A 61025-nucleotide genomic window follows, 5' to 3' on the forward strand; every position below is an offset into this window, starting at 1 on the left:
CTGAAGATACGATTCATAAGATTTCTACGCATGTCTTTCTCCACACTGTAGTACTCCTGAATGTGAAAACCTCTTTAGAGTTCCGTGAGTGAATCTAAGCCTTTTACATGCACTAATCATATTATTAATGCTTTTTTTTTATGCAGTTGTGATAGATAGTGGATATTCTGATAACGATGGAAATAAATGGGGGGGGATACGAATGGACAAAGAGTAGTCAAATGCTGCATTGTCCAAACATACCAGGTACCAATTCTGTAGATCCTTTTTACAAACAAAACAACTGGCAGTTATACTCTGGGGAGGGTTTTGAATTGAACTATTTTCTAGTATGTAAATGTTCTTTCTTTTAGAATGAAAGGGGTTACTCAGTTGCTTACTAACCAGTTCTACAACACTAATTGCCAAACCGCTCACATATTTTCCTTTCCTGGCATACAGCTGTTTTGGTTACTTAACGTAACCAATTAATGTAATGAAATCATTGTCGACTAAGATGTTTTGGTGGACACCAAGTAATAATTCATGCCGAAATGTTGCTTCCCATGTTATTCTAACGTCTGTGAAACGTGTGCGTTCTCAGATGTTTATTTGCCTGCGTTCTGAATTGAATGAAATAAACTGGCACATTTAGAAAGATTTAGAAGTCTAAATGAAGGCCAGCTATTGGCAGGCAAACATGCGAACACACAACTGGAAGTACTGGAAGTGGTCTAGTAAGGGGCCCATGCTCAGGCAAAATCAAAGTGGCTTTATCACGAACTACAGCCTTCAAGCATTGAAAGGACAAAAAGCTGCCAAGCTGTGGCGCACCCATAAGCCCTGAATAATGGTGGCCATATAGAGACACCTTCTCTGACCTGCTGGTGCAATTAAAGCATCCTTCGACAGGCAGTTTTGGCCACACCACTGAGGACTGTGTTAATAGCACATCTGTGAACGCTACCCTACAAGAGTGCATACAAGAGCAATGAGATCAGCTCACACATGACACACAGCAGGCCTCATTCATACTGCTCTGATGCTGCCCAATTATCAACCCACTTGTCCTCCTTCAATGAACTCATCATTAATTCCTCCCAGGCAAAAGGGTCAATTTAAGCTTCACAAACTTCAGCAGGTATGTACTGCATTATTTTCACTTTTCACAGACCAAAAGAGAAGTAATACTGGCGTAAATGCTCTCATTATAATCACTTTATGTGAGCAATTATAATTTAATAGGCTCCGTATTTCATTTTGACTAAGTACTCAAGCTGCACTAAGCCAGCAGTGATCCTCAACTCAATTTCTTTTTCTTCTTTCCTTTCTAGGGAAGCCCTGGTCTAATGCTTTTAATCAGTGATGCTAGGCAGAGGGAATTTCCTGCAAGACTTGGGGCCACCTGCTGTTCCCAACAGAGCAGACAGAACCAAACTGTCTGTCCGAATATTATTATTATTATTATTATTATTATTATTATTATTATTATAAATACATCATTGATGTGGTTGGACATGCATTAAATATTATCCAAGACTGGAGAAGAACATGTAATGTAATTACAAATGTTATCAAAATATTGTTGATTGTATTTACAGTATTTAACAAGATCTTTAAAGCATGACTTTCATAAAAACCTATTTATTAATTACAGGGCAACATACTGTATGCTGGTGTAAATTAGAAACGACCAATGAGAAAAAAAATATATATATATATATATAAAAATACAGACATGAATACAGTCGAATAATAGAATTGTGCAATATATCATAAGTTAAGTATTTGACCACCATGAAAACAAAGTCCGTGGATGCAGTTGACTTGTACAGGCAATTTATTATTATTATTATTATTATTATTATTATTATTATTATTAAGCATTAGTAGTAGTAGTAGTAGTACGTTCAAACATACACAAAATGATGTTTAGCTGATGACGTGTACTAAACAGTGTTTTCCTGAGTAGTCAATAGTCAGAATGATTTTGGTATTTGTTATTAGATAAGCGGGTGCACGGTTAGCACGTCCTCCTCACACCTCCAGGGTCGGGGGTTCGATTCCCACCGTGGCCCTGTGTGTGTGGAGTTTGCATGTTCTCCCCGTGCTGCGGGGGTTTCCTCCGGGTACTCCGGTTTCCTCCCCCAATCCAAAGACATGCCTGGTAGGCTGATTGGCGTGTCCAAAGTGTCCGTAGTGTATGAATGGGTGTATGTGATTGTGCTCTGCGATGGACTGGCACCCTGTCCAGGGTGTACCCCACCTTGTGCCCCATGCTCCCTGGGATAGGCTCCAGGTTCCCCGCGACCCTGATAAGGATAAGCGGAATAGAAGATGGATGGATGGATGGATGGATGGATATTAGGTTAGATAATGATTTGCAATAGAATGATGGTGCTAGCTAGGAAGTTGGCTAGAGAGCTCCATCGACATGTTCTGGGTTTCGTTTTGTTTTTTATTTCCAAGGAAGCTACAAAGAAATTATTAGACAAATAATTTTTTAATTGTATTTTTATTTTCAAAAATGTATTTCAATATTTTAGAAGAGTTATATTTGAAGAGTTTTATCACACTAAAGGGAGATTAAACCACATTCTTATTCTTTACTAATCTGTCATACTTTATCTTTAAAAAAAAAAAAAAAAAAAAAATCCTCTCTCCCTCTCTTTTTTCTTTTCTTAAAAAAAGAAAAAAACCCTAACTGCTAAAGCTGTGTTTGCTAAACAGTGCAGTGCGGAGACAAACAAACCAGTGGCAGGAACAACCCGAGGCATGATGTAAACAGTATAAAGGCTTGATGTGAAGGCCATAAACAGCGTTAATACTTGGTTGCAGGGTTTGAACATGAATTTCTGCTCGGAGACGTGGAGATGTTGATGTCTGTGTTGGGCGTTTTCATGTTCACAGTGTAACGTCGTCGAACAATAACAAGTAGGGCCGTTTATCCCAAATTATTTTGAAATTGATGTCATGCTCTTAAGATTTATGTGAGAGTGGTTGAAATGGCAGAGACCGAAGAGAAGTAAATCGAGGGAAAAACAGCTAAACAGGCCATGTTTTTACAATGATTATTTACTTGTTTAAATGTGAAGATATTCCGAACACATTTTCCAGCTCCACTTATTAATTTAAAACGGTTGCATACTGTTTTATGCAACCCCAAACACAGTAATGCAGAACAGCAGCTCAGTTCCTATTCAGATTTATGTATTTATGTAGGCTACTTATAAACCAACCAGGTCTGCAACTAATCCCAGTTAGCACATTATTACCTGTATAAGTACACTACATGGGTTATTAAATAATGGAATTTATGTACAGTAGGGAGCCATTTAGCATGCAGTGTCTAATTTCAGCTACATGATTAATTAACCCCTCTTTTGTGAACGAAAACCCATCTTTCTGAGCTATCTATCGCCACCTGCTGGTAGATAAACGGTAGAATTTCTCACAAACGAAAAGAAGATTCAGAGAGAGAGAGAGAGAGAGAACCAAATAGAAACTTTTAATGGCCATTGCAAACCCCAAACACCGCTTTGGTATTAATGAAAATTAGCCTATTATAAGTATAACTATAATTTAGTGATATTATAAGAATAACCAGCATTTCCGTTACTTTTACAGAGCCTGACGTGAACTTGTGTTTGTTTAACATAGCCTGACATTTTTGAATTGGCCCACCGCAGACTCCGGCTAAAGCTAATGGACTTTTAACAGTGTTGACCTTGGCGTGAATGTAGTACTCACTGGCGCTCTTACTCTCACACACACTCTTACTTTCTCTCTCTCTCTCACACACACACACACACTTTTTTCTGCTTTGGCTCCCAGTGGCCCCTGCAGTTAAAACCGGAAGTGTCTGTTTTAGAGGAAGTCGTTCCTCTGGGCCGTGGAGACCTGAGCGTAAGAACATGTCGGTAATTTACTCAGCATGTTGTGGAATAACGTAAAATCATCAGGTTGTTAATAGAGAATAGAGCACTACATGTAATGGAATATTTCAATATGAACACATTACTTGCACTAAAAGACTCCTTTGTGTTACAGTAGACCTGTGCTATCCGGGCTGACCCCAAAGACGAGCTTTTTTAAGGGTTTTACATGTTTGTGTGTGTGTGTGTGTGTGTGTGTGTGTTTGTAAGTAAGAAATCACTGCAGGACGTGCCGTTAAAGGAAAACAATCAACAATAGAGTGATGTTAATGAATTATTTTCCACGTCAGTACATCCTGAAGTGTTATATCCCTCTTATACCACAGCAATTTGCCCGTGATTGTAATTTTGAATGAATTCATCGATCATACTTTTTAACCATTCATAGTTATCACTTGTGTTTAGTAGCTATAGGAAAAAGTCAATCCCTCACCAGCCTCCATGTGAATTACGTGTTAGTGTAGAATTGATAACAATAGAACGAGCGCGTTAATAAAAGACTGATTTGAATTACAGCCAGCGCCGTTGTCACTGGCATGCTGTTACAGAAAACAAATCGACACCTTCTGACCAATCAGATTCCAGCAACACCATGATATAGTAAACCTTGCTTATTAAAGTCACTTCCAAGAAGCTCTTATATCAACTAGTCCTTTTAAACGATGATTGATAATAAATAATAAATAACCTTTACGCAAAAGTCATTAAAAATGACCGTCTGTGCAAACATCTAGGGAAGACTGCAGTAAAATCGATGAAGTATCACATCACCACAATAAGAGGTATCATTCACTGCCCTGGTACAGTGGATGAGTTTAATTGGTTTGAACATATAAAAATAAACCACAACAAAGCAACACACATTTTTGTACAAATAAAACCTGAAATAGTTCCATTGACAAAGATCGATCCGAGTGCTTTTCACTCCAGAAAAGGTGGATACAAGATTTACATTGATAACTAAAACACTGCAATTGATCAGCAAACCTTGTTGAGAATGTACATATTCTGTTATCAAAATAAAGTTCATGGCATAAGATTTTTTTTAAAAGAGCTGCATGATGATGATGATGATGATGATGATGATGACGATGATAAAAAAAAATAATAATAGTAATAATAATAATAATAAACACTTAACATTTCAAATGAATGACCTGTGTCAGTTGACAAAATGAAAATAAAAGGCAAAAATGAGTTTTGTGGAACTCAACAAGGCATTTTAATGATAAGTTTCCTATGGGGCTTTCACACTGATAAAATATTTCAAACAAAATCTCATAAGAATTATACAAGTATAAAAGGCTACAAACATTAATAAATTACATCACCGACACAGACAACACTTCACAAGGTGCTAGTAAAAGAACTTTGACTCCCAGTAAGGGCAGTTGAACCCAAAACATGAGGCTGGTTGTAGAAACTTTAACCTTGACTTGACATTTCTCTCCCCCCCCCCCCCGCCCCCGTCTAAGTTGTGTAAGTGATTCAGTTCAATACGTGTAGTTTTGTTTATGTAAGGCCATATGAGCTGTTATGCTATGATGATGCTTTTGTTCTCCAGGCAACACCTTTCTCTAACAAAAATGTTCAAAATAAGATGGTTAAAATAAAAAAAAAGCTCAGCTATCGTGTATCTACGGGAAAAAAATAAAAAATAAAAATAGAAAGAAAGGACTATTTCTATATCTTTATATATATTTTTCTTGTTTACACTTTGCAAAAAACTAGTAAAAATGTATAATGAAGTATTAAGGAAAAAGGATACAAAACGTATTCATTTAAAAAGCTATATACAGGCTACATTCTACATACTGTACTGTGAAGCAATATAAATGCATATTTCAGTCTAGGGTTAATGGGTGCTGCCTGTGAGACCAACAAAAGAGAGAAAGTATCCCTAACGTAGTGATACACATCGATGTGGATGAGGCTTATCAGAGCTCACGGTCCCATGTAATTAGTGTTTTCGTTTAGATCGTTTTAGGATATGGATAAAAAAAAAAAAGAAAAAAGAAAAAAGAGAAGCTACATTTGCCAACGTAACAGTAACATGGAGCTCGATTCATATAAAAGACATAAAATTTACTCAGGGACAGACATCATGATGTAAAAAGAATTAGGGATTTAAAAAAAAAAATGCTTTGTGAGTATTGCCAACAGTTATCGGTATGACCTATTAGTGTGTCGGACATCAAATTGATCATTCTTTATAACGTGAGACAACCCTATTTTAAATAACGAACCTGATGTGGTTAATATATGATGTGCACGTACTGAGTTATCGGGACGTTTCATGAATTTGATGATTTTGGTTCCATGAAACCAAATTTGGCTGCTATCGTCTGTGAAAAAAAAAATCTTCTCATCAGTTCATGGTTCACAGTAGCTGTTATAAAAAGACATTTAAAACTACTCACAATATCACAGTTTTGTGCTTTGTTGATGGATTTTAAGTGCCTTTTGACATTCCTACATCTATCTATGACGTACAATTATATTAGGTCAATAAATATCATCAGTGATAGTGCTCAGCACACAAAAGTAACTCATTCTAAAAGATCCTTTCACCACAAGACACTAGGAAATGTGGTGTGGTGGACACACGTGGGGCAGTCATTTTGAAAATGAATGAAAAAGTGTTCGGTAATACTTATTCAACATCAAAAGACAATGATAAGCCACATCCAAAGAGTAGAAATGAATTCCTGGATTTGAACCCCTGTCCCAGCCCTCTATACCAATGCATGCATGCAACTGGATACATGCGAGGGATACTTTCTTTATCTTGGAATGACTGCTATTTATTATTTTATAATATCTTTGCAACCCCTGATAAACTGACAGCTGTAGTAAAACGAGACAAATTCTTCTTACAAAATATTAATAGCAGGTATTCTGTACATTTTTTAATATCTGAAAGTTATAAAGTATAAGTCGAAGCAAAAACCTATTCTGACCTAAGCTCTTCTTAGAAATCGAAAAAGTCGCGTGACTCGCACACTCCCCTTCCGTCTTTCAGTTCTTGTCCACAGTTTGAGGAAGGGGGAGGGGAAAGAGAGAGAGAGAGAGAGAGGGAGGGAGGGATCGGATCGGCTAGTCCATTGTGTCCATAAGAACGTCAGGAGAAAATGTCAAATCCCCTCCACTGTTCCTGTTACAGGAGGAGCTTCCCGTTCCGATGGATCTTTAAGATTTTTCCGAGTCTTTGTTTGGCCGTTGCCATGCCTTTCTTTAGCCGCTTGGCTGGGAGAGAAATAGAATAATGTTACAAGTACGTGTAAGTCTGGAATTGTTCTTAATTACCAATAAACCACTAATGCCTACAATGACCAAACTTGGACGTTAATAATCAATGTAACGCCAATCAAATAACGTGGATGCTGATCGTCAGTATTTACGTGTAGATACAATCAAGAATTAAATGAACTCATTTGGCAGAGGTTTTATCCAAAGTAACATATGCGTGAGGCAGAATACAGTCTAAGCAGACGGCTGAGCAATTAAGCTGAAGAGCCCGAGAGAGGCAGACGAACAGCCCTCTACTGTGCCTTCTGCTCACTAGCACAGAATCTTAAAGTGCGAGATACGACTGCTCAAAAGCAAGGACGGCAGAAAAATAGCACTCGGATATTTAGATTTACCTTTGGCATCTGTCGAGTTGCCACGTTCCACTTTTGCTGGCTGTGCTGAGGCACTGTTCGGAGATGAAGTGGAGGGACGTCTCTGATTGAGGAAGACTCCTGGAGCCATGGGCTGCGAGCCGCTGGCTGCCTTGACTGTTCCGCTGCCGTACTCCTGGTCGGCTGCGTTGCCCTCAGAGTCCGGGGTTGCCTCTGGAGAACTGCAGTCCTGAGAGTGTTTCTGAGGCTCCTCTACAGCCACGGGCTTCTTTTTGACACTCTTCTTTTTCTTCTTGATCTTCTGCTGCTCTTCCTGCAACATGCGCAAAGTGAAACACGGGTCAAAAAGCAGCACCGGAGAGAGGAGAATGGGCTCCCCCTACTGAGTCCTGGTGCCTTCCAAAGTTTTTTGTTTTCCTTCTTAGAGTTTTGTAAAAAATAAATAAATAAATAAAATAATAAAAAACTGAGTTTTGACATTTTGTATTGTAAAAAGGTATACAAGTCAAATTTCTATTCTATTGTACTGTGTATTGAGATAAGGTCTTAGCTGACTCAGTTCAAATAATCAGTGATCTGCAATCAGAAAACCAAAATCCATGATCATTCAGTTAAGGTTGAACAATATTATAAAAACCAGAGCAGAGCCCTTAGGGCATTCTAGGTCATTGGAAAAGGCCTAAAAAAAATTCTGGGAACTAAAAAGTGCATGCTGGTATTATCATTTGTATTTTTACTCCCTGCAAGGACTGCAACAGCAGTCTAATTTTTTTACTTACGTATCGGATAGAAACGGATGGCTTAAAAATCTTAAAATGCCACCAGGACAATAATCAAGATCAGGATTTTCTTTTCCATGGTTTGTAAGCTGAAACACTCAAGCTAGCTCACAAATTATTAAGTACTTCAGGAGCTTTATAGAGGGCGCTACACATCTGACTAAGCATCACCTATTAGACGTTTGTGTTTACAGTGCATTCCGTAAGGAAAAAGCTCACTCTTCCAGAAGAGTGAGCTACAGTGAGCAAGAATGCACACTACACGATCGCTACACCAGGTGTGAGAATCAAACACCAGTGCAAGGAAGTAGCTAGCCACTTTACTATGTATCTATTAAAGTAAATTTATTAACAGTTGTCCAGTGGCAGTTAGATTTGGTCATAAATTTGCTCTCAGTGAAGAAACATGTGATCATCAGGAACGGCCATGTTTTAATTTTTAGTTAGTAGTGGCTATTCGTCCACGGTTTTCCTCACTGCTCTATTTTATATTATTTTCTTGTGCCTCTCGACAGTACACTACAGATTATGTTATGTGAAGGCAAAAATGGCAGGTGGAAGTTGTTCACCTGATGAGAGAGTTTGGCAGCAGCGGCGGCCAAGCCAGTCTCTATGGACGCGACCCTGGCCCCTTCACGTGTTGGTCTTTCCTGTCGTGGTACAGAAGGCCCAACACGTGCTGTAAAACACAACAGGAACAAATTTAACATTTAACACCTCTCACACCAGAGGCATCCTTTACTTCCAGCAAACCCTGAGGGGAAGATTCAGGACAGACGTGATATAATCCATACCTGTTGGACTGTACGGAGTGTCATCTGAGCTTTTCCTTTTCTTTGACCGTGATTTGAAGATGGGGCTGTCCTCTTCAGACTCCAGAGAAGGGTAAACTGAAGCGAACACAGTTGAGCAGATGACAGTACTCATCAAAACAATATTGAAGCATACCAAAAAAAATCAGAAAAAAAAAAAAGTATACATTTCAAATGTGCATTTAATAAACTCTAGTACTGAAGATTTTCCAAAGGGATAGAGGCTTAGCATAGAACAGATGCAAGGCAGCTGTTTAATACGCTGCCCGATGTACCTAGTCTCTTTGAACTCCTGCAAGAAAAAACATGCAATTTCCAATAATTATCAAGGCTGAAAAAAATCTGTTTACAGTAGAGAAAAATGCCAGTGTGCTTGACAAAATGCTCCCTAGTGTGATCTAGATTGCAAATATGTGTGCTAGTAATGACTAATTAGGGTATCAGATCAAAAAGCATTTAAAACAACAGTTTAAAACGATGGCTAATGGATTATTAACGGGGCTACTAATGGTCTTGCTGTTTTTGGAAAGGGTTCACAAGAAGCGCCCAGCTGAAAAAGTAGTTCACTGGAACTGAACTCAAAGACAAGATTTGGAGATCCTTCCATGCGGAATAAACAAAACGCCTGTCACTTGGCTCTAATGAGAACCTCCGAGTCTAAATCAAAAAAAGCAACTGCAATTTTAAATGACTCTGTTTCTTTTGGTTCTGCAGGAATGTTCATTTCAAGCACTGGAGAGACAGAACTACAACATACCCTCAAATAGGCACCGTATGTACCTACTTTCAGTTAAAATATACACTGAGATATTTACTAAGAAAATATCGTTAATGTTTAGGTCGCATGAAAATCTAGCCACACCCTCGTGTGGTATTTAAGAAGCAAAAGTCTAAAAAAAGTATTAGAATTTGTTCCATTTGGAAGGCAGAAAAAGGAGAACCTTCTTCATATTATTTTGGCCAGTTTAAAAATCATAGGGAATTTTCAGGTTAAAATTTCACCCAATGAAAAGAGTTTCAGGTAAACCATACTTTCATTCATTCACTCATTTTGATTAACAGCTCGGTTAGGGTCGCTGTGGATTCGGGGCCTATCCCGGGAACACTGGGTGGTGACACACTCTGAATGAATACCATCCATCAATTCATCTTCTATACCGCTTTATCCTTTTCAGGGTCACGGGGAACCTGGAGCCTATCCCAGGGATAGGCATCAGGCATAAGGCAGGGTACACCCTGGACAGGGTGCCAATCCATCGCAGTGCACACACTCCCATTCATACACTACAGACATACCAATCAGCCTACCATGCATGTCTTTGGACTGGGGGAGGAAACCGGAGTACCTGGAGGAAACCCCTGCAGCACGGGGAGAACATGCAAACTCCGCACACATAGGGCCACGGTGGGAATCGAACCCCTGACCCTGGAGGTGTGAGGCGAACGTGCTAACCGCTAAGCCACCGTGTGCCCCCTTAATTAATACTTTTTTTTAATTCAGAAAAAGTACCATGCACACACACACACACACACACACACACACACACACACACACACATTCATTCACACCTTGGGACAATTTAGCATAGCCAGTCTACCTACTGGCATGTTTTTTGGAGGTAGGAGGAATCCCACATGGAGAACATGCAGAGAAACTTTATACAGAGAGTATCCTCAGCTCAGGATCAAACCAGAGAACGTGGAACTGTGAGACTCACATTACCCGCTGCACCATAAATCACTTACCCTCCCCTCAAGACATGATCTAGTTTAAAGGTGAATCACCTTAAATGCTGCAATGCACACAAAGTCCCACTCTGAGCACATATAAACTTGTCTCTGGGAATCACGATCACTAATATAAAAGCTCTTGTGGTGCCAATTTGAACCAAACAAGGCAATGGACACAACAAAAAGCTCCAAAGCCTATGTTGCAGTATGGGGCAGCTGTGGCTCTATGTTGCAGTATGGGGTAGAGCGGGTTGTCCAAAAATCGTAGGGTTGGCGGTTCGATTCCCGGCCCACGTGACTCCACATACCGAAGTGTCCTTGGGTAAGACACTGAACCCCAAGTTTCTCCCGATGGCGAGTTAGCGCCTTGCATGGCAGCTCTGCTGCAATGTGTGTGTGAATGGGTGAATGAGAACCAGTGTAAAGTGTTTTGGAACCGCTAAGGTTAAAAAAGCTCTATAAGTGCAGACCATGTCAAATCTTACCATAGTCTGAGTCCTTAAAGCAGGCGTCCAAGTGGTCCTGGTCATCGTCGTCATCGAACATGTCACCACTGTCCACGCTGCTGCTTTTACGTGGTTTTTTGGGAGGCCGTTTGGCTGAGGGACGCTTGCTGTTGCTGGCTGCTGCAGGCTTTTTGCCGGCCGTCCCACTGTGAGAGTTGCTCTTGGCCTGGCTGTTGTTCCAGGCTGGCTGCAGGCAGGTGTCCGAGGACTGCAGGTTCGCCATAGACAACATGCCCTGGATGGCCTCCTGTGTACTGGGGGATGCAGGTGGCTGACTGTAAGTCCATCGACACACATAACAAAACACAACTGCATTACTCTCAAGTTGCCAGTGCAAACACAAAAAATTCTAGGGTTTAGAGTGCAGGAAAAGGAGCCAGAGGAACATAAAAAGCACCAGAAGCTATGCAGATGGCTGTTAGTCCAGTGAGGAACCATACAGTGCACACATTACTTCCAACTTGTCAGTGAGAATTAAAAAGCTTTTCAAGTTTTAAAGAGGGAGTAAAATCAAGCCGAGGTTACAGAGAAAGCATCGAATACGATGAGGATTGATGGTGTGGCTTGGGACGATGACAACAGTTCAGCTAAACTCGCTGAGAAAGGCTTTTCCACTATAGGCAGTGTGTGTGGTGCTGCTGCTGGGATTTCTGAGCTCGGGTTGATTTTGTCATGAATCTGTAACTGTTTGGGGGAAAAAAAAAGAAAGCTTTTTCGACATGGAAAAGAGTGGAGGCTGTGAAAAGAACTCGGACTAATGGGATAGGTCAAAAAGTTGACAGACAAGTCCAGGAATAGCCAGCTAGAAATGCATAAACACTCAAAGTCGAGGGTGTGTCTGCATGAGCACAACACATGCCGCAGTTTGGATTCAAGACACTGTATAATCTAAGGGCTAGGCAAATTCCAACTTTTCAAATGTCAACTATTTACTACAATCTCATTACATTTGCAGTGAACTGCGTGGAGACTCTGAGATATCCCAGCTCATTTGTTCTTACCCTAAAGTTTTATAATTATAAGGTCAAATAAGACTACTAAAGTCACTATACTTACTATAGTTGTATAGTTGTTGTTTTTTTAATTGACTGGTAAGACACCCAGTTGAACTTACACTTATATAACAGACTATTTGGTTTCACTGATTAGTAACATAAAGAAACACACTTGGCATAATATTTTGATGTCTTTAATTTAGGCACCACTAAGCCAGTTGTTGTTCATTTGAGTTATTGAAGCCAGGTGTTTTCATCCTTGTGCACGATATAAGAACAGTGCTTCCATCTGCCTCCTGCCTGTGGAAACCAGCCGAAAAATACAAATTTCTCCTGTCCAGATTACCACCTATTAAGTCATTAAGCAGTGAGCTGGAACAATGAGGGGGGAAAAAAAAGTGCTTGTTTAATGTGGTTGAAATTGAGTGCAGTCATTTCCTCCACACAATCTGCCGTCTTACAATTCGAGAAAAAATAATTTGAGAAATTAACATATTTCAGCAATGTTTTCTTTCCCTTTTTGCTTAGCTTTCTGCCAATTTGCCGATTTCAGCTCAGTTGAAATAGACCATCAAAAACGGTTCAAAACAACAAGCGGTAAAATGAAGAAGAATGGCCCCAAGCATCCACTGCATTCTGACAAATTAATAGTGGAGGAATATCAAACAAATAGTGGTTATTTATGTAAACTGCTGACAAAGTGGTAACTATTCATATAAATACTACAGTGTAAACTATTACTTCAGATAGCAGTAGACTAGACATACAGTAGTGGAGGATAAGTGCCTGGATGGGAATTCATTTCAGTACATGCATTCATGGGGGAAAAGAAAGCTTTTGTTCAGCCTGAAAACATACCTACTGTATCTACACAAATGCGTACATCTCAAACCACGCGTAGTGGTTTTCACACGTCACTGCATTCAGAAATAGGTCATGGCAAAATATATAACGCAATACGAGCTGCATGATGCGAATGTGGGTGGGTTGTCCTATGAAGATATGCTGGTTGCCTGATTCATAATGTTCATAACATAATTGATCCTTTGCCAAGCAATATGCTGTATGGTGAGTGATAATTATATGCTGAATTTGAATTCGATGTGATATGCGCATTTTTAAAATGATACTCAAGTCTAAACCGATTGCCCGATTCCGTTCGGCTTAATTCCTTCTTTTCACCTCAGAAAGCTTTATATTATAAAAGAAAGCGTATTTCTTATAATCCAAATGTGGGGGTGTGTTCAAGCGTTGCTTGCGGAAAGGAATGAGGGTTCGGAGAGAATGAGCAGGTAATGAGTGATTGTCCACACCTGTGTGTTAATGGCAGCCTACTCATGTGCCTGTCTTTCCTCAGTCGGATGTCAATGACCCGGGAGAGAAGGAGTGATGTGGAGCTGAGTTAAAAGCGGCAGACTGAGCACAAACGTCTCTGCTGCACTGCCCGCATTGAAAAGCACTTTTTTGCGTGCCGTTCACTGCCTGCATCCTGTCTCCTTATTCCCAATCTGGGTATAAGTTTTAACAATGTTGTTTTGTCATTACAGTGTAGAGATCGCAATGTTCCCTCAACATGTTCGGCTTTTTAGCGTCCGCTTTCAATTAAACAGTCTGCTTCTCGTGCAAGAAAACCCTTGCTTTTGCTTATGAACAAAACAAAAAAAAAACCTCGATTCGAGCTGACTTTGTCCCGTATATATACCAAACTACAACCACAAGCCTCTGAAAGTCCAAACTCTTCTTGTGCCCCTTTGATAAATAAAGTAATGTATATCTATATCATTAACTAATTCACTGATGCTCTATTTCTGTTTTGAGCTTCTGCAGTCACTTTCTACTGCTGCGGATGGTCTTAAACATCTGCACTTCCCAAAAACAGTTTATACCCAAGTCTCACACTTGCTTCAGCTTGCTATCCAGCTTCTCGCCTGGATACTCTAGACTTGTACCAACAAACTGCCGCTTCTGCGCTCATTACAGGACTCTTATTCACAATATGCTCATCCTTTCAACACACTCAGTACCGTTTGACTGCGGGTGTAGAAGTGTAATGCGTTGTAACTCCACTATACGGTGTTCCCTTTTGGGTCTGGTTCCTTTTACAAGGTTTCCTTCTCATCTCATCTCGGGGAGCGTTTCCTTGCCACTGTCCGCTCTTCGCTCAAGAAGGATCAAAATCTACACACCGATTTCTTTAAAGCCGATTATGTCTATTGTTAAAAGTGCTATACACATAAAGCTGAACTGAACTGCATTACCCATCGGATATCAAACATGACCAATAATCACAGTGTTAATAAGCACAAACCGGATTTATAATTATTTTTGCAGATTAGAAGAGTTTAAGGATGGTGTACCTGTTGTTGTAGTCAATGCCGCCCACTTGCTTGCTGGCCTGCAGGAGGTCTAGGATCCCGGCTGCACTGCCCCCTTTCTTTTTGCAAGCCTTGGAGTTACGGCCTTTGACCTCTGGCTTGGCCTCTGTGTCTATGTGAAGTGACTCCTCGTCTGAAGAGTCTGCACTCTGAATGAAAAGACGCAATATACTGTAAACACACATACGGTCTTGAACGCTAAGGTATTGGAGTTTATTGGGCTTTCAGATATACTTCTATGTGTGTTTGATATTTATATTATGACCCAAATCCAGAGGGTAAAAACAGTTTGCAAATCTCTTTGTTTTGCCATACGATTTATGGCCAAACAAGTCTGAAATATGATCAGATCAAATTATGATCAATTTATTGCACTAAACACCAGCCCTAGACCAAAATAACCATTACGTTTGTAGTAGCGCTTCATGTTGCCACTTTTGACTAGCGCCATAGAATTTAATGAGGAGAGAATGAACACCGTGCCGCGTCTTTAAACCGTCCGTTTTTGCTGTGGACTTTTGTTTTTAAATAAGCCATGTTGTCAAGTTTCCTAATCAGAGGGGTAAATGAAATGAAAAATCTGTGCAAAGTATGGATCACTTTAAAAAAGCCCTTTTTTTTTTTTTCATATGTCTATCAGCTCTGCTACAGTATTCTTTCAAGTACTTCGGTCTACTGGAATACTTTGCTGGGTCAGCATCCAGACCACCGTCCACCAGTTGATTACAGGATATCTATGGGTTCACTTCTGAGCCCTGACAAGATGTTTAGTAGCCCTGTCAAGCTTTTCAAAAACATACAAGCAATTAATGTGAACTTCTGATAAAGAAACAAGGTTACAGTGCGTCAGTTTTTAACCGACATTACGCTCATTGTTGCAGACAACTTGATATATTTCTTTTGTATTCCTTGAAACCAAACGAACTTGCTCCTGAATTGAATCTTCTAAAATGCGTTCATCCTAAAAAGAGATCAGTGATTGAAATCTAATCCTTTAATGCCTATGGATTTAGTGGTTTCGTTGATCGTTTTTTCGTGTATTACATTGCGGACTTCTGCATGCAAAAATACCTTAGCGTATGACTTTGTGTTATCTGTAGGAAATCAGTGGAAGTTCTTTAAAAAGGGAAGCGGTTCTGGAAATTCCCAGGAATATGTAGACGTTTTCAGCCACTGTTTGATTAGTTGGATGATTAGTGAGCACCAGAGGAATTTGCATTGTTCTATTAGAAAAACGAATTATACAGCTCAGTGCATCTTTTCCCTCATCAGAGGTAACACAAGCCAAGGCTTCGTCAATGACTTGTTTATCCACAGTTATAAAGAATATTCACACATCTCCTTACTTTTCTGCAGGAAGCTGACATTAGTAGAACCTCCACTAATTTCCTATAGATGACACAAAACATGCTTGTTAGGAGTGAAGAGAATGGTATGTCCAGTAATAACTATGGTACTGTTGCATGCAATGGTCAAATATGTGGAAATTGATTAAATCCAAACGCTATAGGATACTTTTTTTTTTTTTTAATCAATTTGTACCTCAGGGAAAACCTGAGAATATTTGCATGAGATTTTTTTTGAGGACCTTTGTATCATCAGCATTAAGAGAGTCTCCTTTCTAAAGGTTGGACACATACCACTGGCATTACCTTTAGCACTGGTAGGTGTTGCTACTGAGAAAAATATGTAAGGAGTGAGAGGGAGGGAGAGTGTGTGTGAGTGTGTGTGTGTGTGTTTTGACTACAGTCATGAGCAAATCAGCAATCCCAGCACCACCAAGCTCATCAGACCCCTGAACAAAGTCTCAAATAAAATGATAAAATTTACAAGCAAAAGATTAATTATTAAAATGTATAAAGTACATTGCAAATTCAAGTAGTGAGAATTGTTCCAAAAAGATAACGTCTGATTCATACTTGCATTTTCCTTTAGTTTTTTTTCTATTTGTGATTTTTCTGACGCAGTTTTTTTGCTTTTTTTGTTTTTTTACAGGGGCTGGGGCTTAGAAGAAGACGCTCAGCTTAAATCTCTATTGGTCAACTGATTTTAGAATGGGAGGTGCTCTGAAAATTAGCCACACCCACCCCATTAAAGGTGGCGCATCCTCTGACGTGGCAGAACGGGCAAAGCTGAGTGCTCAGCAGCAGGGAAACTGTATTGCTGACAAAAATCATATGTGTAGATACTGAATTGCTTGGAAATGCATTCACAAATATTTCTTTATTTCTTTACCAAGTGACTTCCTTCCATCCAGTTGAGTAGCAGTTTAAAAAGATACCAAGGTGACGAAGCTGAAGCTGGCTTCTTACTCACCAGCTTCTTATTCTGATTTTTTTGTTCCCACTTTCTGCCTAATTCCTACACAATTATCTCTTCATTATGAAAATGATGACAATTCTGCATGAAACTAAATATAATATACTGTCAAAATACTCAATATGAAGAAATTTACTGTCCATCCATCCATCTTCTATACCGCTTATCCTTTTCAGGGTCACGGGGGACCTGGAGCCTATCCCAGGGAGCATGGGGCACAAGGCGGGGTACACCCTGGACAGGGTGCCAATACATCGCAGGGCAACGATAGAAATTTACTGTCGAATTTTTTAAATAGTGGCCCTGTGAACTTGGTATTTGAGAGCATTTCATCTGAAAATAAGTGTAACATATTATTATAATAATGATATAATGGTGTAGGAATTAGGCCGAAAGTGCAATTTGCCTGCATCTGATTTTCTGAAATGCAATGTTCACGGGCCCATTATTAAAAAAATCCTACAGTTATTTCTTCATACTGATATTTCTACACTACATTTTACTACTACACTTATTTTCAGATGAAACGGTCATATTTTGGGGATTTTTTTTATAATGAAGAGATAATCGTGGCATGAATTATTTTCTTTTAACGACACGCCCCGTGAAGGTTTGTTCCTTATGTATGGTTCGAGGCTGGAGGTGACCCCACAAAGCGACGCGCCCTTTCAAACACACCTCCTGACTTTTTGAAAAACTGTGTCAAGACATGCAAGTTGACTGTAAGCCAGTGCAAGGAATATTAATTTGGTTTTAAGTCACGCAGAGTATGCATATGGTGGTACTAACATAATAAAACATCCTTACATGTTATAGTAGTCCTAAATTTTAAATATGGAATTGAAAAAATATAAGGTGGTGAAGGCTTGGGGTCGCAGAAATTTCATAATGTCCACTTGGGTTCGTTTGCCCAAAAAGTGTGGGAACCCCTGAGCTAGTTTAAATTGGTTTTAATATAATTCAACTCTCTTGTACCAGATGTCTTGTAACAGATTTATTTCCAGATTCGTCGTTAATCTTTAGTTATGTTTTACATGATAAATGTCCTGGAATTTAGTTTGATAAACGCTTTCAAATTACAGTTTGAAAATTTATGCTGGGGTGAACAGTTGTTTATTCACAGATAAAGCTTATCCAAGGAGGGTGAAGAGACAGTGACTACGTTTACATGGACAGCAATAATCTAATCATTGACCTTACTCTGAGTAAGATAATATTGTGATTAAGGTGTTTACATGAGTCGCTTTTAGAATACTCCTCTCATGTACCCGTTTTACATGTTATAGAACATGATTAGATTAACGGCACACGTCATTACGTCACCGCGCCACGCCGTCCGACGTCCCTCCAGAATTTCACGCATCGACATACAGTTCGTCTTCGTTACAATACCGTATACAGTTTTGGGTGTTTTTATTTTATTTTTTTTACGAAAGCTTCAAGTGCGGTTGATTTTGTCATGCTGTACGTGCAAATAGACGACTGCTTGAAGCCGTGGGCTGCGTCCCAAACCGCGTCCTTACCGTCTATATAGTAGCCGAGTTGCATGTATTTTTCCCCACTACAGGCCTATAGTAGGCAAGTACGCGGTTCGGGACGCAGCCGTGCTCTCTTGTTCGCCGTAAAACGGTTGAGCGCTGCTGTGTGTGATCGTGTCCTGTCGCACAATGCGGTGAAAACTCTCACACGACGTTAATAGTGTGATTAAGGTGTGTACAGGTCTGTAACGCACGTCCATAATGCGACTAAAACAGGAATACTCCACACGTCTTAATTCCATTAGTGTTTACTTCGAGTATGACTTTAATCAGATTAAGGTCATTAAAAATTGCTGTTTACATGCTAGTTTCTTAATCACAGTATCGTCTTAATCGGGTTAATAGTGGATTCTTGTTGTCCATGTAAACACACTGAATGTTTCTTAACTACAGTGATGTAATGTACAGACAGGCCAACGTCTGTGTAATTAAGCCTTATTATTAATTCATCTCTTAATAAGTTTAATAAATACTGGTCTTTGTTGTATTTTATATAGAAAAGTATTCTCTCCGAGTGTTCCGAGTGTGAAGGGACCACCAATTCAATAGGTTTCTCAAAGAATTCAAGCTTTAATCTGAACTGGGACAGACATACTGTGTAAAACATTCAATTACATAAGTACGATTTTCAGAAAAGTTCTCTCGGTGACCCCCTAAAGCCTTGCACTGTCTGTCTTTGTGTATGTTGTTGATTGTGTATGCTGTCAGTTCACACCACAGATATTTCCTTCATCAGTCATGTGGTGACACTTTCCTCTGCCCTGTGGCTTTCTCTCTTTGAATTCCTCTGTGTGTTGGTTTAAGTTGGAACATTAAGGGGAATTACTGCAATGCCTGAACACCCACCCAGCGCTGGGATCTGGGTGCCAACACATATGATCTCTATTGCGGAGAGCATATTTTAAACACACCCAGAAGGAATCTATTAGTTACTTCATGAAATAATGGATGGTGATTAAGTCCCAATTTTGAAGAATTTGAAATTAATCAGCATCTTCAAGTTCGTGGCATTGTCTGTTTAGAGAAAAAGGTTGCGGATGTTGATCCTTTAATTGTCCTTGGCTTCAAGTCCTCTAAGAAGAACTATAAAGGATCCTCACGCTTACCTTAATATCCGACGATTGCAATTTTGGCTTTTTTGATGTCTGGATGGGCTCTGATGTCCGGATGTTCGACAGAACTGAAAAAAGGGCAAACGGTAACCTTTAAAAAAATATATATACCCCTGAAAACTAGTGTAAGAGATATAACTGTGTCCCAAAGGCTTTATAATTCATTTCCTGAAAAATGATCATCTCAAGTACTAACAGTAAATTGTTCCATATGGAGTAAAATGCTGCTTTTTATTCTGTATAACTTCCTACACTGGCACTACTCACAGGAAAAGTCCCTTTTAACCGGAGCCTTTTTCCTCCTGATGGGGAACTCGTCAATTTTGAGTTCGCCCTCATCTGAGACGTACTCATACTCGTCTCGTACTGGCTTGGCTTTGTCTTCTTTCACGTTCTGTAAGGAGCCAAACAAACTCGAGTTGGTCTGCGGCTTCAGTGTCTTTGCCCTGAAGGAAACATCACGTTGTTAGAACCATCAACAGAGCATCCAGAATGGATCAGACCGTCAGAATGAATCATAAAACTAACGAGTGAGAGATATAATTGCAATTTCATGAGAACTATCAGGTCAACACTTGCCGAACAGCTTCAAATGTAAAATATGCGTACGCATCCTAGATTCTACAATTCTCAATTCGTCCGATGTAGAATGTATTAAATCCATAGTAGCCCAATTTGTGTAAATGCAGCACCTACATCTGAATCACGGGGACAAATTGAGAACATTGAGAGAATATTAACGGTACATTAAGGCCATAAAACTGTACACGGTGATATACATACCCCAGCAATTTCTTGTGAGACATTGTAAAGGAAAATCTATTGTCTCTATGTCCTAGAGGTGTTTTTTCAAATTTGTGCTCTTCCTCCATTTTTAGTAATGAATCTGGTTTGCTATTCTGCAAGAGAGAAACAGATCACACCAGTCAGGCTTCATTCTGAGAAAGGTTAGAGACATCGAGAGCTAGATCGATAAAATCAGAGAGCCAGGTACTGAAAACTCTTTACTGTGAGATATGTAACACAGTCGAGATCTAAATCAGTCTGGGTAGTCCAACAGTTGTTTCAGTGTTGAAAGTGATCAAGAATGAAAGACAGAACACATGAGGTCTGATGACCATGGTGAGCATATAGCCAAGACTCTCTCCATCTGTAAGTGCTTGGGGAGCTGCAAAGGAGCGTTTGGAAGGAAAGACTTGGAGCGACTACAAACATCCCAGGGCCGTTTGGCATTGACTTTTCCATGAAACCAAAGCTTTCTAATGTCTTCCGTTCACCAGAATTAAGCTTTTCCTTCAAAAGCCCTCCCATGTCATCTAACAATAATCACACAACATGCTTACGTTTTGCAGCAGAAATGGGACGCATATGTAAATACTTAGTGAGGATGTCAGGGATATGACATAGTGTAAATGCATTAGGTAAAAACTCTGAGCTGGGGTGAAGGGCTGCTGCCTTTGATGAGTTCCAAACAGAAAGGATGACTGAGCCACGGAATTATTTCTGTTGATTGCTTTAATCTGAGATGTGTAAATCACTTTTGGACCAATCCCCCGCTTCCTTTCACCACTTGGCAGGGGTTTAATACCATTTGCATTAATGTTCAAAGCTGGCTCTGGGCTGATTTTACGTTAAAGGCATGCTTTGTAGGAAACACCAGGTTCGGCTCTTTTTAATTGTAGGTTTCCTTACCTTGTATTTCCATTTTGCTTCTGTTTTGTTCTTGTTGGGTTCTCGCATCTCAAACTTCTCCACATTGTTCTGTTTATTTGTCTCTTTTTCCATGAAGCTCATCACACTCTTTGGAGCCTGGAAAATTAAGATTAGGAAATGACTAAAAGAAGTTCTCACACTTTAAATGATATCAAAATGTAGCTCGGGTCTGGCTGATTCTGTGGGTCACGTTTACTTTTTTAGGCTGATCCATCTTGCTGAGGATGTCCTTTGCATGGGACTCAAGAGCTGCCAGGCTGGACGGCTTTTTCTCTGGCAGGCCACCTTCTTTCACTTTTTTCACTTTCTTCTTGCCACCCTCCTTCACTTTGGGAACTTTGGGTGGCTTTGGGGCCTTGGGCATCTTGGGTGGTTTAGGTGGTTTTGGAGGTTTGGTGGCTTTTTTCCTGGTTGGTTTGTCCCGAGGTGGAGTGGACATAAGAGATGGAGACACTGGCTCTTCTGGTTCTGAAGGGGCTGATGGGGGTTCCTCTGCTGGAGGCTTGGAGTTGCTCAACTCACTCTTTATGGCTTTAGTTGCATTCTGAATGACAAGAGACACCATTCCTAGACTGTTTAGTTTACTGTAGCCATAAGCTTACTGATTCCAATAAAAGCTGCTAAGATAAACATGTAAGCAAAATATGTATACAACATTCACCGTAGTTCTTAGAGGTACTTTAAATATATCTCACCTCAGCAATCCGAATCTCTTTGGCAAGGTCTTTAATAAGCTGTGTGGGTTTCATGTTTTCAGGAAGCTCATCTTCATGTTCGAGAAGGGCCTTTAGCGAGGGGAAAAAATCATTAATGAACCAATCCAGACACATTTCCAGTTTAGACAAATCAGATCAACAATTTATAATAATAGAAATAATTTGAAAATAAATAAAAATAAATAAACCACACAATACCTACCTGTTTTTTAGTCCATGATCTAAAGGCCCCATTGATAATTTTGGCACCGTGCACAAGGTAAGCTGCTGGTTGTTTATTTGCCTTATGTAAACCTGCAAGATAAATAAAAGGGGGGTAAAAACTTACTAGAACTAATTTAACAGGATAAGTAGGTATGCTGTTAAATTTTTTTATAATAGAACCCCAATCCAGAAAAAGATGGGACAGTATGGAAAATGACAAAAAAAAAAAAAAAAAAAAAGAGTCATTTGGAAATTCAATTCACCCTGTACTATATTGAAAACATTATTTGATGCTTTACTTTTTGAAAATATACACTCATTTCAAATCTGATGACTGCGACACACTCCAAAAAGTTGGGACGACTGTTTACCACTGTGTAACATCAGCTTTTCTTTTAATAACACTTATTAAGCGTTTGGACGCTGAGTGAGGACACCAGTTGGTTAAGTTTAGCAAGTGGAATTTTCCCCTATTCATCCATTATGTATTTCTTCAGCTTGTAATCCAGGCAGAATGTGGGTTTGGCGCTGTGCTGCTCTGGATGGAGGCATATGTTGCTCAAACATATCTTTCTGCATTAATGCTGCCCTCACAGATGTGCAGGTTACCCATACCATGTACACTGACATGCCCACATACCATGACAGACGCTGGCTTTTGGACCTGACGCTGATAGCAGCTTGGATGGTCCTTTTCCTCTTTGGCCCGGAGAACACGACGGCTGTTTTGTCCAAAAACTATTTGAAACGTTGATTCATAGGACCACAAAACACGATTCCACTGTGCTACTGTCCATCTCAGATGAGACCGAGCCCATAGAAGTCAGGGGCACTTCTGGACAGTGTTAATGTATGGCTTCTGCTTTGCATAGTAAAGCCTTAACTAGCATCTGTGGATGCAGCGGCGAATGGTGTCGAGTAACAAAGGTTTACCAAAGTATTCCCGAGCCCATGTCAGGATCTCCATTACACACTCATGACAATTTTTAAGATAGTGACGTCTGAGGGATCGCCTGAAGGACTAGGCCTTTTTTGGAGTCTCCTTATATACTATGATTAGACGATTGCCTCACCTGTTTCACGTCACCTTCTTATTTCAACTTCTCACATCGCTTTTAATCCTAAATTGCCCTGGTCCCAATTTTTTCAAAATAAACATTTATCTTTAAAAAAAAATAACTATGCAGTTGATTAGGTAAAACATCAAATACCTTGTCTTTATATGTATTTTGTTTAAATACAAGTCAAAGTACATTTACAAATCATTCCTCGTTTTTATTAGCGTTTTCCATACTGTCCCAACTTTTTCGGAATTGGGGTTGTATAATAGAGTGGTATTTTTCATGATACACCACATGCATCACAATATTTACATAAAACACCATCAAAGCAGGACACGGTTTTTAAAAAAAATATATATATATATAGTCAGAAAATCATTTTTATTTAAGGGAACGGCTTGACCAAACAGCAACAAATGGGAGCTGGTAGCCACAGAATAACAGAATTCCAGGCAAATAATCCTAAATGATGTCTGTTCGAACTTGCAGTTTGGACGATTACCAATTTATCTGAAATGTTCTTTCATCATTAACCGCATAAATTCATCACCGAGAGGAAAATAAAGCAATTTGTAGAAAATGTGGTAATGGGTAGGTTTTTTTTACATTTTGTTATAATAGCTAGCAAGTTACTGAGCTGAGCAAACCCGATCCAATGGTGCTCGATTTGAAATGACTATAAGAAAGAAAAAGGAGAAAAATGACAAAGACTCTAGCGATATATCTAATAAACTTTTGTAAATTGAAGGCCAAAAATATCATTTTATATCCCACTATTAAAACGATGGCAAATTCTGTATGTTTGATATCTCTGTGTTCTCACTGTGTATCTTCTGTATTGCTTTAAGAACTACACTTGACATACTCATTAGAAAATAGCAAATGGGGATGACCCCTTTGACACTGCTAAGTAATTCCGAACTACTCCCTAGAAACTTGAACTGGTCCCTCAGTCGAAAGCAGGACACTCCACAAAAAGGCATGGTGATATTAGATCAGAAATAAAAATAGAGTCCACTGGCAACTGCAGCCATTACTGTCCAATAACAATGACCATTCATACATCAAACTGATTGCTCCAATATGCCGAGGACTGAGAACAGTTGCGTGCCTTTTTCTGAACACACGCTTCGACACTGATTACATTGGACTGGCTACATGGCCATTACAGGAAACATGCTGCTCACTGCATTAAAATTAACAACAAGAACATAAAGTGAAGGCTGAAAAGAGTGGACGGAGGGGTCTGGCAACGAGCCAGGAGGCCTGTTGGGGAAATGAGTCACACACACACACCTGAATCACACATGGATCTCAAAAAGATGACCCTGAAAACTGACTCCCCTTGCCGAGTATCTGAACATTAGATAGGCCAGGGAGCGTGTGTTGTCGTCAAACCATCCAGCTGTGCGCGTACTACTGAGATCTGGCAAAATTAAGAAACGTGAGCGCAGCGGAGAAAATGGTGGAAAGATAAATAGAGAGCAGAAGGCCAGCTGAGAAAAGTTTAAACACCGGGTTGTAATGGAGCAAGTGATTCTGTCTTTTGAAGCTAATCATCTGTGAACTCCATGATGCACTGATCTAACAACTGCAATAATATTCTTTGCTGTATGAGTTCTCCTCATCTGCTCAGCAGGCCTCAGCTGGAAACAGGAAGATCTCTTATGACCCAACTTCTTTTGTAACTTTGCTTGCCCTCGATTTGTTCTTGGAGATATAAATAAAGGAATTTAGAGGTGTAACAGGATTTTAAAAAAATAATAATAATAACCATACAACCGATAATAAATTACTTGGAAGCTACTAGTATATTTATAACCAGACTTACTCTGAGTTTTTAGGGCTTCAGTAGTACAGTAGAAATAAACTGTTCCTCGTGTTCACCTATTTTTAAAGCAATATGATTTAAATCTTCGGAATTTCACCGTCTGATATAAGATGAGATAAGATAAGATAATACTTTATTAATCCCCAGATGGAGAAATATAAGTCCAAACCACATTAACTAACTCTAAACAGTATGCCTGTAAAGTAATCACCACAATGATATATATTGAGAAGCTATTTAGTACGACAGTATGGGGTTTGTGATGTGGCACAAGTATTCATTACTCTGAGGTTATAATTAAATGCTGCCATTTCCTCAGTATTACAGAAGCATTATGAAAAGAAAAAAAAAACTTTAATGTGCTCATTAATGTGACTGTCACAGTTTCTGAGTACCAGATGAAAAAACAAAACCAAGTCAAGTTGTTCCACTGTAATCTCACAGCGTGTTGCTGTGCTGGCTAAAGTCTATCTTCATCAGAGATCTCGGTGCATCTGTGAAGCCAAAACACCACTAACTCTAGCAAGCTAAAATATCACCTCTGCTTGCTGACAACATATGTTAATAACTAAATGATCTGTGTTCTCCATGTATTTTATTACCTAAACAGTGCATTTTCTTCTCCAGCCTGTCAAAGACATTACACACAAGCCAAGCTAGTATTAGCACGCTAGCGAGCAGACGCCCCAGATGACTCACTCTTGCACAATGATTTAAACAGAGTTTAAATGACAAAAATAAAGAGAAACACAACAACATCTCCCGTTATGTTCGCAAGCTGGCTATCATGAGTTCTCTAGCTGAACAACTTCGCAACTGTGTAACAAGGAAACATCTTCGGACTATCATTCGCAAGCTCGCAATTAAAAACAAATCAATGCCATTCTTGTTCAGCAAGTAAACAGCTAAAACACCATCAGCCCTGGATCTTTTTTTAGTATAATATTAGTCTCTTTCAGTTTTCCACTACTGTTTGTTCACACTCTCACACTCTCTCTTTCCTGATTTGCTGTGACTTCTGTCTGTCACTGTGTAGTCAGCCTTCTTTTGTGCCTAAGGTTGGAGTGTGATGATGTTTGACATATGACATATAACACATGATAGCATAACTACAAATTTCCCTCCAATTTAGTGCTGACTGTGAATTACTAATACAGGATTGTCTGGGAGACGCACAGCAACTGAACGTCATCCATCCGTCCTTTTTCTGTAATGCGTATCCGACACAGGGATGCGGGAAGCTGGAAGTTTATCCCAGGGAGCTTTGCCCCATGAGGCCCCGTGAGGCGGGGGACACTGTTGGCAGGGTGCCAACCCATCACACAAAGACAATTTGAAGATGCCTACAATGGACTGGGACTGGGAGAAGAAACCGGAGTACCCGGAGCACGGGGAGAGCATGCAAACGCCACAAACACAGGGTGGTGGTGGGAATCGAACCCCCCAACCCTGGAGGTGTGAGGCAAATGTGCTAACCACTAAGCCACCGTGCCCCTGCTGAACATTATTTTCTACAGTGTTTTTTCTGCCCCTTGGCTCAATTATTTTAACAATTTTTTTGTGTAACAAATTTGTTAACTAAAAAAATGCTCCACACAATGTAGTTTTAAAAAATGTGGTTGTTTTTTTGTTTTGTTTTTTTTTTTAAACAAATTTTAACAATGGCAAACTGAATAAGCACAATACAGTTTTTATTTATTTATTTATTTATTTTAAGCAAATAAACATTATCCCACACCTATCACTCATGTAAAAAACTAACTGCCCCCTTAAACTTAAAATCTGGTTGTGCCACATTTAGCAGTAATAACTGCAACCAAATGCTGCCGATAACTGGAGATTTCTCCAGTTATCGCCTTTCGTAGCGCTGTGGTGGAATTTTGGTCCATTCTTCTTTGGAGAACTGCTTTAGTTCAGCCACACTGGAGGGTTTTCGAGCATGAACTGCCCGATTAAGGTTCTGCCACAGCATCTCAATTGGTTCAATTCAAGACTTTGACTAAGCCACTCCAAAACTTTAATTTAGCTTTTTTTTAGCCAGTCAGAGGTGGACTTATCACTATACTTTGGATCGTTGTCTTGCTGCGTAATCCAGTTGCGCTTGAGTTTCAACTTACGGACTGAAGACCGGACATTCTCCTTTAGGATTTTCTGGTAGAGAGCAGAATTCATGTTTCCCTCAATTATTGCCAGGCCCAGGCCCTGAAGCAGTAAAGCATCCCCACACCATCACACTACCTCCACCATGCTTGACCGTATGCATGACAATCTTTTTGTGGAAATCTATGTTTGATTTACGTCAGATGTAATAGGACCCCTGTCTTCCAAACAGTTCCACATTCAACTCATCAATCTGCAAAACATTCTCGCAAAAGGTTTGCTGCACGTCTGGGTTAGCAGCATATTCTTCTGGGTTAGCAGTGGTTTTCACTTCGCCTCTCTTCCATGGAAGCCGTTTTTGCCCAGTGTCTTTCTGATAGTGGAGTCATGAACAGTGACCTTTATTGATGCAAGAGAGGCCTGTAGGTCCTTTGATGTTGTCCTTGGCTCTTTTGTGACTTCCTGGATGAGTCGTCACTGTGCTCTTGGAGGAACGTTGGAAGGTCGGCCACTTCTGGGAAGGTTCACTACTGTGCAGAGTTTTTCCATTTGGAGATAACGGCTCTCGCTGTGGTTCTTTGGAGTCCCAGAGCCTTTGAAATATCTTTGTAACCCATTCCAGACAGATTTATTTCAATCACCTTCTTCCTCATCATTTCTGGAATTTCTTTCAACTTTGGCATAGTGTGTTACTGGGTAAGATCTTTTAACCAACTTCATGCTGTTGAAAAAGTTCTATTTAAGTGTATACTTGATTGAACAGGGTTTGCAGTAATCAGGCCCGGTTGTGTCTAGTCCAGCTGAACCCTATTATGCATGCAGTTTCATAGATTTGGGGAATTAGTAACTACGGGGGCAAATACATTTTCACACAGGCTCAGTTGGTATTGGAGAACTTTTTTTGCTTCAATACATAACATTATCATTTAGAAACTGTATTTTGTGTTTACTCAGGTTGCCTTTGTTTTATCTTAGATTTTGTTTTCATTTCCGAAACAATTTACTATGAGATATACACAAAAACAGAAGAAATCAGGGCAAATACCTTTTCACGGCACTATATGTCATTAACTAAACCTGTTTTGCATTATGTCAAGAGTATAAATATTTCAGATTACTTCACTGTAGCTATACTGTCCAGCCTTCACAGCACAAAATGATACTCGATAATACACAAACGCTAGGTTCACTGCTCGCTGGTACTAAGTGTATTAGATCATTCGATTGAAATGAGTTTCACATAGGCTTGTATTTGTTCAAATGAGCCCATAAATGATCTCATCCCCGACACATCGATATACAAAGTAGCACTCACTTTTAAACCTCTCCAGGTAGTGCCTCCCCACGTACCAGCACGCTGTCTCGAAGTTGGGAAATGGAGTGAGACTCGCGACCTTGAGTCTTTTTTCCACCTCATATGCCCTGAGTGGAGAGAAGCAACTTGACATTTACAACGTGGATTAATGAAAAGTGCACTCGAATAGGCACACTTCAGCCTGCTAGATGTTCCCTGAGTCTGACTCTAACATTTCAGCACCATCAGGGTTTTACACTCTATTACTTTAGTGATCAGCATCTCATTTTTCAGTACAGATCTACAAGTAACAAATCTGGAGAAATGTTTTCCATCGTGATATACCACACACGTTATGAAAAATAATGATCACCGTCACATTGCCTTTAAAATATTGTACTGAAAGGAGAAATGTCACGGACCTCATCTGCATCTCCACACTTAGATTGTGGACGAAGTGTCCAGCGAAGGCGAGACAGTCCACGGGCGTCAATACTGCATTAATCCATCCTGCAGGGACAGATAACACGAGTTCAGCAGGGTTACACCACTTTCATTTCACTACGACACAACTATCCAACAAATTGATCAAGGCCTGACATTCACTGTGTGAAGATTTAGCTAGCAAAAGTTTAGACATCTTTAGGCAGATGTACTTGTTTTTGTTCTGTTTTTAACCACGGTGCTTCTTAAACTGGCTACTTGCTCGACAGGATTTTTGGAGGAACATAATCTAGGCAAGGTAGAAAATAAATCAAATATTCTATGTTGGTTTTTTTTTTGCTAAAATATGTTTATGGTTAAGGTATCAAAGTGTATTATACGTAGTACAACCCAACTTTGTCCAAATCGTTTTGGCAGAATTCAGCCACAGTGAAATCTACAGGGTTTTGCCAGACCACCACACATTTACTAGCAGTGAAACAAGTGGACTCAGGTTGTGGTTAAATCTTGAAGACCTTTCATCACTCATTTAAAGGCTTTAATCTACTCAACCATCAAGATCATACTAATTGACTTGCTTCTATTACATATTCAAAATGACCTGGATGGGTGAAAAAGGTTTTAGACATATTTTCTTTTTATATACACTATACGACCAAAAGTTTTTGGACACCTGAGCATCACACCCGTATGTGGTTCTTCCCCAAACTGTTGCTACAATGTTGGAAGCACTGAATTGTAAAGAATGTGTTTGTATGCTGTAGCATTAAGATTTTTTTTTCACTAGAACTAATAGGCCCAAACCAGTCCCAGCATGACACTGCCCCTGTGCACAAAGCACAGTCCATGAAGACATGGTTTGCCAAGGTTGGTGTAGAAGAACTCAAGTGTCCTGCACAGAGCCCTGACCTCAACCCCACTGAACACATTTGGGATGAACTGGAATGCCGACTACCTTCCTAATGCTCTTGTGGCTGAATGAGCACAAATCCCCATGCTCCAAAATCTAGTGGAAAGCCTTCCCAGAACAGTGGCGTTTATTATAAGAGTAAACGAGGACTTCATCTGGAATGAGATGTTCAGAATTCAACAAAAAGAACATCATACCTATGTCAAGCATGGTGGAGGTAGTGTGATGGTGTGGGGATGCTTTGCTGCTTCAGGGCCTGGGCAACTTGCAATAATTCAGGGAAACATGAATTCCTCTCTCTACCAGAAAATCGTAAAGGAGAATATTTTGTAGTGGCCTAGTGAGAGTACTGACTTGAACCAATTGAGACGCTGTGGCAGAACCTTAAACGGGCAGTTCAAGATCGAAAACCCTCCAGTTTGGCTGAACTAAGAGTAGGCCAAAATTCCACCACAGTGCTGTCAAAGACTGATCTCCAGTTATCAGAAGTGTTTGTTTGCAGTTATTGCTGCTAAAGGTGGCACGACCAGATTTTAAGTTGAAGGGGGAAATTAGTTTTTCACATGGGTGATAGGTGTTGCACTTTTTTTTTTTTTTTTGCTTTAATAAAAAATAAATACAAACTGTACAGTGTGTTTACTCGGGTTGCCGTTGTTTTATGTTATATTTCGTTTGAAGATCTAAATCTATTTAATATGAAAAAATCAGAAAATACTTTTTCACAGCACTGTATAATAAATGTTACAAAACTACAGAGTAGTTCACATTCTATCCCTAACCCTAGGGTAAAATAGTTTTCTACTTTCTGGAAACACTCCAACACATTGCTTTCCCCTGACTGACTATTACACATGCAATGGCTTTATGATTTTCCCAAATTCATCATATTAATCACCTGATGGAATGAAGAGTGTCTGGCCCTGCTTCAGCGTGCATTTGTAGCATTTGTCCACTTGGTCGGCGAAGAACATCTCGCAATGGTTGGAGGAGGATCTCCAGCGCTCATAGAGAGACAGGTTGGCTGAGGTGGGCTTGATCAGGAAGAAGATCTTCTCACCCTGTGGATAAAGGCAATATGTTACATGCTATGTCGCAAATGTTATAATTAATGCCTAGTAGTGTTCTACAACCATTTTATGTCCCAAAAGCTGGAACAAATGGAATCCATTATAAGACTAATACAGTGTAGTTCCTGCCTGTATTCCCATAATGCACTGCAAGCATATGTCAATTTTAATCATAGATACTGAAAAGCTAGTTGCTGCTCTGGGTTAAAATTCCCGTATCTACTCTGCTGCAGTCTTCCAGATTGTCCCCACTGAGTTGAAGTGAATTCAGAGCATCCATAAATGTTTGTGCAGCATTAGGATATAATAATGGTTGTTTCCTTTTCACAGGAGAGTGTTGTATTACTGTTTAATGCTGTGTAGCTTCACTTTGACTCACAGTTCTTAGCTAATGTTCATAACATTTGGTAGGTCATGTGAGGTTTGCAACTGGATTTGTAATTGTTTATCATCATGTAACTATGCTAGTTTTATATATATATATATATATATATATATATATATATATATATATATATATATATATATATATATGACTTGGAGGGAGCGAAATATTCCGAAAAGCAGCCAACAAGAGTCCAGCGTAGGCGGGAACTCCTTTAATACTGTTTCAAAAGCATCTCAAGGAAATTCCTCAAGAAATCGGTTGAAAAAAATGCCAAGAATACATTTCTGGAAATTCTCGGCAAAAGGGGTGCCTACTTTGAAGATGCTAAAATACTCAATTATTTTGATTTATTTCGGATTTTTTATCACAACATAATTCCCATAGTTCCATTTGTGTTATTCCAGAGTTTTGATGACTTTATTATTATTCTAAAATATGTGTGTGTGTGTGTGTGTGTGTGTGTACTCAATTATGCACTGCTACGCATGTGGTTAGGGAAAGAGTTTAAAAAGATGATGTTTTTTTAAACAGTTTTTTGGGGTGGTCTGCCTTGGCGGTCTAGCAACGCTAGTCACTGTCAAAATGTTTGAGATGGCCAATCAAATCAAAGAAGGTGGGGCTCTACCGTTCACAGAAGCCGCGTGACGCTTCAGTTTTAAAGTTGAAAGAGACTGAGGTAAGCTACGTAGCTAAAGTTTCAAATTTGGCAACTGTCAAATTACCCAGAGGAAACCCCCACAGCACGGGGAGAACATGCAAACTCCACACACACAGGGCCACGGTGGGAATCAAACCCCCAACGCTGGAGGTGTGAGGCGAACGTGCTAACCACTAAACCACCATGCACCCCGGTGTCTTTTATTTAAAATAAAAATATATTATTTGCAAATCTACGTATTTAACTATTTTTCTGTACTGCTTTAATTCTCTTTTCTGTACAATAAACCCAAAAGTGTCTGCAACCACTGTATTTTCATACCAGTCTGTATGTCCTTGTCAGGTTTGTGCTCAAAAAGACATAGTTCACCTAAAAATAAAAATTCTGTTATCACTTACTTACCCCTATGTCATTCCAAACCCAAATACTGTTACTTTGCATCACATAAAAGAAGTCCCCCCCCACCCCCCCCCCCCCCCACACACACACACACACTCTTTTCCACTCTATTACAGCTCCATTCTATAAAATGGCAGAAGATCATGAGCTTTAAAGCTGCACTATAAAGGTACCGTAAAAACTCTACTCCAAGTGGCCATCATATGGACTGCTTTTCTGTATAGCTACGTAAACATTCTTCAAAATTCTCCTTTTGTGTTACACTGAAAACAGCATACAGGTTTGGAACAGCTCAAGGGTACGTAAAGATTCTTTTTAAGTACTTTTGTCTGGGGGTAGAGAGTGAGTAAATCTGAAATATAATAAACTATCTAAATCGAACTTTGTTTTTGTTATGTAATACATACTGACCTTATTGTAGTTATTTTGATCCTAAATATAAAGGTCTTGCATTATATATAAAAAATAACATACAATATAAAAATGTGGAGCTTTATTACATATAGAACCAAAAAGGACCATTACATTTGTGACCCCACGCCCACCAAATGGTTCGGGCCCCCAAATGTTCAGGATGTAGTTACAGCCTTGTCCGGACTGACCCAGACTGTTATAGATTAAGTAGTCTATACTCAATAACAGTCTGGGTCAGCAGATCTCAACCCAAATGAACTCTTCTAGGAGGTGTAGGCTTTTCCCTCGCCCCCGTACTAACATAATTCCACTAAATGGTGGGATTTATTGTTTCACCCCAGCAGTAAAGCTCCACACCTCGGCGGAATCTACGCCAAGGCAAACTGAAGCTGTTCTGGTACCTTGTGCTCTATTAAAATACTTGCTGTTGGTGTTTCCTTTCCCTGTTTCCTTTAGTTTGGGAGTTTACCTCCATCTTAGCAAGAACTCACAGAAAGCGTCTCACAGCTCTGTATGACGTCTGTGTGTTCTTGGTGTCAGAAACACGGTGTTATATTTTTTTTTATTGGCTGTTTCAGTTCAGAAACCTGTTTATTTTTGCATAATGATTTCTTAACTACTTTGACCCTGTCAGTCTGCAGGATTAAATGTTACCGCTGTTAGCTGTCGTAAGAAAGTGGAAAGTTTCTGGTGGCCTGTTTGATTACATATTACAGCATTAGGTCTGTGGAACAAGTGAGTAGCACAGCCTTCCTTTATGTTTACAGAGAAAACCTTGCAAATTGAGTCGACGAAACACTAAATGAGTCATAGCCGAGAGTTTTTAAAATAAGGAACTACTGTCTTATTTTGTCAAAGGAAGTGTTTTAAACCTCACAGTAAAATAGATGGTAGTGGGATATGAGCGGGATATATATGGGATACAGACATTACAGAGTGACAAGATACCGTCTGCTTCAGTTCTCGTGTTCATCCAGTGAAGTTTTTAAAAATGATAATGTAGCACGTTTGTTTTAAGACGTGTTGGATTAAGGAATTGAATAACTTTGGTTTTATATGGCAGGTTAACAGACCAACAAAATGGTATGACATTGGATGTCTTATGTAGATAAATAAAACAAGTCGAATGGATCTTCCTCCGTTGCAGCACTTTTTATTAATTGATTCATTTGTTGGTTTGTTTAGTATTTGTTTACATATTTCACATCACTATCTATCTATCTATCTATCCATCTATCCATCCATCTATCTACCTACCTACCTACCTACCTACCGACTGATGTACAGGGAGTCCCAAAGTCATGCTGAAATCATTCTCACGGCTGGATCGTGAAGCTGTCGCAAGGTTGCGATGGACTTTAACAGGAAACATGGAAAGCACATCACACACGACACCGTTGCTTATTATCAAACTTATTAACAAACTCATAAAGACCGGACGTGTCGCAGACCCACCGTGAAATGGACGTCCGCGAACATCCACTCACAAAAGCACAATCGACATGGTGCATATGCATACGTAGTCCACTATTTATGGACAATTTTGGGACACCCTGTATGTATTCATTTCTCGACCTATTTATCTATCGATCCTAATTATTTATCTTTTTATTTATCTATCGACCCTAGGGATGGAGCTGGACTGTAAGAAATGCAGAAATGTTTTTGTGAATGCTGACTGGTGCTAATTCGTATACACAACAAATCTGTATCTGCTACTTCCACCAGCAAGCAGCAGCACTGACCTGTTTATTTATTTATTTATTTATAATTATTATTATAATATATAATAATGTTAAAAATGTAGAATATAACCTATGGATATTCACCTTCAGGACATGGTACCACACGGAGGCACCGGCACACTCGATGTGGAAATCGGTGTAGCTGTCCTTCACGCAGATCAGACAGTATTTGGTGACTTGTGGCTTCCCGAGCAGGGCATCATCAGGCCAGTAGTTTGCCACCCATGACAGCCTCCTTACAATCTGCGGACTCTCAACAATACTAGCCATTCTGTGGGGAAAAAAAAGACACACAGCACATAAAGACAAAATGTCCTCATGTATATTTTAACACTGCATTACATTAGTGTCCACGCTGTTTGGGTTCTGTATTATTGTAAACGGAGACATCACACAATACAGACACAGAGAGTCACGTTGCAGCAGTGGCTGCACAGTACAGGAATTTGTACGCTTAATGGAAAAATCCACCCTGAATGATTTGCATGTTAATATTTACCGTTAAGATGCGATCTGGAGTGGCATCCGGGATTATTTGGTACTGAAATCTGTTTAGTTTACACTTCTTTCGAAGACATGTTGGTCTATTTTCAGTTTAGTTAACAGACTCCTACATTACGCACGATTAGGTTCAAATATTCAATTCAATTCAATTCAGTTCAATTTTATTTGTATAGCGCTTTTTACAATAGACATTGTCTCAAAGCAGCTTTACAGAAATATCAACATGGTATACAGATATTAAAGGTGCGAATTTATCCCAACTGAGCAAGCCACTGAGTGGCGACGGTGGCAAGGAAAAACTCCCTAAGATGTTTTAAGAGGAAGAACCTTGAGAGGAACCAGACTCAGAAGGGAACCCATCCTCATCTGGGTAACAACAGATAGTGTGAAAAAGTTCATTATGGATTTATATGAAGTCTGTATGGCGTTAGGAGCAGCCGTAGTCCCAGCAGTCTGGAATTAGAGAAGATTTGAGCTCCATCCAGAGGCAGAAAGGATCTGGATCTCTAGTATCTCCATAAATTCGTGTGGGGCTCGGCGAAAAGAGAGAGGGAGAAAAAAGATAATTATGACTGCGAAGTAGTAGAACAGAATCTAGTCAGGGTAGGCTTGAGTAAACAAATATGTTTTAAGCCTGGACTTAAACACTGAGACTGTGTCTGAGTCCCGAACACTAATAGGAAGACTGTTCCATAACTGTGGGGCTCTATAAGAGAAAGCTCTCCCCCCTGCTGTAGTCTTCACTATTCGAGGTACCGTCAAATAGCCTGCATCTTTTGATCTAAGTAGGCGTGGCGGATCACAGAAAACCAAAAGGTCGCTTAGATATTGTGGCGCGAGACCATTTAGTGCTTTATAGGTTAATAAAAGTATTTTATAGTTAATGCGAGATTTCACTGGGAGCCAATGCAGTATTGATAATATCGGTGTGATATGGTCGTACCTTCTAGTTCTAGTTAGGACTCTAGCAGCTGCATTCTGGACTAACTGGAGCTTATTTATATTCCTACTGGAACATCCAGACAGTAAGGCATTACAGTAATCTAATCTAGAGGTGACGAATGCATGAACTAGTATTTCCGCATCATGTAGTGACAATATGTTTCTTATTTTAGAAATATTTCTGAGATGAAAGAAGGCTATCCTAGTGATATTATCTACATGAGCATCAAATGATAGGCTGGAGTCAATAATCACTCCAAGGTCTTTAACTGCTGCACATGATGAAACAGAAAGACCATCCAGAGTAACCATGTGATCAGAAAGATTACTTCTAGCTACACGTGGGCCTAATAAAAGTATTTCTGTTTTATCAGAATTAAGTAGAAGGAAGTTAATTAACATCCAATGTCTATCGATAGTGGTGTCGGTGGCCTTTGATTCATCTCTACCTAAAGAGAGCAATGCAGCAGCGCTTTAGTCTCTTATTCTGTCCAACTCTGTCATCTCCTCATCTGTACACTCGGCTCAAAAAGATCAGCTTGCATAACAAACAGGACCGTCCCATTCTTCATTAGCAGCATACACATACACATACATGGTACTACAAACACACTGCACTGTAGCTATTAGACTTAGTACCCAAGTTCACTAACGGTTTAAACTCTAGCTGCGTTTACATGGACAACAATAATCCACTCTTAACCCGATTAAGACGATACTGTGATTAAGAAACTAGCATGTAAACAGCAATTTTTAATGACCTTAATCTGATTAAAGTCATACTCGAAGTAAACACTAATGGAATTAAGACGTGTGGAGTATTCCTGTTTTAGTCGCATTATGGACGTGTATTACAGACCTGTAAACACTTTAATCACACTATTAAGGTCGTGTGAGAGCTTTCACCGCATTTTGCGTCAGGACACGATCACACACGGCAGCGCTCAACCGTTTTACGGAGAACAAGGGAGCACGGCTGCGTCCCGAACCGCGTACTTGCCTACTATAGGCCTGTAGTGGGGAAAAATACATGTATCTCGGCTACTATACAGACGGTAAGTACGCGGTTTGGTACGCAGCCCACGGCTTCAAGCAGTCGTCTATTTGCACGTACAGCATGACAAATAATTAACCGCACTTAAAGCGTTCGTAAAAAAAATTAAATAAAAACACCCAAAACTGTATACGGTACCATAACGAAGACCAACTGTACGTCGATACGTGAAATTCTGGAGGGACGTCGGACGGCGTGGCGCGGTGACGTAATGATGTGTGCCGATAATCTAATCATGTTCTATAACATGTAACACGGGTACATGAAAGGAGTATTCTAAAAGCGACTCATGTAAACACCTTAATCACAATATTATCTTACTCAGAGTAAGGTCCGTAATTAGATCACTGCTGTCCATGTAAACGTAGTCAATGTTGGGTATATGATGTAATTAAACCCATGTACTAGCAGTCTAAGTAACAATAGATGCTAGATTATTATATTGTGTAAGCAGGCAGCTAAATTTGACGTTTGACGGTTAAGGCTCTGGGTGACTGATCGGAAGGTCGGGGGTTCAAGCCCCCACACTGCCAAGCTGCCATTATTGGGCCCATGAGCAAGGCCCTTAACCCTCTGTGCTCCACCGAGGCTGATCCTAACCTCCTAACATGCTGGGATATGCGAAGAAAAAAGAATTGAACTGTGCTGTAATGTATACGTGACCGATCTTATATATTCTAAACCAGTAGCCAAAGTAGCAAGCTAACGAAAGCTTGCTACATACGTATGTTGTGGGGCGCACGGTGGCTTAGTGGTTACACGTTTGCCTCACACCTCCAGGGTTGTGGGTTTGATTCTCGGAGGTTTCCTCCGGGTACTCTGGTTTCCTCCCCAGTCCAGAGACATGCATGGTAGACTGATTGGCGTGTCTAAAGTGTCTGTAGTGTATTAATGGGTGTGTGAATATGTGTGTGTGTCCAGGGTGTACTCCGCCTTGTGCCTCATGCTCCCTGGGATAAGCTCCAGGTTCCCCGTGACCCTGAAGGACAAGCGGTATAGAAGATGGATGGATGGTATCTTGTGTAAGACGGTAGCCAAGGTCGCCAACGAACAAATTGTGAACTTGTATTAACTTCACTAGCATGTGTTCAGTGCTGCAAACTCTTTTCAGGAATTTTTACTGTATTTTTATGGGTTTAAAATGTATTTATTTTTTTATAACAATAGAAGGTGTTTCAACAAGAGATAGAAAGAGAAGGTCACGTATTGCTTTCGAGTTTTATTTACGTCACGAAAATACATTTCTGGACAGTTTTGACTATACGAGTGACATGTTTTAATAAGAAAGCTTTACAAGTGAACCTGTAGTTTATTGTTTGCGATGCTGTTTAAACACACCATGCCGTTAACGTGCTCACCTTGTTTCTGAGAATTCCAGATTGATGACGTTTAACACTTTCTTTCTGTTTGTGCTGTAATAATAATCCACAAATTCTTTTAACTTCATCTTGCTGTCTGTCTGTTTAGTGACATCGATAACGTCCACGAGCACATCAGGCCCTGGAATAGGAAAGAGAAATATTTCATTACCATTGATTATGATTCAAAACACTGACTCAGCATAACCCGTTTCAGAGTTAAACCTTCGTGATGCACTGGCGCCCTCTAGTGGACACTAATGAGGGCAGCTTCACGTATGCCACTGTAAATAATGCTCAATAATTCATATTTTTAAGTCTAGGTACCAGGTAACAGGCTAAAAATAATAATATATCTTTTTAACAATTACAAATAGCATACTAACTGCATTTTAATTACAATACCCTTTTTAAAAACAAATATTTCATGAAGTTTATGGAATTATCTTTAAAAAAAAAAAGACACACACACACACACACATTGTGGCAAGTGTGTACTGTGCATAATTTTATAGGATAAATGTCCCTTAAAATCAAAATTACTCAAAACTTAAAAACCCTATGGCAAAGTCTGGCTTTAAGATGTATGAACCATTGGAGCTGTTAAGAGAATCACTCAGCCATGTATCATAACAATTTAATAATCATTTGGGGTTTTTTTCCCCTAAACATTGCATCAGCTAATGTTTTAGTGACATGTTAATCTATACTGGAATATCACACTGTGACCTGTATTACTATTTCGGGTTTTCAAATCACAGTACCTGTATATCGTCACACCCCTAAAAAAAATATATATAATATATTTATAAATATAAATATAAAAATATATATATATTATTTTTTTAAACCTCTCTCTATAGTTCTCACTGATGCATTTCATTATAAGAAGCAGGAAGCTCTTAGTGTCATCAGCATATCTGGATATAATTATTGAGGTCTCGCATCTATGAGTTAATAAACACAGATATAAAACAAACCTTAAATAATATGAACCTTTGAAAGATCTGAGTTCTTACCAACATAGTTTTCGACATCACTGACGTAGAAGGTAGGAGCGGGCATGGTCATCCCAAGACCCTCTTTCTTCTGGATCAGGATGGGCTCGTTGAAACCATTTTCTTCTAGATAGTCCAAGGTCAGCTGATTCCCACTGAGCTTGACCACCACATCTTCCGAACTGCAAGGAAGCACAATGCTACAGTCTAAACGGTGCCAATACTATTTCACATACTGGAGATTTAAGAGCTCACTGTAGAACACTTACAAAAGAGAATTCCGTTGTACGAACACGACAGGAAATTTGTCTCTGTCCTAATGGATATGAAGTGACGCGTCTCAAACCAAACCCTATTCACTGTATGGATTGTGGCTGATATTTAAATGGTACAGTGTGCTATTAATATCACATAGCCAGAATTGAACATCAGTCACAGTGAAGGCATTATTAAATACGCCAGGGTTATTACGAATCTGTCACACCCCGCACATCGTGTATTTCAGGTAGATATTTCCAATTTCTCACATTCAAATCTTCACAATTCAAAAAGTTTTTCTTCCCCACTGCTGACAGGCTAAACAATTCCTAATCCCCTGATAACATTTATGGGACTATGACCAATTTCTACTTCTATACATAATATATACAGTACCTCACAAAAGTGAGTACACCCCTCACGTTTTTGTAAATATGTGATTCTATCTTTTCATGTGACAACACTGAAGAAATGACACTTTGCTACAATGTAAAGTAGTGAGTGTACAGCTTGTGTAACAGTGTCAATTTGCTGTCCCCTCAAAATAACTCAACACACAGCCGTTAATGTCTAAACCGCTGCCAACAAAAGTGAGTACAGCAAATGTACACTGTTCCACAAGCTGTACACTCACTACTTTACATTGTAGCAAAGTGTCATTTCTTCAGTGTTGCCACGTGAAAAGATATCATCACATATTTACAAAACTGTGAGGGGTGTACTCACTTTTGTCAGATACTGCTCAATTTGTATTTCATAGGAATCTATGCCATGTATTGAGTATCAGGCATACTCTAATATGGATTATGAATTATGTATTTGTATTTTATCTGTATTAGCGCCACGTACATGTATCAATCCTGTATTGTTGCTCTGTATGCTTTCCTACTTTTGTATGTTCGGTGATAATGTGCCAAAATATCCGGGCAATGTGACTTTAAAGCGCATTTTTTAATAGCAGTTACAAACTCTTCAGAGTAAATTTCTAAAAAAAAATAAAAATAAAAATTCTAAAAATGTACATCCTTAAAACTGTATATTTTATTTAAATTGTCAAATTTATTTTTACTGAACTTTGTATTTTTCCTAATGTTCCATGTGGAATAATTTATTTTTAGACACATTAAAAGCATAGTGAAATCAGTTTTTCCAGGGTTTTTTTCTTTGGTTGTTTTATAACAAGCCTACTGTATATATCGTGCATCGTAGAAATGTCTGTGATATACAGTAGTTGTGATAAAGTGTGTGATACATTTTTGACGTTGCTGTGTCCCACACCCACGGTGCAATTAAGACTTTTCTATTCTATTCTATTCTATTCTGCATGACCTTGTTTTTCTGTTTGGTTTTTTTTTTTTTTTTTTTTTTTTGCACAATCGTACTTTGAGGTCAGAATTATGATCAGAGAACGCCATGCACTGATGGTCACAAGGCACTGAAAAACTTGCACATTGCTGTTCTAGATCTACACATTATTAATAAACAATATTAATCAACTATAAAGTATTTATAAAAACGAATATTGAGCAAACGCAGCTGTACCTGGGGAACGTCCTGCTGCGCAGCTCCTTTATAAACACCTGACTGCCATTCTGAACCGGTTTGACGTCTCCGCTTTGCCCCGTGTCATGTTTATTCCAGTTCTTTTTCTTTTTCACTGCAAAGAAAAGTGCCCAGGCAGAGAAATCAGTTTTATCCTGAAGTTCCTGAGAAGAGGCGTTGCTACTGTGCATTTATTGCACTCACTCACTCGCTGAATTCATAATTAAAAATACATTTTTCACACACACACACAAAAAAAAACCCATCAATGCAATATTATATTAAGAACTAATTCATAAAACTATGCACTCATGTATAAACAATCACATGCAACAGATGGAAAGGCGGTTTCCGAGGAAAAGGTTGAGAGATAAATCGCTCAGAGGACCAAACCAAATCATTAATGATATCAATAAACTGTAATCACTAACAATACGTTATTTGCATGTACGTCTCTGAAGGTTGAATCATGAATATGAATTATGTCAAACACAATAAACAATACAGCAAGGGCTGCGCAGTATAACGTCCGTTAATGATCACAAATGAATTATAATTCTATCACTGAGGGTGGGAATATATAAATGAATCTTCTCACAAACCCCAAATCTAAAGCCAGTATTGTTTGTTGTGAGCGGCTGGCGCTACAGATCACAGTTTCCGTGCTTTTGAGGAATCACCGCATTTACATAAATAATCAGCACAACTCTAGTCTCATCTCCAGACGCCTTCCCACGGCATATAGAGCGTCTGATATCTCTTGCTCGTAATCCAGGGAAGGAAACGTTCCAGCACACTAACACAATGAGATTTTAGAACCCAAACACAGTTCCAAGCGCGGTTCACTGAAGCGGTGGAGGTTTGAAAGTACTCACAGGTGGATTTGCCGTGTGTCTTCTCGCAGTTGGGGCAGTGGTAAATGTCGATGTCCGGTGCATCGTCCTCATCCACTCCCACACAGCTACAACACAATGAAAATATAAAAACATGGAGCAACGTGAGACATTTAAAGTCCACCAAAACGTACAAAACAAAGTCTCAAATTCAATTCACTTCAAACATGAGCTTAGAATTGGATATTACTACACTGGGGCATTCAATTATTATTATTTTTTTAAATAATAAAAATCTCGGCGCATGTAATTGCATATACTCTATTTATTATACCTAACACATGATGATTTTCGCTATACTCTATACGAGCATGTGGCCATTCAGAACATCTCAGCCAACATGAATAGTGAACTGTGAAGCTACGTCGTATAAAAAAACAGCAAAACAAATCGTGAAGGATTAGATGAATAGATAATGAATCTATATTTGCATCTATATGCATCTCGTAACTGCAAATCACACTATCCGAACGTACGTATTACATTCATAGTATACAACACACAGGAATTAGCATTATGTTATGTAGTGTGCATAGTAAACACGCTGTATCATACGCCAGCTGCTGTGACTGCACACATACACACCTTCACAGCTAGAGGCAATTAAGACTCACAATTACACCTACCATCATGGTTTTGGGAGGTGAGAGGAAGCTGGAAAACCCGGAAGAAACCCATACGGAGACGGGGAGAACAAGCAATACTCAATAACCTGAGCTCAGGGTCGAGCCTGGAGCATTGGAGATGTAAGGTATCAATGCTACCCATTACAGCAACTGCCATCCACCTTCAAATTTTGTAACACTTTAAAGACATGTTCGTCCTTGTTTCGCTTAAGCTTGTACTTTTTAAAGCTAAAAGGAACGAAATGCACGGTGAATACTTCAGTGAAAGATAACCGCGACACAGACTGAAGCAAAATATACAACCTCCTAGAAAGATCCTGAATTCAACTCACTTCATTCATCAGTGTAAAGAAAAGAAAGAAAGAAAACGCTGAGTGTTAACAGGACTCTCCATGTCCCCATGCAAACCTTCCATATTCCTGACAGAAGAGGGAGCCATACAGAGCAGGAAGTAAATATTGCATTAGGAGTCACCCGTGTGGGCTGCTCTCCAGCAGGATATTACTGCCATATGCCCCGAACATAATATTTTGTGTTCACTTTATTCACACAGTGGGAAGTGTGGACCTTAAAATGGAGAAAGGTGAAAACCCAGTATGAAGCATAAATAAAATCCTTTATGCATTCTAATCACATGTCGGCAACATGGGTCCTAAATCATCAGCGTCTCAGAGGACACAAGCGCCTTCACTGGGAAATACAGGACACATCCTGAATCAGGTAGCAGGTTAGTATCACCATTCACCTCTCTTCTGCTCTAAACATCAACTTTCACGGCTTCAATCAAAACAACTATTTGTTCAACTGGGCTTCCTGTTAAACAGCTTTGCAGATATATATATATAGTCAACTGCAGAGTTATTGGCACCCTTGGTAAAGATCCATCCATCCATCCATCCATCCATCTTCTATACCGCTTATCCTTTTCAGGGTCACGGGGAACCTGGAGTCTATCCCAGGGAGCATGGGGCACAAGGCGGGGTACACCCTGGACAGGGTGCCGATCCATCGCAGGGCACAATCACATACACACTCACACACCCATTCATACACTACGGACACTTTAGACACGCCGATCAGCCTACCAGAATCTCTCCACCTCCAGGGTGTTTGGTCCTTTTCTTGTGGACTCTCCTCTTCAGCTCACCCCATATCATATTTTCAGTGGGGTTTAGGTCAGGGGACTGAGGTGGCCATGACAAAAGTTTGATTCTGTGATAACTTCTGTGTGGATATGGATGATATGGACGTATGTTTTGGATCAGTGTCATTTAAATGTAGCTTATTGTCAGAGGCAGCGAGGTGGGAGTCTCACAGTGATGCCATGTATCCTAACAAGGTTCCAAGGGCCTTTGGATTAAACACTGCCCCACAACATCAAAGATCTCCCACCATACTAATCTGTAGGGATTGGGCACATTACAGTTTGTACTGTAATGGACTCGACCAGCAGCCAAGCAAACAGCATTTAAAATGATTTTCTAATTATCATTACCATTGAAATTACTTGTAAAGTGTTAGATTTGATGCTTTGTTGTAGGCCTAATTAGTTGTATAATATTCAGCCTTTTTTTCTTTCAGTTTTTGACCGGCTAAACGCTTTTGGTGCCACCATTAACGGATATAATTACTGATGCGAAATATATTCTTGTTTAACGTTGGCTACCGTAAGCCAAACATACACTGACAGAGTTGATTTCACCTTAACAGACTCGAAACATATTCCATTTCCCGGGACAGAAAGTGAGGGCACCGCATCCTTCAAGAAGTAAAATCGAGTTAAGAGAGGCGCACCGAGCAAAAGATTACAAATGTGAGATGGGAGGAAGGGGCGGGGCTTCCAGGGGTATCAGGAGTTCGAAACATCTGGGGATCTGTCAATCATTCCTGATTCCTTCGTCAATCGGCTGCCGCTTTTATTGCGGAAAAAAAGACTGCTCTTTTGGGGTATTTTATGAGTCATAACTCATAGCAGTGTAAAATGTTCAATTTAATGTAGGCAGGTCTGCGTTTGCCTTCCAAATAGTTCGTTTTCATGGACGCGGTGCCTCATTGTAAATTTTGGAGACTTGGTGACCGTAAAATAATGTCATCTTCTGCAGATCTCAGTGATACTTCGGTGAACCATCCTACTCGTCCTGTGCATAGGAGCAAAATACTTTTTGTCACCTCTTCCAGGCAAGTTTGTCACAGTTCCAGTTATTTTAAACTTCTTAAATACTGCCCTAAGAATGGATGCCTGATTGAATGTAGGCCGACACACTTTTAGTCTCATTTCATTTGTGTATTCTCTAACGTCCCCCTAGCTGATGAACAGAAGGGAATTGGGTCTCTATGTCATCTCATATTTATTCCCGAGTGAAACAGGAAGTCATGGTTGACCATTTATGCTTTCCTAAAGACCCGGGTGAAGAAACTAAAATATACACAGGAACATGCTTCAGTTCAGAATAGCGTTACTTGTACTTCTGACACATCTGATTGTGTTGAAATATATATTTCGTGATAGGGTTCTTTTCTTAGAATAAATTTACTTCCATTTTTTTTTTCATTCTTTTAAATTCCAGATTGAAATTTCAGTGTCACTTTAACCACAATTAACCACAAAGACAAAACCAAAAACCTCAACGAAAATTACAGTCAGCTCTCAAATGATTGGCACCCTTGGTAAAAAAAAAAAAAAAAAAAAATTTAAAAAAATTAAAAATGGGTAAAAAGGGTTATGGAAAAAAAAATCCTGAAAGTTCGCCAACAATTCTGAAGCTTCTACACTGAGCGCAGGATGCTTCGTGGTAATGCATTTTCATAGCTCTCTTGAGCATCAAGAACAGTCATAATAAAAAGCATGCTGCTGGAGAATCTCAGACAGTTGTCTAAAGTTAGCAAGAGGGTAAGATGGTGACTCTAGAATGCTTTTTATACATTACTAATGCTCACTTACAGCCTCGGTAATAACAGGAACTCACCGGAGCACATTTAATAAAGATAGAACAGCAATAAATGTTTTAAGTAACTGATAATTGCTTCCAACTGGGCAAGAAGAAGAAAGTGAAACTATGATGAATCAACCAGGCGATGCTTTAAACACTTCACCGTGTAGGACTAGGTTGCGTTCCCTATACTGATCATCTTTGGTGTACATCTTCCTCATCGGCATGGCTGGTGGAGCTGGAGAAAAGCGCGTTAATGAATTATTCACTCGACTGGCAAGTCCCTCTACAAACCTCCTTCGCCTTCCACTGAAACTGAAAATGCTTGATCTCAGACATAATAAGCGATATTTTTCTGTTATGACTGTGCTACATAGTTCTGACTCACTCCTGGTCACATGGTTGGTCACAAGGGAATAAGAGTGAGAGTGACAACATATTTCTTTGAGGTTTAGCACTAAACTACATCTCTAAACAGTGGTCAACTCCATGGAAACTTAACAGTTCTCACCAAGTAGCCTTAAAATGAATAGGAAAGTTATATCGAGGGATGAGAGTTTACACTGTAATAAGGGAATATGAAATACTTTTACTAACAGAAATCAAGGAGTGCACGTCTACATACCCAGGATTATCAGAGATCGGCACAACCAAGGGTTAATAATGCAAGTGATGTAATTAACCCATGCCAAACTTCACATATCTTGTCATGGTTGAACAATTTCCCGTTGTGGGCGGTTTTTTGTTGATAAACCGGTGTTGTGTTTGTAAAATCAATGAGAGTATTTGTGTGATTTTTTTTTTAATATTAGTGAAGGGCACTGTATATATGATTTTGTTTTCTGGTGTATTTAATAACTTTACATTTGTACCCATGTATGTTCTTTATTTTGTATTTGCTAAGAGTAAAATCTGCCTTTAAAACCACATATACTAAAATTATGGGTTATAGATGTGCAATTTTTTAAAAAAATACAATAAAATAAAAGCCCACATACAAAAATTCTCAAAAATTCAAATCCCAAAAGTGCAGCTTTTATGTAAATTAGGCCAAAGGTGAAGCGTCCAGGACTGCCAGGGAAAAGTAGACACTTTCAGTGGGCCTGAAATCATTTAGCAAATTTAGCCGTCTGTCACGATCCATGAAGTGAAGTGAAGAAATGTGGAGTGGAGTTAAGCAGAGACGAGATGGAAGGTATGAACCGTAATGTGCATCTATGTTCTACTACGTTTTTATGTTCTACTGAAATAGCTAGATTCGTATTAAACAGCTAACTTTGGCTGTCAGCTGTTAAAAATTGCCAGTAAAGTAAAATGAACGCTAGAGCAGTGGTTTTCAAAGTGGCGGCCACCAGGGGGCGCCCGGGGGGCCTCAACAATTTGGTGTGAAAATAAATAAATACATGATTTTTTTTTTACATGATTTTTTTTCAGACAACCACACACACACAATCAATTCCTAATGTAGTGTAATGTAAAGATGTAAGATGTCATTATTAATTTTAAAAAACGGGGGATATATTCAGAAGTCTGTATTTTTAATGTGTTTTAAAGACATCTTGGAAAAGGGGGGCCTCGGTCAAATGTTAATGCCATTTGGGGGGGCCTTGCCCTGGAAACGTTTGGGAACCCCTGAGCTAGAGCAGTAGCTAAATAGTTACGCTGGGCATAACTAGCATCGAGTGTTCAACATCTTCATTAAACCTGCTATTGCAGTAGAACATAAAAAAAAGTTTTTATTTGTCTGACCACTATGAAAGTGTTTCTCTGGGAATCTGGATGCTTCACCTCTGACCTACGTTCTGTATTTTTGTGATTTGGATTTTTGAGGATTTTAAATTTAGGATTCAGATTTTTGTTGTTGTTGTTGTTGTCTCAAAATCTATAACATGTTATTTTAAATTCTATGCTTAGAAAGACGAATCTTACCCCTAGCAAAGCAAGGCAAAGCAAAAAAAAAAAAAAAAGTCATTTTTTATTTACACTGTATATTTAATGTGAGGTGTATATAATTGAAATATCCAAAATGATGATTTCTTTCGTCAGTTCCAAGTTAGCTTGCAATCTACATTCCTCAATCATCACAAACTCACTTCAAACTCGTCCAGTGGTTCAGTATCGCAACCAGACGCGCGTATCTGATTTCTGACGCTGTACCACAAAATGATCTTCAAACACGGTCAAAAGTACAGTGCAATAATGTAGTGTCCTCCATATTTATTTGCACCCTTCATATAAATGAGCAAAAATGACTGTATGAAATAAACACAATAACCTCAAACAACAGGAGAAACTACTTTCTGTGTTTCTGTGTATTTCTTCTAACAAAAAAAGAATCATTTTCAATAGCATTTTCTCTGAAAAACATATTGTTTTTGGTTTGCTCTCAGTCTCCAGGAACTCTGTTGTTGTCCTTGTCTATTTACTATTTACACAAAACGTGTCTTGTCTTGTCTTGGTTTAGTCTGATTGAATAAAAAGGAGAAAATTGTGGCCAAGAAATTGCTTTAACCATTAAACTCCCAGTATATTATCCAGTTATTCATCTTACACCATGTTATTCAGTAAATATTGGGTAACTAATGGTTAATGGTTATTAACCATGAAGTTACAAGAGGCAAAAATTTAGGAGTGGACCCAACCAAATATCCTGAGACTTTAAGGAATTAAGGGTGTAACCTAATCACTCTCTGATATTAGAATTAACAGGGCTCGCAGTTAGTGCAACAGCAAAGTGTTCACCCTATGGATTGTTTTCACAAGTGACTGACCTACGCACTTACCCACAATGCAACACGTTTGAACTATGCAGCCATGTTGAATCCCTAGCTAAATACCCAATGCATTAGTCATGTCATGCAGATAGGCGTTCTTGCCTGAAATTCAAAGTATTTCAGTGTCATTTCTTTTTTTAACTCTCCAATTAGTTGAAAAAAAAAAAAAAACAACACGAAATACTTGTGCAAATGTCCTACATCCAACTCTCTCACCCCAAGTGACAATTTACCTAAATGTACTTTAGGAGCAAGATGGGTGTGGAGATCTCTCCTGGAAGATCTTTGCTGTTTGCCAATACTGTTGAGATTTTTTTTTTTTACATTAAAATTGTATAATTACGTTGTACATCTCATATCAAAGTTTGATTAATCCACCACGTCTACGGAGTTCTGAGGATGAAACAGCGCACGGCATTTCATTTTACCGTAACAAGGTAATGTAATCAATATGCTGTAGTTTGGAATTCACCACATACATTCGCACTGGCAAAAATTTAATGTGTCATGAGAGTAAAAAACAAATACTGAAAGAGCAAAATGTTTGAACAGACGATTGTTCAGTCCAACTTGGTTGTGATATGCTTACAATTAACAGCAGCTTTCAATAACGTATGCCTTTCTGCAGATAATACCTGAGTCTCAGGGCCCTGATTCTGACTGTATATACCACATGTACTAGGGCTGTTCAATTATGGCAAAAATCATAATCACGATTATTTTGGTCAATATTGAGATCACGAGTATTAAACACAATTACTCATAGACATTGGAAACATCATGCCTTTACTGAACTTTCACAAAAAAATTAATGCATTATTAACAGTGGATTTCCTAGAATATAATTCAACTTAAAAAAAAAAAAAGTTAAACAAAATTTAAATATTTACACACACACACACACACACACACATATATATATATATATATATATATATATATATATACTTGAATAATGTAAAAAATAAATTAGATCGCTATGCCTCTACATGTACTTCCCTTACTTATTCGAGCTATGGATTGCTGCTTACATTCGTTCATTTTTTTTATGCTTTCGCACTAAATTTCTGCGTTTCCCGCATCTCTTTTTACTGTATTGATGTCTCTCTTGTAAGCTAGCATAGCACGTCGCGTGATTCATTTCTGTGAATGGCATCGGCAGAAATGAACTTTAAACTTCCTTAGCCAATGAAATCCTGTCTCCTGGTTTAGAACAGCCTGTAGTTTCTAACTATTAGTGAGCTCTAGAAAGGAAATGACCAGACTTATTCCAGCTTTCATGACACTAGAGGAAATGAGCCCAAATGAGCCCAGTGATACCGAACGTTATTTCTTTTTGTTCCACATCGGACTCCTTGGAACCAGATCGTTTCCAAATGGCTGAAATGGTTTAACCTTTCTTGTCGACCAAAGGCTCTGTTTCTGTCATCTTGGCTCAAGCTGAACTAAAAATGCCACAGCCTGGCGGGGAGTGAGTTTGGCCTTTTAGGGAGGGGCGAAAGCGCATCGCTGGAAAGAAAAATGGCACGCGGTTTTTAAAAAGACAAGACGAGAACATTGCGAAACGGAACGTGGAACAATAATAATTTTATCCCAATTATTGTTTTCATACTTTCATACGTTTGAAACTTTTTTTTAAATTCCTACTAAGTCTTACAGTCATTGAGGAAACATTATTATTAACTTATTTATTAGCTATGTAACCCATATTCTACCAATTTATTAATTTATCTTCAGTAACAGCTTCATCCTGGTCAGTGTCATGGTGGATCTGGAGTCTATACTGAGAACAAGTGTGCAAAGTGGGAATACACCCTGGATAGGATGCCAGTTCATTGTAGGGCACCATGCACAAAGGGCAATTTACACCAGAATGTTTGTGGATAGTGGGAGGAAACTGGAAAATGCTGATGAAACCCACATGGACAAGGGGAGAACACACAGTAACCTGAGCTCAGGGCCGAAGCAGGGACGCTGGAGCTGTGAGCCAGTAACACTACCCACTGCACCACCGTGCCACCTATATCACATATAACAGCTTATTTTACAATTTAATACAAAATCTTTAGAATCATGGATTTTGGCTGGCAGCCATTTTGTCAGTAATAAAGCTAACGTAGGTTCGCTTTGCATCATGTGATTACAGTGAGCCTATTGCCACCAAGACTACACCGTTGGAATATAATGGCTCAGGTGTGATGTACTGTAAAAAGTAGAGTGTATTACAAATGATACAAACTAAACTAGCTACACACTAAATGCTAGTGTTTGGTCCATATTCTCTATTTCATCTTATTCCGTGCAATGTACAGTGTCCTGCACTAAGATTGGCACCCTTGATAAATATGAGCAAAGAAGGCTGTGAAAGAGGGATGTGACGGTGAGAAAATGTTCTCACCGGTTAATCGACGTGTGAATGCCCCTGTGGCCATGTGTATTTTACTTTCACTTTCGAATTAGCGGCAATTCGGGGGCAGCAATAGCTTGAATGGTGGGTTCATTTTTATTCTTAATGAAAAACACAACAACGAAACAGTACAATGACAAACTCACTTATATTAAACACAGAACTTTTGAAACCAAAAAATCAGTTTTTACTTTTAGTGTCCATTGTCTGACACTGAACTAAAAAAGCAAAACTACAGTGCGGGCGGTGCCGCAGTAGACAAGGGATGTAATCAGCGTGCGTGTGTGTGTATATATATATATATATATATATATACACACACACAATGGGGGAAATAAGTATTGAACGCATCAACATGTTTTTCAGTAAATATATTTCCAATGAGGTTATTCACATGAAATTTTCACCAGACTTTGGTATTAACTCAAGAAATCTGGAAATATAAAGAAATCCAAACATTAAAGTCCACGAATGAAGTTATGTGTAATAAAGTGGAATGAGACGGGAAAAAAGTATTGAACACGCTAACTGAAATGTATTTAATACTTAGTGGAGAAGTCTTTGTTTGTAATGACGCTTCAAGACGCTTCCTGTATGAAGAGATTAATGTTCCGCAGTATTCAGGTGTGATTTTGGCTCGTTCTTCTAAACATATTGTCTTTAAATCTTGTTCAACTGGATTTGAGTCATATGATTGACTGGGCCATTCTAACACCTTGATTTTTTTCTCTGAAACCAATTGAAGTTTACATTTGTAACACTCAGTTTGTGGATTTTTTTTAAATAAACAAAAGAAATGGTACTGAAAGTTTGCCCCGCCCCATCCGATTAATTGAAAAAATAATCGACCAACTAATCGATTATGAAAATATTCGTCAGTTGCAGCCCTAATTTGAAGTATATTCCCATTGATATTTTACATTTTTTAGAACACCTGGGTGACTAGGAACAGGAAATTGTTCAACCATAACTTCCTGTTTCACAGGGGTATAAATATGAGGTAACACATAGGTCAAATTCCCTTAGTCATTCCGAACAATGGGTAAGAGCGAGGAATATAGCTGTGATGTGCGGCAAAAGGTTGCTGAGCTTCACAAAATGGGGAGTGTCTATAAGAAAATACACGAGCATTGAAAACGCCCATTTCCACCATCAGGGCAATAATTTAGAAGTTCCAGTCAACTGGAAATGTTATGAATCGACCTGGAATTGGACGTGTGTCTATATCGTCTCAACGCACTGTGAAGAGGACGGTTCGAGTGGCCAAAAAATCTCCAAGGATCACAGCTGGAGAACTGCAGATGTTAGTTGCGTCTTGGGGTCAGAAAGTCTCCAAAACTACAATCCGAAGTCACCTACATCAGGGGTTCCCAAACTTTTCCAGGGCAAGGCCCCACAAATGGCATTAACATTTGACCGAGGCCCCCCTTTTGCAAGATGTCTTTAAAACACATTAACAATACAGACTTCTGAATATATCCCCCTTTTTTTTAAATTAATAATTACACCTTACATCTTTACATTACATTACATTAGGAATTGATTGTGTGTGTGTGTGTGTGTGTGGTTGTCTGAGAGTGAGAAAGAGAAAACCTACTAGTGGGAGGGATGGGCAGACCAAATTGTTGAGGCCCCCCAGGTGCCCCCTGGTGGCCCCCCAGACGGCCCTCACTTTGAAAACCACTGACCTACATCACCGCAAGTTGTTTGGAAGGGTTTCAAGAAAAAAGTCTCTACACTCATCCAAAATGGTCAGATGAAACAAAAAAAAGAAGCTTTTTGGTAATAAACACAGAGGTGGTTTTGGCACACAGAGAGGTAGCCATATGGAAAAGTACCTCATGCCCACGGTTAAATATGGAGGTGGATCTTTAATGTTTTGGGGCTGTTTTACTGCGAGAGGAACTAGACATGTTGTTAGGATACATGGCATCATGGACTCGATCAAATATCAACAGATATTAAATGAAAACCTGACTGCCTCTGACAGAAAGCTTCAAATGGACCGTGGTTGGATCTTCCAGCAGGACAATGATCCAAAACATACATCAAAATCAACACAAAAATGGTTTACTGACCACAAAATCAAGGTCCTGCCATGACCATCCCAGTCCCCTGACCTGAAACCCATAGAAAACCTGTGGGGTGAACTGAAGAGGAGAGTCCACCAGTGTGGACCTCAAAATCTGAAGGATCTGGAGAGATTCTGTATGGAGGAACGCTCTCAGATTTCTCGCCATGTATTCTCCAACCTCATCAGGCATTATAGGAGAAGACTCAGAGCTGTTATCTTGGCAAAGGGAGCTAGCACAAAATATTGACTAAAAGGGTGCCAATAATTGTTACACACCTATATTTAATAAATATATTTTATTGATAAACCTGTGGGGGGTTTTTTTGCAATTGTTGTTAAAATTATTTTAAAAAATTTTTTAAAAAATTTTAACAAGAGATCAAAAGGTTAATCAATAGAGACAAATTTTCACAGCCTTCTTTGCTCATATTTACAGTTACAATCAAAATGATTCAACCCCCATTGGAAATCAGGTTTATTCTCAAAATTTACAGACTTTCAGTAGTTTGCAGTCAACAAATCAAACAAAAGCGATTGAAATAGTTCAACACAACAAACGCTTCAGGTGGTTTCCCCAAATTCAACTGAAAATGCAACTTATAATGATTTCTCCAGTCTCAAAATTATTCAACTTCTTCAAGGCAAGCATCTCTAGTACTTAGTAGAGCTCCTTTTGCTGTTCTGACCTGCTGCAAATGAGATGCAGAGCTTCTGGCAGCATTCCTGAGGAATCTTACCCCGTTCCTCATGAGCAATGGCCTCCAGTTCAGTAATATTCTTGGGTTTGCGTGCTGCAACCGCCTTCTTCAAATCCCACCAGAGATTTTCTATTTCTAAGTCAGGTGTCTGTGATGGCCCTGTAGAACCTTCCAGGACTTCTGCAATCAAGAATGGGGGAATTTGAGGTATGCTTGGGATCAATGTTCTGTTGGAAGGTCCGATGAAGCCCAAGCTTCAGCTTCCTCACAGACAGCTTGACGTTTTCTCCTAGGATTTCCTGATACGTCAATGAATCCATCTCACCTTCCACACGCTGCAGGTTTCCAGTGCCAGAGGATGCAAAGCAGCCCCAGAGCATCACTGAGCCTCCACCATGCTCGACTGTGGACAGTGTTCTTTCCTCATTCTTCTTCCTCCAGACATACCTTGATGATCCATCGTACTGAAAAGTTCCAGTTTTGCTTCATCACACCACAGAACAGAATCCCAAAACTTCTGTGGCTTATTTATATGATTTTGAGCCGACTTTTCTTGTGTTTTTGGGTGAGTAGTGGTGAACGTCTTGGAGTTCTGGCATGGAAACCTTCTGCATTTAGTATGTGAAGTATATTAGTACTGTGGTCACTGAAACCTCAGTGTCTGTTACACCAAGTCTTGCTGCAGGTCTTTTGCAGTCACTCGCGGGTTTTTCACAACGTGCCTTCTCAGAAATCTGCTTGAAGCCTTTAATAGCTTCCTTTTTCTGCCCCGTCCGGGTATTTCATACATTTTCTGCCCCTAGCCAGTTCAGGTATTTCATGTGTTCCAGCTCAAGCACACCTGCTGCAACTAATGAAGCCCTTGATTAGTCACATCAGGTGTGCTTGAGACAACACCTGTTTTGCATATTCTATTCAGGGGGTTGAATAATTTTGGAAGTCATTATAAGTTACATTTTCAGTTGAATTTGGGGAAACCACTTGAAGCGTCCGTCGTGTTGAACTATTTCAATCGCTTTTGTTTGATTTGTTCATCGCAAACAGCTGAAAGTCTGTATATTTTTATCGCAACTGTACCAAGGGTGCCAATAATAGTGGATGGCACTGTATGTGTCATGTATGTTTTGAGGGAGGATCTTGTGTCCTACAGTGAATAACATGTTGCTAATGTGTGTTTGTGCTTATAAACTCACTGTTATGAATGGTTTTTGTTCGTCTCTGTTGATTTTTTGTGGCTTGCACAGACAGGATGTGCAGCTTGAGGCATGTTTTTTTTTGTTGTTGTTTTTTTTTGTAAACTAGACTCAAGACTAGACTCAAGTTGAGTTTGATTCTTGATTATGCAGTGATAATACTGAAAGCAAATGTTGCTATAACACATGGTCATTGATGCTTGTAGTTTTGCCTGTGATGTCCGGCCTTTAAATGATTTCGGTTACGTAACTGAAAAAATGTACGTGTTAAAATGACTTAAACGCCACATAATGCTCTTCTCTGTTATGGAGTACGCTGCAGATAATAAGCTTCTCTTGTTGTTAATGGGATACACCTCGGAGTCTGCAACGCACAGTTTCTCAGACTGGCTCTGTGCCCAGCAGACTGAGACGGGGAGAGAGCGATGATGTCATTCATTGCTACCTCAAAAGAAGAAGTCACACAACAAACAAGGACCATGCAGGGCTGAGCTAGAAGGCCAAGAGCTGCAGAAATCTGTTTTACTCTGACTCAGCCACTGTAAGAGAATATGTCTGTGAAGGCTTTGAATTACTAACAGTAGTATGTCGTGGCAAATGGGCTCGCGTTATAATCTTGAAAACATTACGGCATTCATTCGAAGGGCTTTGTCGGTTCTGTGCGGCTGAGGGATAATACCACAAACACAGGAATAACTCAGTGGTTACGTTCCTGTGCTTGTGACTGGAAGGTTGTATGGTAAAAACCCATGAATGCCGGAGAGTGACCCAAACACAAAGACTTCTAGGGTATTCTGTATTCCGCCACACTTGCTTGTCACGTTGAATAAAAAACCCAAATGCAAACCACAAAACTGATGTCAGATCAGTGCTGCAGCTACATCCACATCTGGTACTGCACAGGAAACCTGATGCAGTGTTTTCCAAACCAGACCATGGTTTTACATAAACGGCGATTCAGAGCAAACTGCAAATTAATTTTGAGTACACGATCAGCTGCAAGGTGATGGGACTGAAGGTCACATAACCCAGTGCTTTAATTAGAGTCAACAAACAACAATATGCAGATTGTCATATATATATATATATATATATATATATAGTAACATGTCAAATGGAGAGGCATCACTTATCAGTGGTGAGCAAATAAGTGGATTATTTACTCTGGTACTCTGGCCTATTTTTTTTTCCCCACCGAAAAGCCTTTGGGGGACAAACTAAAAGTAGATAGACTAAACAGATATTGTCCACTGAAAAGGACAGATGACAGAACTGCAACAGGTTTGTTGTTTGTGTTTCTTTTATTTTTTTATTTAACAAAAGTGCTACTTGTTTACTATGTCTGGTAGTCAGAAGAAACATGGCATGAACCTAGTAGGGCATTACCGACTCGAAATAGTCCAAAAATTTGAAATCACCGCACCTAAGTGGAGCAACAGAAAAGTATTTGCCCTGTCATTGGGACTTCTCGATAACACCACAGCCATCTGAGGCTAGGAGCCAAGGAAGCAAAACTGGCCATGCTCTCCTAGTGGGAGGAGTGGCATACTCTATCTGCTGTCAATCACAGCGACACTACCCAATCGAGGGAGTTTGTGAGCTCATGTATGCCGAAGACAGCAGACAGCCCTTGCCTCGGAGTGTGTTACAATGCCCTGACAGAGCATAAGCAGCAGTTTGAAAAAAATCGCGTTTGCTGTTGGATGATACGGGAGAGCAGGCTGTTGGCTGGGAATTTGCAGGTGACCAATGAGGGGGGAAAAATTATAAATCATAAATGCAACTAGGTGGGAGTTTATGTGTGTGAGTGTAAAATAGTTTACCCTAATAGTTTCACTCTCGAGCTATTGAAAGAAAGGAGATTTTAGCCTTCCCATCTAATATCACACTAACATACATCATCATAACCAAAGTATTCAGTTCCTATGATTAATGACTTACATAACATAATCATAACCTGTCAATGCACACACCCACATACACACACAGTCCTAATTTAAAACAGAGAACAAGTCAGTCAGGAGCAATTTTTCAGAATTAACGGAGATTTTCCACAGATTTGGGCCAAGACACATCATGTGACGTGCATTTAGCCAAAGCTCTCTTCGATTCATGTGCGTCCAAAATGAGTACAGCTGAAAGGTCTAATTTACCAACAAACATCATTGTGAAAGACACTTTTGTCCAACTGTAATTTCGCCAATTCTTTCCACACAAAAAAAAAAGCACAAAAAATTTGTTACTTTTTTTTTTTTTTAAATAAAGCCACAGCCAAAATTTTGGGTGGAACACTCACAAAAATAATAATAATAATAATAATAATAATAATAATAATAATAATAATAATAATAATAATAATATTTAAATCCTGTATGCACTGATAAGTGTTCATTAAAGTTGTTGTGTTCACACAACACTATAATCTAAATTCAACACTGTTGCTGTTAACACATTAATAGCTACTAATAAATAAGGGATGGCCTCGACAATCTAGGCATGAAACAACACTGTAGGTGTTCATTCAACACTGTAGTGGGTTTACTCAACACACCGCATGTTTATTCAGCATTGCAGGTCCCAGTGCACGTGAATACCGAAATCAACACTGGGCTTTTCGAATGAATAGCATAAAACAGATTGAGGCTTCACATGCAATGAAGATGGAGCAGGCTTGTTTATCTGTGCATCACTGGTCAACCATGTCTCCACACACACACACACACACACCATTGCTGGGAGAGACAGTATACATGCTGAATGTGTTCATGAAAGAGACAGACTAGAGTCACTTTCCACCTTCACAAGGTATCAGACATGCATTACGCAGCATCATGTACAGTACACACAGGGCACTCAGGGCCAGGCCATTGTCTGACCAGCACAATAACTCATGTGTCACGTGCGTCCATGGAGTGATGCCTTTATCAGGCTTTACTGAGACTGTCCATGCTCGTTATGCGTTTTCAAATCCTAATAATCGTTGGCTTTAACCAAACCCTTCAAGCAGTAAGCATTTCCCAACCTCCCCTCAGAGTAAGTATACATAAGCATGCCATTTTATGACCCACTTTCATCACAATTTCTCCAACTACAACAACAATAACGTGATCAGGCTTTCTAAACGATCACCAAAGAGATGATCTACGGCTAGATGAGATATTTTTTTCCCCCACTTTGATCACGAAAGGGTTAAAACAGGCGCGTAAATGTGTCTCTGTCAATGAGCTGTAACTCTCCTTCAACTGTTTACATGAACAACACGCTGTTATAGGAGAGCCCTGGAGGGTCCGAGCGGGCTCGCGCGCAAAAACATCTGCGTTCTTCAGATCCACAAAATGGGAGGGAATATATACATATATATTTATATATATATAAATAAATATATAAATATATTTAACCAAACGACTTCTATTATTGGACTCATTTCCTACGACGAGCCTACACGCCGCTGTCAGTGCACGGGTTCCGGTGCCTACACGTTCGTAGACTCCGATAGCAGCAAGCAAAAGAAGTGGGTTTCATTTGCTAAATATGATCGATGAACGTGTGTGTGTGTGCGTGTGTGTGTGTGTGTGTGTGGAGTGATAGAAGAGCTGTGAATGTGCAGTCTCTGGCACAAGTAGCCTATTATTCCTCCAGCACGAAGCGACCTCATAGACGCGCGAGCGCAGGTTCAAGCTCTATAAATACCCCCCCGAGTGTGTTTAAACCCCCGCGAAGCTGCTCGGACATATCAATGTTGAGGTGAAAAACACTATGAAAGCGACATAGATATCAGTTGGAAATGAAACGCAAGGAAATGAAGTGCGCGAAAAGCCCCAGCAGGCTCTCACGCGCTGCTCTCTGCTCTCCCCCGACAACAGTGCACGAGCTCAGACACACCGAGTGTGCGACTCGAAGCGCACAAAAAGCACCAAATATACGAGATATTACCCCGCAAATACGACTAGCGACGACGTTAATACTCCCCGAGCTGACCAAATGTTGCCCAAAATGTCTCTTAGAAAGACAGCTAGATGTAACTCCGCCTTCTTCTTCTTCAAGCGGCCTCTCGCGCTTTTGGGCGAACACAAACGTCGAGCTGTTATACCGCGAGACTAAAGCACACAAGGACGAAATAAGAGGACAACAAATAGGAAATATTTCAAAAGATTTAAAGCTGTTACCTTCCGTGAAACCAGTCTTTGCAGGCATCGCACTCGATCATGAACTGGGTTACGTCGTACGGTAATCTGCAGATGCAATACACTGGTACAGTCGCCATGTTAGCTCAGTTCCCAACAGCGGAGGGAAAGAGAAGGAGAAAGAGAAAGACACGGGGGAAGAAGGGAAGGCAACCGACACGGCGATATGAAGACCGTCAGCACGCTCGCGCCTCCGCCGGACATGCATTCATACCCGAGCAGATCCCGAATCACGCGCAGAGGCTGAATTATTCCGCGAGCGCATCGCAGAGGTTACAGTGTTTCCTGAAGCGCGTGCCCCCTGGTGACTACACTCTACTGTAGTGTTTCCGAAAACGCATGAGACAATGTAGCTATGTTTTCCTTATGATATCGCTCGGGCGGGCTGAGAGATGAGTGGATATGGCGTTAGTGCGGCTCCTTGCGGGAGGTTTTTGCGGGGCGGTTAGAGCGCGAGATCTCCCCGCGAGCATCTGCGCCGCTGCACCGAATGCACGCTTCATCACCGGAGAAAACGGCGGAACCGTCCGCCGAGCTCACCGTCAGCTGTGCTCACTGAGGGAGGTGATCTGGAGGAAACCCAACGCGCTAGGGTTATTTGCAAGTGACCGGGATTATACCATACCGGATAATATAATTGTCAAGCCTTATAAATAACCGTAGAATACATACACGTGGTGTTTTTGTTGTTTTTTTTTTGTAGAACTGTATTGAGTAGCTGCAGTATTTCAATAGTACGTGTAGAAGTTAGGGAGGGAATCTAAAGTACACAATTTCACGAGCAACAGCTAAATGCAAAATATACTTACCAGTATATACTGAAGAAGGTTCATTTTGTAGGGTGTCAATTTATTGAACCTCAAATATTTTGCAGTCGGGAACCCCTTTAACTGGAAAAGAAATTCCAAGGTTTGAATAGAGTACAGTAATATTCTGACTACTTATAGGAGGCACATGCATGTTCATTCCTGAAATTTCTACCAACAGTGCACATTATGTCCAGTTAGACACTGATATGATAAGGGAAAGTTAGTGTGTGTCGTGCGGCTATGCATAAAATCATGCAAATACAGGTCAAAAGTTTCCGTTAATGTTCACAGCAGACAGCAGAACTCGAATGTGGAGAATGCCATCTCAGTGACTTTGACCCTGGTTGGTACTAGACAGACTGCTTTGAGTATTTCAGAAAGTGCTGATCTGGTATACATGCACAACGGTCTGCAGAGTTTACACAAAATGGTGCAGAAAACAACAACAACAAAAAAACATCCATTGAGTAGCAGTTCTGCGGGTAGAAAAGCTTTGTTGAGAGAGGTCAAAGGAGAATGACCGGACTCAAATAACTACTCTTTACAATCATGGTGAGCAGAAAAGCATCTCAAAGTGCACATCAAACCTTGAGGTAGATGGGCTGTAAGTCCAGAAGACCACATCGGGTTCCACTCCTGTCATTCAAGAACAGCAATCTACGGTTAGTTACACAGTTACAATAAGTTCGGACACTAAAGAGACCTTTCTAGTGACTCTGAAAAACACCAGAAGAAAGATGTCTAGGGTTCCTGCTCACCTGCGTGAACATGCCATAGACCTGCTGCAGGGAGGCATGAGGACTGCAGATGTGTCCAGAGTAATAAACTGTAATGTCTGTAATGTAAGACGCCTGAGACGGTGCTACAGAGAGACAGGAAGGACAGCTGATCGTCCTTGTAGTGGAAAATTACATGTAACCGTGTGTCCCACCAGACGTGATGGAGAACTCGTAAACGCCTCGGTGGAAGAGTGGAGGAACATCTCACAGCAAGAACTGACCAATCTGGTGCAGTCCATGAGGATGAGATGCTCTGTAGTACTTAAAGCAGCTGGAGGAGACACCACATACGGACTGTTACTTTTAATATTGACCCCCCCTTTGTTCAGGGACTCGTTATTCCATTTCTGTTCC

The 61025-nt window shown here is 39.7% G+C and overlaps 1 protein-coding gene across 1 annotated transcript; it reads right to left on the minus strand.

Moving 5' to 3' along the window:
- Positions 1-3480: 3480 nt before the first annotated feature.
- On the minus strand, positions 3481-59476 carry phf2 (PHD finger protein 2). Its single transcript, XM_053652652.1, has 22 exons — positions 59066-59476; positions 42180-42265; positions 41305-41419; positions 39526-39686; positions 38507-38648; positions 34733-34919; positions 30873-31035; positions 29046-29133; positions 28645-28751; positions 22336-22427; positions 22113-22202; positions 21614-21961; positions 21397-21513; positions 20488-20603; positions 19972-20150; positions 19699-19772; positions 14718-14884; positions 11345-11640; positions 9111-9206; positions 8886-8995; positions 7559-7850; positions 3481-7160 (listed from the first exon to the last, which is right to left on the minus strand). Exons 1-22 carry the CDS (start codon positions 59161-59163, stop codon positions 7072-7074), a joined length of 3213 nt encoding a protein of 1070 aa, XP_053508627.1. The 5' UTR covers positions 59164-59476; the 3' UTR covers positions 3481-7071.
- Positions 59477-61025: the final 1549 nt, after the last annotated feature.

Source organism: Ictalurus furcatus, chromosome 21, assembly GCF_023375685.1.
Source record: "Ictalurus furcatus strain D&B chromosome 21, Billie_1.0, whole genome shotgun sequence".
In the NCBI taxonomy this organism is placed as follows: domain Eukaryota; kingdom Metazoa; phylum Chordata; class Actinopteri; order Siluriformes; family Ictaluridae; genus Ictalurus; species Ictalurus furcatus.

Coding starts and splice junctions, on each gene's coding strand:
- phf2 (XM_053652652.1), bottom strand. CDS start 59,163: ATGGCGACTGTACCAGTGTATTGCATCTGCAGATTACCGTACGACGTA. Junction 42,266..59,065: donor AAAGACTGGTTTCACGGAAG/GTAACAGCTTTA, acceptor ATTGTGTTGTAG/CTGTGTGGGAGTGGATGAGG. Junction 21,962..22,112: donor AAGAGATTCGGATTGCTGAG/GTGAGATATATT, acceptor CTTGTCATTCAG/AATGCAACTAAAGCCATAAA.